Raw genomic sequence first — 72,089 nt, 5'->3', positions numbered from 1 at the left:
CTTAAGATTATGTAACTCAATGCTCGATCTTGGAGTGTTATTCTAAGACTCGATTTTGGAACAAAGTATGATTCACCTAATTTGATTGTTCTTATTCGTTCTTCTATACATTGAAACTTTTTCAACGATTCAGAATTACACTTAATCTTGTAAGTGTAACCATATTTACTAAACTTTAGTAAATCATAACAAGTAGTCTTAACGTTCTTTGTGGTGGACTTGACCAGCACACAACCAAGTGTACCCGATCCCCTAGTCCTTCAATTAACTCACGTATACATGTGAACAAGGAATTAGTCTTAATTTCCAAAGGTTCTCATTCATCACACAATACAACTTGCATGATTCCAAGTTTCTATCCAATTGAAACTAGGGTGATGAGAATCTTTTCTTATTTGGTAAATTATGACACCACCACAAACGAAAGAATTAAATCTATTTTCCAATATTGCTATCAATGGAAAACATATAAGCAACAATTTTCACAAATGCCATTGTAAGGAAACTTAAAATAAAATAAAACCAAAAATTTCTTTTTATTTATAAAATTGTGGATTTTTTTTTTCCTTAAAATGCAAATACACATGAAAACTATATTGTTATCTATTCCTAAGAAATCTATCATAACTCTTAAGCAACAACTCAAAATTTTGATCGTCGAACCATGCGATTTTAAATCCATCTCTTCATGATCATAATCAGCTTGCTTTTCCTTTAAGTTTCTCTCATTCCTTTGATCCTACAAAACATCAAAATGTAATTAGATTACATCATGTATTAAGAATCTTCAAATAGGAACTTAATAGAGTTAGATAGTAGACTTACCTAAAGTAGAGTCAAACATTTTGACTTTACCATCCTTGCGATCTTTCAGGTAAATTTGGTAGCTTCGCAACCAATGCCCATTCTCTTGGCAACATAAACATATGATCTCTTTGGGAATGGTACACGAGACTATCTCAGACTTAGCCTTTCTCTTTTCCATTTGGTTAAATGACTTGACCATGGACAATCCCTTTCCATTAGGAAGAGAAAGATTTTCTGGACTTTCAACGTTACCATTGTCAATGTCCATGGAAGTTTGGGGAGTAGATCTTCCAATCAAATTTGTTTTACCAGTGTGCCAGATCAATACTGATTTAGCAGCAACAAGCAAATAGGTAAGATCAATAAGGGTCATGTCGTGGTCTGTCATATAGTAGTTCTTAATGAACCTGCTATATGACTCAGGAAGTGATTGAAGAACCCAGTCAACAACCAACTTCCTCGAGACTTCGACACCCAACTCTCCCAGCTTGTCAATATTTAACTTCATCTCTAAGACGTGAGCACATATAAACTTTCCATCTTTTTGTTTGCTTGCCAATATGGCCTGAGTGACCTTGAAATTTTCAAGTCTTTGAACTTGTGGGTTAGGGAGACTAATTGGAGGAGGTAGAGGAAGTGAAGTATGATTTCCAGTTCCATTAATGCACTACAAAGGGATTAATCTTTCACCTTGATCGCAATGTGGGATATCATCTTCATTAGGAAAGCTTTTTCCAAAAGGATAAGGAATACCATATTTGTCAGAAGTAGACATCTATGAGGGAGAAATTCAAGTTAGTTGATTTAAGTCCTTAATATGACACCCAAATGAAATATTAAGGCTACAATCCAACACAATATTTTACAATTCGGAAGAGGGATGCCGTAATCCAATTGCAAAATATTTGAATGTAGGTAAATGATAATTTACCAATTTCCACCATGAAAAACAAAATTGAACATTGGGTTTTGTAACTCTCGTAGATCCGGGCTAGTCAATTAGAGATGTTAAGCGTCAAAAATGACTTTTTGATGGAAGATTATTTTGAAGGAATAATATTAATTAAGTTATAGTATATGTTAAAAGGTTTCCGTGCATATAAAGAACGCCGAAATCCGAGTTATAATGAAGAAGTTATGACTTGTCGAAGTTTCGCGACAAAACCGGCACGCCACAGCGTGACGTAAAAAGTGAATTTACGTTAGAGCGATATTTAGCCTTAGCAATCTAAATGAAAGTCGTAGAATACGTTAAACCATGAGCGTGCATAAAAAGAACGTCCAAATCTGACTTCGTGTGAGGAAGTTATGATTTTTCTAAGTTTCGACTTAGCGGTATGCAGCTCGAACACTCGATTTGAGATCGAGCGGTTTTTAGCCGAAACAATCTAAATGAGAATCGAAGGTCTTGTTAACAGGAGTAAAACGATAAAAAGATAGGCGAAAACGGACGTCGGATAAAGAAGTTATGATTTTATAACGGAGTTTTCATGTCCCGGCCTACTAAAAATAAATAATAAAAATAAAGTCAAAATTAGCCGACGGAGTCTGAACGAAAGTTGTAGAGCGTATTCTTACCTACGCGGGGATATAAAGAACGTCGAAAATGGAGTTCGTATGAGGAAGATATGAATTTTTGAAGTTTATTAAATATTTTCGATATTTAATTTAAATATAAATTCGATATTATCCCGAAGGGGGGGAGTCAGCGTTCTTATCCCCGTTACGCCCAGCGTAATTTAGAATTACGCCCAGTGTAATTCGTGTTCCAACCCCCTATAAAAGGGTGTCGAGGGAAACCGACTTCTTTGCTCATTTCTTCCCGTTTTCTCGCGTTTTTACATCGTTTTTCGTGCAAGAATTATCCAGAAGCCCCGACATCATTCCCGAGCCCCGAAGATCCCGAGAAGTGCAATTGCCGAGCCGAAGCCCTGCCCGCAAGGAGTCCGGTTTTTGTAAAGATCTTCCAGATCTGCCGAAGAATACTACTTCTACAAGTCGTAGTGCTGTCCGATCATCTTCTAATCAAGTGAGTGTGTTGTTACTTTCTTCTAACGCATAATTATTAAGTATTTAGTATAAAATACGTGTTATGTGTATATTTTGTTGTTATATGCGTGAATGTATATTCACTTTCTTCTATCTCATAGATCTGATTTATTCTCTATGAAATACGTGTTATGTGGGTATGCCTCAGCTGTTATGTGGAATACGTATTGAACGAGAATGTTATACAGGTTTTAAACTATGAATAAAAATATATATTTTTATCTACTAATATGTTGGGTAGAACATGGGTAGATAGTTGATGTGTGATAAACAGATGAGAGGCCCCGATGTTGTTGTTGTTGATCTAGTTATTCAGCGAGTATGGATTAGACCAAGAGGTTAGTTTTAGATCCGGGAGTATGAATCAGGTAAAGAGATAAAACTTGTTATTAGTCCGGGAGTATAGATTAAGACTAAGTTAATTATCCCTAGTCCGGGAGTATGGATTGGGCACAGTTATTGATCCGGGAGTATGGATCAGATCAGGATTAGGGTATAGTTAATTGTCCTTATTCCGGGAGTATGGATTGGGTACAATTATTGATCCGGGAGTATGGATCAGATCAGGAGGTTAGTTTTAGATCCGTGAGTATGGATCAGGTAGTTTTAGATCCTTGAGTATGGATCAGGTGAAAAAGGTTAGTTTTAGATCCGTGAGTAGGGATCAGGTAAAGAGGAAAATTTTAGATACGAGAGTTTAGATCGTGTCGTTGTGAGGATCGATGGGGTGGGATAAGAGTTGCCTTTATATGGTGATATTGTACAAGTTTGAATGTTCTATATTTATAAATATATGATATAACATTGTGGGATGAAAACCCTATATGCTCACCAGGCTCCTAAGCCTGACCCACCTAGTTTTCTTTGTATCACAGGTATTAATACGAAGACATATTTCACAGAGAGATTTAAAGGAGATATAAATCAATTGTGTAATTAAATGTAAGTTATGTTTATGCTTATATGTCTGTATCGGAACATAACATCCCGAGGTTTTATTATTAAATGAAAATACATTCTCTTTGAGAAATGTTTTGATAAGTTATTATCTTATCTTGTTTTGGGAACAAATTCCGCAACCATTTTCTTTAAAAGATTACTCTGATTTTATAAAACAAAGCATAAACAAATCGGTCTTTTCTGGCCGTAAAAATGGGGATGTCACAGGTTTTAAATGAATTGAAACTCCTAGATATTTTGAGATTCATTGAACTTTTCAATGGCATGTTTAAATCATGATTATGCCCTTCAAGATTTGTGACTGGGATGCCGAGGATCACAAACAATGTGTGAATAACCATGCAAATTAACTTGGTACATTTAATGTTACAGATCATCCAATCAATGTGTCGGTTAACCACACACGCTCCATTAATCCATGATTAACATCAAACTACCCTTTGCCACACACTGTCAGTCCCAAATTAGAGTGCCGGTTAATGACACACGCTCCACTAACGACTTAACAAGGTGTAAAGTGCAATTTCAGGGGTTAACACCAAATTCACATTTTTCCTAGGTAACTAAGATTGGGAATTTGTAAGTGTTTAGTTACTTGTTATTTTCATTATACTTTTAATGAGGATGTCGTATCCTACCCGTTCGACTAATGACCCTCCACCAGTCAAGGAAGCGGTGGGTGAGAGTGGACACCTATGAAACTGCCATTTTATAGGCAGTAACCTTATACCCCCTTATAGTCTAACTTCGTGAATGAGACCTACTAACGGTAAGACTGACTTATTCTTATACATATATATATATATATATATATATATATATATATATATATATATATATAAGTATTAACTTTTTAAAATTCTAGGGTTTGGAATTAAAATATTCATAAGTGTGACTTTACAAATTCCAAAACTTGAGGGAAAGTTTTGAACTCTTCAAAAACTTTTGGTTTCCATGACTTATGAGTTTAACGACCTTTTAAAAATAAGACTTTTCATTTTCCATAACTTGAGGACAAGTTATGGAATTCATTAAAGGCATTAAGATCAATTATTTCACTAACAAAAATTACCAAATAATTTATCTATGATCTTGTTAAACTCATAAGCCAAGATAATTCATATCAACAATTTCCATACAAATTAGCTTATCTCATAAACTAACTATAAATTTGAAATTTTGACAATTACATTTTAATTGGATTAGAATGATTACTACCATATCATAAAAAACAAATTTAATGATTCAAAACAGTTTGTGGTAATGATCCTAAACCAATTCTGGCCAAAAACCCCAAAAATCTGCTATCTGATCATGCAACTCATCGATTCTGTTCATGGACTCAACGAGTCCAGCCTGACAGATTGCAGTTTTTCAGTTTTCCAGCTTTGAACAGTTAGCTATTGTAACGCCCGTAGATCCGGGCTAGTCAATTTAGAGACGATAGGCGTCAAAAATGAATTTTTGATGAAAGATTATTTAGAATGAATAATCTTAACTAATTTATAGTATATGTTACAAGGTTTCCGTGCATATAAAGAACGCCGAAATTTGAGTTATAACGAAGAAGTTATGACATGTCGAAGTTTCGTGGCAGAACCGACACGACGTTGAATGACGTAAAAAGTGAATTTACGTTAGAGTGATATTTAGCCTTAGCAGTCTAAACGAAAGTCGTAGAGTTCGTTAAACCATGAGCGTGCATAAAAAGAACGTCCAAATCTGACTTCGTATGAGGAAGTTATGATTTTTCTAAGTTTCGACTTAGCGGTATGCAGTCCGAATACTCGATTTGAGATCGAGCGGTTTTTAGCCGAAACAATCTAACGAGAATCGAATATCTCGTTAATTGTAGTGAAACGATGAAAAGATAGGCGAAAACGGACGTCGGATAAAGAAGTTATGATTTTATAACGGAGTTTTCCTGTCCCGGCCTACTAAAAATAAATAATAAAAAATAAATCAAAATTAGCCAATGGAGTCTAAACGAAAGTTTTAGAGCGTAGTCTCACCTACGTGGGGATATAAAGAACGTCGAAAACGGAGTTCGTATGAGGAAGATATGAATTTTTGAAGTTTATTAAATATTTCGATATTTAATTTAATTATAAATTAACCGATATTATACATGGGGGGAGTTAGGGATCTGATCCACATTACGCCCAGCGTAATGTAAAGTTACGCCCAACGTAATGTAAAGTTACGCCCAACGTAAATGGGTTTCCAGCCCCCTATAAAAGGGTGTCGAGGGCAACCGACTTCTTTGCTCATTTCTTCCTTTTTTCTCGCGTTTTTGCATCATTTTTCGTGCAAGAATTGTCCCGAAGCCCCAGTATCATTCCCGAGCCCCGAAGCAAGTTTCGAAGCCCCAAAGATCCCGAGAAGTGAAATTCCCGAGCTGAAGCTCTGCCCGCGAGGAGTCCGGTTTTGTGAAGATCTTCCAGATCTACCGAAGAATACTACTTCTACAAGCCGTAGTGTTGTCCGATCATCTTCTGATCAAGTGAGTGTGTAGTTACCTTATTCTAACACATAAATATTAAGTATTTGCTATGAAATACGTGCTATGTGTATAATATAAAGTTGTTTATATGTGTGGGTGTCTAGTCCCTTTCATAAACACGAGTATAATACAAGTATTGTTTGAATGTATTAAGTATATGTTTGGGTGAACGTGTGGTTACTTTCTTATAACACATAAATACAAAATATTTGTTATAAAATACGTGCTATGTGTTTATATATTGTTGTTTATTTGAGATGAGCGTGTAATGGATGGATGTTTTATATAGTTTTTTTTTTTTTTTTTTTTAAATGAGTTAAACTGTATATGTATTTTATATCTACAAATATGTTGGGTAGAACATGGGTAGATGAGATAGTTGGTATGTGATTAAATGATGAGGTATGAAAGATGCGCTTAAGAATAATATCGGTAGATGCACCAAGTAGTGAGTGTTGTAATCCTGGCAGATGCACTTATAGATTAATATCGGCAGATGCGCCAAATAGAGAATATCATAATACTATCAGATGCGCTTATAGGATAATCCTGGCAGATGCGCTTATAGACTAATGTCGACAGATGGGCCTAAAAGAGAATGTCATAAACCTGGCAGTCGCGCCTCATAGTGTCTGACATAATCGTGGCAGAGGCGCTTAAAGGATGATGTTGGTAGATGCGCCTTATGTAACAATAGATTTTGTGCTAATTCCTTAGGTCAATCCTTAGGAATGAATGAATGACGGGTAGTTGAATTCTTAGGGTAAAATCCTAAGAAATAAAGAAGATAATGGGGATGGGTAATTGGGTTGATTGTTTGATGGTTGAATATAATAATTATATTATTGTGGGTTGAAAACCCTATATGCTCACCAGGCTCCCAAGCGTGACCCACTCAGTTTTCTTTATATCACAGGTATCGATACGAAGATATATTTCATGGAGAGATTAAAGGAGATGTAAAATCTTTAGTGTAAATAATGTAAGTTCTGTTTATGCTTATATGTCTGTATCGGAACATGACATCCCGAGATTTTGTCATATAATGAAAATACATTTCTTTAAAGAAATGCTTTGATAATTTTTATCATATTTTGTTTTGGGAACAAATTCCACAACTGTTTTCTTTAAAAGATTACTCTGATTTTAAAAACAAAGCATAAACAAATTGATCTTTTCTGGCCGAGAAATTGGGGATGTCACAGCTATGCATCAAATATAATAGAAAACAACCTTTGACTTTGATACCACTATTGAGTTTTGTATACTACAATATCCTATGGTGCACATACAACCCTAAAAGCTTTGGATCTATATTTTCTCTAATTATACATGCAATATTGTTTCCAAAGCTTGAAGCCTACAACTAGCATACAATTGATATAAACAACATAAAACTAGGTTATAAAGTTACCTCTTTGTAGTAACTTGTAGTTTTGGCCTTTAAGAACTTAGTGCCTCAAATGTTGCACCTCAAATGGTTCACAACACACCTTAGACAAAGGAAGACTTTTAAGAGAGTTTCTTGCACTCAAAACCGGTTATGGGAACTCCAAGAACACTAGGGTGTCGATTTGGTGATTTAGGGACTCTTTTTATTGTTTGGAAAAACTAGGGTTACAACCATGCAAACCGTAATGATCCATGACCTCTCATATTAGTTAGGCTCCATGGGTTAAACCTCCATGGACTATCATATTGGTTTAGCCCATCCTAAATAACCATTGGCCCACACTATAAGAATCATTGATTTACTTAATCATTCCCCGTATATTTAATTAATCTCTTTTGATCACTAAATTAATTTCAAATTAATTCTTGATTAATACAAGTTAAATCATATGATTTCATATTAATATATTAGAACTTATAATATATTAATAAATCATAAATAACCTTTCTCAAAAGTCCATCCCATGAAATTGCCGTGGTGATATGCAACCCGAAATGGACCATGCTACTCTCGAGTCAAGTACATACTAATTATAGTTATGGGCTTAGATACCTAATCCAACACATGTTGAGCAAACCGCTGATACCAGTCCTTAGGGGCATGTTTCAGTCCATATAGGGACTGTTGTAGATGACATACATAATCTGGATGTTGCGAGTCTCGAAATCCCGGGGGTTGGTGCATGTACACTGTCTCCTTAAGATGATTGTGAAGAAAAGTATTCTTCACATCTAGCTGATAAATGGGTCAGTACCGCGAAACAGCCAAGCTGAGAACAGTACAAAATAGTTGCCGGTTTGACCACTGGACTAAAGGTCTCATCACAATCGATCCCTTTTTGCTAACTCCGGCCATTTGCCACAAGGCACGCTTTATAGCAGTATAAGGAACCATCAGCATTAAACTTCTGTTTAAATAACAACATAGAACACACCACATTGGCTCCCAGTGGACATGACACGATAACCCAAGTATCATTAGTAAATTAAGACTGTCATGAATTAAACTGTAGATTGTCTAAGGGATTAGATATAGCAATGGTTTGTTGTAGTGTTCATGAGTGCTTTTAAAATTGAGAATTTAAGTATTGGATTAACCCGTGCTCATAGAATTACTTCATAAAATTTATCACAAGTAATTCTAAGATGATAGTATCGTTTAATCTTTAAATGAAGATATATGAGTTATCTACAAGTTGGTTGTGCATTGATAATGCAAATGCATCAGTAATTTGATGTTATAAAACGTATTGTTGTGTGTGATTTGATGAGTAGATAGTACAAACATATAAGTCAAAGTTTATTTATTCCTTTTGCCCTAACGGAAAAAACGATATCTTGGGTCCCTCGATGATTTGAAGTTATACTGGTAATTATAGTTATTAAACTTATCCAAGTGGTAGACTGTTGGATTAGATGTCTAAGCCCATAACTATAATTGGTATGTACTTGAATTGATTGTAGTACATTCCTTTTACTAGCAACTGGACATGATGAATTTTGGAGAAAGAGTTTATATTTATTATTTGAATAACAAATTGAAATAAATGATTTATTAATATATTATGAAAATAATATATTAATTAGAAATTAATTGAAATTAATTTTGAGATTAATTATATTAATTAAAAGTGCAGGGCTGTTTAGAAATTTATTGATAGTTGAGAAGCAGAAACTTCCATAAATTTTTTTTATGAAACCGTATAATACCTTGAGGATCGAGCAATAAGATTTACATCATAAAAATGAATTGTAACTATCATCCATAATATCTTTGAAAAATATAATATTGTACAACTAAAATCTTTTTTTTTTAAATCTACACAAATCTTTGAAGATTAAATTATATATGATCCTATATCAATTGCTCACTCAAAAAGAAAAAAAAAAGCTTCCTTCACACACTCATCTCCCTCTTCATCAGCTTCAAGCAAGACACCTCCCACCAAAGGTGGGAGCTTTTGGACTGCCAAGACAATAACCCTTTGGTGGCTGTCGAGACCACCAAATAAAAAAAAACTAAACATGACATACAAATATGAATTTTAGTAGCGGTAATAGGGATCGAATCCACATGGATTGGTTCAAATCAAATCTATGCATTCAGTTCTACGAAATAAAAATATACAATGATATGGGGGTTTTCAAAATGTTAAATGCGATAAAAACTAGTTTATAAAAAGCTTAAACAACAAAATATAAAAGCTATAAAACAAAAAGTTTCAATATCGGAATAAACCGCAAGTTGAACTATTTGACTAATCATTATAATTTTGTGGTGTAATGAGTTTAATGGATACTAATTTGGCTATAACAATCTAAGAAGATTGAGATCACCTAGATTTTTCTTAGTTAATACAATGGTTAGAAAAGCTCATAACATTTTCTTAGTTAAAGTCATAATTTCCATGAAGCATGTAATTGATGAAAATTAACAAGCATTTAAAAGTCACCAATCCAAGATCAGTCAAAATGTTTCACTATCATATTAGAGAAAATACTTTCATGATTGTGTGAAAGGAAAGCAATCACAAGAACCATTTGCCGCTTGTTAATTTGAGAATCTATTACTTAATCAAGAAATTAACCAACTAATTAAACATTCACATATCTAAACTCATGATTAAAGACATATGAGCATAAATAGATGTTTTACTAGAAAATATTTTCATAACATACCATCAAAACCATAAATATATATATATATATATATATATATATATATATATATATATATATATATATATATATATATATATATATATATCAATTAATTGTTCTATAGATTCACCCAATATTGAAAATAAAAACTAACTAGACATAATAATGATACAATAAAAAAGATAGAAATTATACCAATACCGATTACGAAATAAAGATGATAAAGCTTTTTAAAATTGTCACTTCTTGTTGCTAAAAAAATAAACCACTTGGGTTGTGGTGACTTGGTAAGGCATGTGGAAGATATGGTGGATAACCTATTGATCCATGTTCAAATCCTGGTACTACTAAGCCCTTGTGGCCATGGAGGTTCGCCTGCAGTGACTCCAGGGCATGAGACAAAGCCTCATGTTTGCAGCGGGGGATTAGTCGGTGCGCGAAAGCTGGTCCGGAAACCCTCGTTAGGGAAGTTCCCTTTCCAAAAAAAAAATATTAATACAAAAATTAACCTAATCTAATCTAAAGAAAATAACTGGTTACAGCACAATAAAATCATGACATAAATATCAATGATAATATTGTTTAATTTCCAAACATAAAGAACGAAGAATCCAAGGGACAAACACCCCCAAGAACTAAGAAGAGGTGCCGCCCCCTCCTTATGTTCCACTTTCTGTTACACTGTGTTTTCCGTATGAATTTTTTTTTGAGATGCCCTATTTTTCTTTTGTTGCGTTCTCTTGCCAGCCACAAAAGAGTAGTTGGCTTCATACTTTTTAAATTGGGCTGCAATAATTTATTCAGATGGACTAGCTGAATTCTTCATATTGGGCTACTGCTGGCTAGGCTTGCACAAAAAAAACGGTTCAGGATCCGAACCGGTAAACCGGTTCACAATGAACCGATCCTGCGGTCCACTAAGAATCAAACCGATTCAAGAACTGAACCACCGTTTTGCACCCGTCTGAGATTTTAGACATTGAAACCGGTTTAGAACCGATAATCAAACCGATCAAACCGGTTTAGAACTGATTGAACCGGTGTAAGCGGTTTAGATCTGTTCAAGTTTTTCTATGACAGAACTGGTTTGAACCGCACCGGTTTAAGGTTGAATTGGTTTTAATATTTATGAATCAGAACCGAACCGATTTTCTGAATCGGTTCCATTTGAAAAAAAACGGTTTGCTCACCCCTACTACTGGATATAATGGGCTGCCAATGTATGTTGCTGACAGCTTTCTGCATTGTTGTTCATCAGACCAAAAACCCAACCAAAACATGTTTGAATCCGCTCATTTTTTTTGAGGTCGAAGATTGATGAGTTGGAAGATGTCCGTAAAATTTCAGCTCAATCGGACAATGTTTTCCACTCCGTCTGATCGCTTGAAGAAAGTAATGCAAAGCTATCAAAATCCGAAAAATTAATTTATATCGCTTGGTTTTTCTTTTCGCTTCCAGATTTTTCTACAAGACGTCAATCGTGGTTGCAAGGTATTCAATGTGGCTTTAACAATGCGCCAAAATACCATCTTGATCGTACAAATCTATACAAAATTAGCTTAAACGAGTAAAAATATTTAAAACAATAAATCTAATAATTTAATGCAAAAAGACAATTAAAAATGCTAAAAGTAAAAGAAAACGATTGCTAAAATATATACAAATAACCAAGCTATCAAAATCCTCTAAGCTTAACCTTTCCTTGTCCTCAAGGAAAACAATATAGAAAAGTCAAACTGAAGAAAAACAACAAAAATAAAAATATGAGAAATGCAAATTTATCAAGACAAATAAAAAAATCTTTTTGAAAGTTGCAGTTAAGACACCGGCTTAATGATCTTGCAAAAAAAAAATCCAACTTATACCGAGTTGTTGAAACAAAAAAACGGAAATTAGAAATTTCAACAAAATGGAGACACACAACATCCTCCCCAAGCTTGAACATTTCCTTGTCCTCAAGGAAAACAAGAACGGGAGAAAATGAGTATGACAAAACAAGCAAAATAAAAAGAATGAACATCTTCATTAGCAAATCAAAACAATACCGTTTAGAAATAAAAACATTCATTTTAGATTTAAGAATCTAATTAAGGGACGAACATTTCTTACACTTTTAGAAAATGGACACATACGAAAGAGATACAAAACGATTTGTGCACACCTCACTAATATAACGCAAATGCCACAATATGTGGTCCGATCTAGCCTTCACATCACAAGAGGTGTTCCCCCTTTGCATACCACTCACTAGTCACAATTCTCTTCCAAATCGAAGACAAGATCAAGAAAAATAACTCGAATCTAAAAGACAAAAGAGAAACGAGCTACATACAAAGGTTGGCAAAACTACAATCATCTAAAGTACTGGTGCTCCTATCAAAATGTGATTCATGTAAAGTGAATGCTCGAGCAAAATATGATCATGTAGTGCTATTATAGTTACCAACAAAACATGAATTCTAGCCTAAAAATACATCAAAACAGAAATTGAATATATAAGAAGAAATCTAATCTAAACATCTAATAAAAGAAAAAAGAATGTAACTCGCTTGGCCCGACCCTTTTCATTATATATTTTTTTTCTTTTTATTCTTTCGTTTTTTTAGACAACAAAACCCCTTAGATACAATTACAAATACAAATGTTTGAGCTTCTAACACAAAATCTATAAAAACAAAATGAAAGAAATACAAAAAACATCTAACTATATTCGCATTTCATGATTGCGATATATCCGACTTTTCAAAACATTTTTTTAAAGACTTTTAAAGACTAAATCAACAAAAATAAAGTTCAAACTTCACATAAGATCAAAACTTGACTTCTCCAAACAAAAATAAACACATATGCAACTTCACATAACACATACTAAATACTAGGCTTCTACCAAAAATTATCGAAAATTAATACAATTTTTTCGAACGACATTTTAAAAAACTTGCCTTTGATTTACAAAACACAAAAATAACTACATAAACACTTACATAAACAAAATGAACAATACTAAAAACGGGTAGTTGTCATTTTTTTTTTAATTTTTTTTGTATTTGTTTTTGGCACACTTTTTTGGTTTACCAAGGAGTTATACAAATATTACATCAAATAAAAATACAAAGCACAACTATATACAAGCTACAACTAGCAAAACTAACTAACTAAGATAGGAACGAAAACTAAGTAAAAACTAAATTAAGATCAAATAGGAAAATGTATCTATATCATGAAGCAATGTAACATAGAATGTAATAGCTACACACGAAAGATCTCAAAATAGCAAGGTTCTAGTTCTTATTTCCTTCTTTGGCAGAACGGTATGCTTAATAAATAATACGTTCATGGGGGACGGTTTCAAAGACTTTAGGGCTAACTTATCTCACACGTCATGTCATGCTTGCAATAAGTCGATTCATTTGCATAAATAGTTTGTACTCTACCTTATGTGTGTTATAAGAAAATGTAACAAATGAAGGCCCCTATGAGCAATTCTATTGTTTCAAAAATATTTTCAAATTTATCGTATTTAAGACTTGCAATTAAAGATGTTCGGGGGTGAGAATAAAGTGATAACAAAAATGCATGAAAATTAACCTAAACCAAATGTTATGCTATAAAAAAAATTGAAAAGAAGAAACTAAAATCTTTTTTGGGTTTTACATAAAAATAAGAAAGAAAATGCATGCAAAACTTAAGTTAAATGCAATGCTAAATTGAAAACTCTAAAAATAATAAACTTTTTTTTTGGAATTTTCGATAGAATATGAGCTAAAATACTAACTAAAAATACGACTATATATACAACCTAAAAAAATACATGAGAACAAAAATAAAAATAAAAGAAAGACATAAAAAAAATACAAATAGAAACTTTAGCATAGAAAAAAATCGATCAAAGTAACCAATCCCCGACAACAGCGTCAAAAATTTGGTGGGTGTCGAGACCACCAAATAAAATAGAAAAAGGGTTTAGATCATTTGACTTTTGGTTTTTTTACTCATTTGGTCACTTAACTATTTTTAAGTTTTAAAAGGTCATCAAACTTTTGACTTTATGCTCATTTAGTCACTTAACTTTTGGTTTGATCATAAGTAGTTATCTAACTTATAGATTAGTGCTTATTTAGTCACCTAATTTTTAAAATTGTGCTCATTTAGTCACTAAACTTTAAAAAAAATTAAAAGTTTAGTGACTAAATGAGCACAATTTTAAAAGTTAGGTGACTAAATGTATAACATTCAAAATTTCAGGTATATTAGTGTGTGTTTAAATTTTGGAATTTATGGAGTGACTCGACGAGTTGTGAGTCCAACTCGCTGAGTTGCCCGCGTGGATTTAATGAGTGGACTTGACGAGTCAGAGAGCTGACTTTCCGAGTAGGTGCTGGGCAGAGAAACCCTAATTTCCTGGGGTTGGGGCCTATATTAGGGAACTTAACCTCCATTTCCACCTCACCAGTCACCCAACACTCCTGAGAGAAAACCCTAGTCGCCATTAAAGCTAGAAAGTGAGTGATGAGCTATGTTGGTGGTTGTTGGTACATTCCTTGAAGGAGAAATGAAGAGTATTGAGGTTGGGACATGAGGAAGCTTTGGATCCTCAGATTCAGCAGTGTTTGCTTAAGGTAAATATGCTGACTTGCTCATCTTCTAGGGAGATCTTGATATGGGGGTTTTCTTCCATTTCTTAGAGTCATTGAGCCTTTTGTATATGATTTAAGGTTGAAACCCCAGATCTGAAGTGTGGAGGGTCTTAAGAGCCCAAAGACCTGAACTTTATTGAGCTAGAGATTGGACTAGATCTAGAGTCTAGTGTGGTATATCTGACCTTGGACGTCTAAATGAGAAATCAGATCAAAGGGACTCGCCGAGTCCATGGCCTGACTCGACGGGTCGGTGAGGGTTTGTCCCGATGAGCTTGATCGTGCGATAACTCGGCGAGTTGGGGGTCAACTCGACGAGTTGAGCTGGAATTTCTTGAGACTTCTGAGGAAACAAGGGGACTCGATGAGTCGCAAGATTGCACTCGACGAGTCGGGTCAAACATGGATTGTTGACTCGAGTTTGACTTATGTTGACTTTAGGGTTGGGTTAATCATGAGTAATGGAGACCCTGGAGGGGTAAAATGGTCTTTTATCCACTTCAAGAGTTAGACCGGGAACAAGAATAGCCTTTGGTGTATTTGAGTATGAATAAGAGTATTAATTAGAGATGTTATCCTATGTGTTAGGCGGAGGCTAGTTCGAGATTTCCGAGTACGAGATTGTTACATGCTAGCTTGCAAGGTGAGTCTTCTCACTATACTTTACCTAGAGTGGTATTTATGTGTGACCAGATGGTCTTATGTGCTTACTTGAGTTATACATTTATCTGTGTTATATATATGCTATATTGTGTTACTTAGACCGGCCTGGAGGGTCCAATGAGCTGTGAGACCAGAGGGTCCTCACTAAGACCGGACCAGAGGGTCCAACGAGCCATGAGACTGGAGGCCCCCACTGAGACACATAGACTGGAGGGTCTTACAGAGTTACAACCTCGAGTGGCTAATGTTTTGTATGTGGTATTCTGGGGAGCTCACTAAGCTTCGTGCTTACCGTGTTATGTGTTATGTGTTTCAGGTTCTTATTAGGATCGCGGGAAGATGTCGACTTGATTGTACACACCAGTGAAAGAGTTATGTTTTGAAGATTTTAGATTTTAATCAAACAATTATGGAGTTGCGAATTTGTAAATTAAATAAATGAGATTTTTGTGAAACGTGTTATGAGAATTATGCGATTTTAAATGAAAATTTTATTTGAAAATTTACGGTGTTACAAAATGTGACCAAAACAAAAGTTCAGTGACTAAATGAGCACAAAACCAAAAGTTCGATAACCTTTTAAAACTTAGAAATAGTTAACTGATCAAATAAACACACAACTAAAAGTTAAGTAACCAAAAATGACCTAAACCCATAAAAAAAACCTAAACACGACATACAAATATGATTTGTAGTAGCGGTAATAGGGATCGAATCCACATGGATTGGTTTGAATCAAATCTATGCATTCAGTTCTACAAAATAAATATATACAATTATATGGGGGTTTTCAAAATGTTAAATGCGATAAAAACTAGTTTATAAAAAGCTAAAACAACAAAATATAAAAGCTATAAAACAAAAAGTTTCAATATCACGATAAATCGTAAGTTCAACTGTTTGACTAATCGTTATAATTTTGTGGTGTAATGGTTTAATGGATACTAATTTGGCTATAACAATCTAAGAAGCTTGAGACCATCTAGATTTTTTTTAGTTAATACAATGGTTAGAAAAACTCATAACACAATTTCCATAAAGCGTGTAATTAATGAAAATTAAGAAGCATTAAGATTTAAAGTCACCAAATCCAAGATGAGTCAAAATGTTTCACTATCATATTAGATCAAATAATTTCATGATTGTGTGAAAGGAAAACAGTCATAAGAACCATTTGTCGCTTGTTAATTTGGGGATCTATTACTTAATCAAGAAATTTATCAATCTAAACTCATGATTAAAGACATATGACCATAAATAGATGTTTTACTAGAAAATATTTTGACAACATACCATCAAAACCACACAAAAATATTATTAATCAATTAATTGTTCGATGGATTCACCCAATATTGAAAATAAAAACTAACTACATATAATAATGATACAATAAAAAGGATAGAAATTATACCAATATCGATTACGAAATGAAGATGACAACTTTTTGAAATTGTCTCTTCTTGTTGCTCCAAAAACTTCATCCATAATCAAAGTATTAGTACAAAAATTAACCTAATCTAATCTAAAGAAAATAACTAATTACAACACACATGACATAAATATCAATGATAATATTGTTTAATTTCCGAACAGAAAGAAGAATCCAAGGGAGAAACATCCCCAAGAAGAGGCGTCGCCCCCTCCTGTTCCACTGTGTTTTTCATATGAAAAAAAAAATTGAGATGCCCTCCCTATTTTTATTTTGTTGCGTTCTCTTGCCATTGACAAAAAGAGTAGTGGGATTCATACTTTTTAAATTGGGCTGCAATAATTTATTCAGATGGGCTGTTGAATTCTTCATATTGGGCTGCTGCTGGCTATAATGGGCTACCAATGTACGTTGCTGGCAGCTTTCTGCATTGTTCTTCATCACACCAAAAACCCAACCATGTACGAATCCGCTCATTTTTATGAGGTCGAATATTGATGAGTTGGGAAGACGTCCGTAAAATTTCAGCTCAATCGGACAACGTTTTCCCTTCCGTCTGATCGTTTGAAGAAAGCCATGCAAAGCTGTCAAAATCCGAAAAATTAATTTATATCGTTTGGTTTTTCTTTTTGCTTCCGGATTTTTCTACAAGACTTCAATCGCGGTTGCAAGACATTCAATGTGGCTTTAACAATGCTCCAAAATACCATCTTGCTCGTATAAATCTACACAAAATTTGCTTAAACGAGTAAAAGTATTCAAAACAATAAATCTAATGATTTAATGCAAAAAGACAATTAAAAATGCTAAAAGTAAAAGAAAATGATTGTTAAAATATATACAAATAATCAAGCTATCACCCTTCCTCCATTCAAAATGGAACAAGTTAAACACCCCTGAAGCTTTTGAGAAATAACAAGCACAAACACCTCCTCTCATTGTTGTTATACCCCGATCTCCACTCTCTCTCTCTCTCTCTCTCTCTCTCCCCCCCCCCCCCCCCCCCCCCCCCCCCGTTTTCTATTTCACCGGAATTGAAGAAGGTTGTCGACGATATCCTCACTGGCTGAGACAGCCTCCTCAACTCTCTTTTGGTTGCTGAGTAAACCCATGAAACCTACCAACTGCTTGTTCTTTCGTTCTCTCTTTGCATCCCACCTTCTTCTTTAATGTTGATCAAGAAAACCTCCACCGAAGGTGGGGTTTTTCGACTTTCAAGAGGGCAACAGGCCTCTTTAGGCCGCTGCTCTCACCCTCCAATTCTTCTCTATTTTTCTGCCAAACATACACCACCGGAGATGGGATTTTCCGGTGAATAAGAGGGCGTCATTTCTCTCATTTTCCTCATGTGCTTCATCTAAAACCGCCACATAACCATCTCTCCACCGCTGCGTGCCGATCTGCTCCGCCTATCCTTCCCCATTCGCTTTTACTGCTTATCGGACCAGAAAAAGGAAGAACACACCGACGACAACCTTTTGTCGGCGCCCTCTCGTGATTTCCTAACCGCTATCGGAGACCTGTCAACAACTTTCCATCGACCGCTCATATGAGTTAGGTTCGTTTCATAAGCCATTTGAGTTATGTTGTTGGGGATACCAAGACTCCGTGACTTGGTGGAAACCCTCTATATTTTTATAACCATTAATCCGAGAGGAACGAAGATCGACAATATAAGATTCGTATTATTGGACTTATATGGTTCGACTGACTGCCTGGAGTTGCTAGGTACAACCTCGTTTGACGAAACGAATTAGACGTTGACGTTCAGTTTTTATTCATCCCACTACGTATTGAAACATTGGGGATGACTATTAGTACACTCGATTATGGAGCTAGTGCTATAGTGTATTGTCATAGTTCGGTTTTAGGTTGACATCCAATCTTTATTTATTACACTACGTATGAAAACATCGAGGATGACTATCAGTACACTCGATTTTTGGGAGCTAGTGTTGTAGTGTAGTGTCATAATTCGGTTCTGAACTCATTGTAGTTCCCGGTTTTGTTCTGTTGCTGCATAGAATTAATATTGGAATTAAATTGGGTTTTTGTTCACTTATATTAGTTAGAAGAGACTGTATGTAGTGGGATAGTTTGTGACTCAAAATGAGTAGTGTCAATACCAAAAATTAAGTAAGAAAACACTTAATAACTACTATGACACAATCTTACAAGTTTTATAAACTCAAAACCTATGAATTTTACATATAAACTATATCATTTCATGTACAAAACTTCAAGAGTCAAGTTGGTTATTTTATGTTCTTGTAAAGGGTAACATACCTTATTTTTATATAACTTGATATTCAAAATCTTTATATAAAAATGCATTTTTAGTTATAAGAACCGTTAAAATTTGATATAAGTCTGACTCATATGTATTTCACCAAATTTTGTATTTTTGGAGTTGAAAAAAAATGATGTTACTAAGTGAGATCAAATACATTTTTATAACTCATTTATCTTTTACTCTCGATATAAAAGTAAGTATTTATAAAAGCTGGTCAATCAGTTAAATTTATAAAACACTTTTGGTTATAAAAATACTTTGTGTCAAACCTGTAGAACTCAACATTTTTATTCACGTAGTTTAATGCATGTATTCTCAAGTTATTTAGTATGTCGAAAGTGTTCGTTCAGAAGATTATCTGCTCTTTATATTATACCTTTGTAAACGCTAGATTGTTAGGCATGTGTCATAATTTAGCAATAGTCATTATCAATATAATTTCTATTTCGGTAATAATAGAAGATTATATTTGTACTGTTCAATATATATTCAATAATTGTGATTACTGATTTACGTTGCGCACCTCAGCATTTTCACCGGTAACTTGGGGTGTGACACACGCCGAATCCACATATCCTGTGACGTCATTGTTTCAAGTATGACCGTTGGATGACCATGATCACCTCGTGTAAATTGCCCATGCTGTAACGTAGGGCAAAATTTTCTCATGCCCAATGGAGACAATCTAAACTTTCTAACAATCCAAGAAAACCATGTACAGTAGCATGATGAGTTTTCAAATGTAGGAAGTCATTGTGTGTAGGCTTACGTAAATATTTTTGATCGTAAATCTGAATCACAAATGTTAAAAAAAATGGAGACTGTCTCATGCGATCCTAGCGGACATCCTAAAACTCTCGTCCAACACATTAGGAGGGATGTCATATGCTAGTTGACGAAGTGCGACCCTGCATTTTGTAAGAGAGTGAAATCGGATGTACCTCTAGCATCAGAACATTGTTGGCTCGTCAAATCTTCCACTATACGAGTATAAAGGTTTGAACCGTCTTCGAAAATGACATCCTTGAAAAGTGGCATGCTCGTCAAACGTAGTATTGCATCCAGCGTTAGTGGGTTGATTCACAGTTTCTCTGAATATTATTGATCTCTCTTGTGAACTCTTGGGTGTATTATTGTATAAAGTGTTATACGTTTGTTGCGCTATCTAACCAACACCGATAACAACTTCAAACATAAATTGAAATTCTTCAGAAGACGAAGATGACGATCTTTTCTAATGATTTTAAGAGAAATAGATATAAAACGATAGAAGAATTGGGACTAAATTTGGTAAAATAAGGGTTATGAGGTTTTTATAGATAATAATTTTTTTCTTCCTACGCAACAATTTATCAATAATTTATGTTTTAATAATTTTTGTTTTAAGATGTTGTCTGATTCTGAACCGGTACTATTTGGTGGTCCGTACACCTTAAACCAAAACGGCTTCCCTTGTACGGATCAAAATATTCGAGGGTCCATCTTAACGAAGACTTTGCGTTCAAGAAGTTTTACCCCAATCAATCTCCATTACACCTGTTTGATCTCTAATTGGTTGATTGGTTAGCTGATCGTCGCGGAGATTGATCGAATTGAGCCCTAGAGTCTGGTATTGTGCTAAATTTGTATAATTTTCTGTTTGCAGTTTATTATTAGGTTTATTGTTCAAGCTAAAACTGTATTGGATCTTCGTTTGTTGCTAAAACAACAAAACAGTTTGATCGCTCGTATTTAACAGTTCCATATTTCTTGCAAAACATTTAGTTAGGGTTATGATAATTGATTAAAGTTACGAATTTGTTGTTTCTAGTTGTTATCTCAATGGCCTCTTGATACGAATTGTAACTTCCGTTGTTCTTATCGCTTTTACCTTCTTTTCTAGGAGAAATTCAAACTTTTCATGTAATCCTGTCCTTTTTTTTTTTTATGGTAAAAGATTGAAGAAATTCTAGGGCAATGTTAATCCCTTAGAAAAAAAAAAAGTGAAAATGGAAGAAAAGAGAAGATTACCATCATGGATGATAGGTGCATCGACAACTAATAAAGTGAGTAAAACCCTTGACAAGGATGTGAACGATAAGGCGGAATTGAATCTTGGGACCAAATCTGCAATACCCAGAGGAAAAGGCGTATCCCTGAAGCACAAAAAAGAGTTCTGCCCTTCTAGTGATGACAAGAGTTTTCTAGTCAAGTGTGAAACAAAAAGAAAGAAAAGAGGAACTGATGAAAAAGATGTGAATGAGTCTCATGACTTCAAGCAAGAAGTCGTTCTTGAGAAGAAAAAGCTTCGAAAGGTTAGGAGGAAGGTTGAAGAACCCAACCATTCAAGAACAAAGGAAGAACATACAGCTCAATCTTCTGATGAAGATGATGAGGATCTGACCATTGATGATCTATTAAGCATTGCAAAACAGGTAAATCTTTTTTTTTTTTTTTTTTTATATTCTATGTACATGTTTACTGTGAGGTTTACTCATTCCTAAAGCCTGTTTTTGGGTAACTTTTTTGTAGTTTGTTGAAAATGAAAAGAGTGATATGAATCACCAGAAGTCATCAGAAGGACTATTAAAAAGAAAGTCTTCACATTCTTCTTCTTCTTCTTCTGTAATCAAAACTTCCCTCAATGCCCCTCAAGCTACTAAATCACCTGCCCAGGAAGAAACTGCTTTACATTATGAGTCTACTGAGACTACAACAGGGGATGCAGCTCAAGACATGCTTGATTTGCTTTTGGGGCCTTTACTAAAGAAATCAATAAGAAAAGAAGAGGATACTTCAATTAAGGATATGATTGTTACCCATGAAGTTGAGAATCTACAACAACATGATGCTGTTGTTTCCAACAAACCACTCAACCTAACAAAGAAGAAAAGCAGCCTCAGGGATGCAGTAGCAATGCTTCTTGATTGAGAAAGCTTACATACAGATACAGGATTTTATGAAGTTTTTAGCTTGTAAATATAATATATAGAACATGTTTTTGAAGTTTTTGCACTGGTTGATTGTGAGATTGAAGATATATATAGGAGGGTGTGGTTTATGTCATTTTAGTGATTTATATTTAAAATTAAGTAAATATATTAGAGAGCAGCATGTGTCTTGTGTAACATGGACTTTATCTATAGGTTCTCAGAGTTTATTTTTGTATTGAAAGGCCTTTAGCATAAGAAATGTAGATTCTTTTTATTATAATTATATGCAGTTTTTTTTACAAAAGAGCGGGAGAGGTTTATTTAAAATTGAGCTTCTCTTATAAAAATAATATGATTTTGAGGTGACAAAAATTTGGAAATTTTGTGATTTGCATGTATGTTTGGGCAATAAGAAATATATATTTCCATAATCAGAACCACTTTGTCATGGTGATGAAGGTGTACAAATATTTATTCCAAATATTTAAAAATTACAAAGAGTTCAATCTAGCCACATATCAACTAAGTGCCAAAACAAAATACAACTTCTCCTAACAAATTTAACCACATTTACTAAATGCCAAACCCAACTCATAAGATCAAAGAACACCTTATTTTTCACTATCCTTCGCAACTTTAACTCCAAATCATTCCAATCTTCCACTCTAGTCTTCATAAACAAATCCATATCCTTTTTGTCACATCTTTCTTCAATCGAGTATCCCCTTCATATCCCAAAGTATTCTCCAATTCTTTGATTTCTTGAATCTTGATGCCTTCAACCTTCTTCTAATCAATCATGCAAAAATAGTTCTAAGAACTCTTCTCCAATAAAATGCAACTCACATCAAAGGACCAATGATTACTGGGATAAAAGGATATGCAATAAAGGATTTATTTATTAATTATTAGGAGAGAAATTATAACATCACTTTTTGGGATGAAATCCCTGCTAATACTCATTTACTCATTGAATTAGCATTTGGACATCCTAATAAATCGGGAAACCCAAATGAACGGGCCAAAAACCACTAAAATCTTTGATTTTACTGAAATGCAATTTTGAAACCTAATAATAAAGGATTTTACCCATTTGTGAAACTGTAAATTTAAATTATAAAAAATTGAAATTCAAATAAAAGCAATTAAACAATTTTCTTTTTTTCCAACATGATTCTCTGTGAATGATTAAGGTTTAGATTAAAAAATCCAGCAAAGTGAAATTATAACTCGAACAGTAATTCAAATGATAGCCATCAGTTGTGATGCTCGATAAATTTCCAATAAAAGAATACTTATAAGAGATGTGTGTAGTAATTCGAGTTAATGACCCATCATGATACACCATCCCTATTTTGAGCAGCTGTTTGATTTTCAAGAGGTAAAATGTTTTCATATTTTTAGTTTTTTTTTTTTTTAAATTTTTTTATATATATATATATATATGGAATATACCAAAAGCCTTTTTCCATATCTTTAATTTTATTTAAAAATATTGTTTGTTTTTTTAAAATCTTCATAATAAAGATGAGTGTTATTGGTAGTGTGATGTTGGTGATGGTTACGGCGGAGGTAAAGGTGGGGTTAGTAGTGTCAGATGTAGAGGTGATGGTGAAGGTGGCAGTGGTGGTGGCGGCGGAGAAGGAGTTGGTGGTGGTGGTAGTGGTAGAGGCAGATACGGATGCGGTGGTGGTGACAATAACAGTGGCCGCTACAATGGTTGTGGTGGAAAAAAAATATCATATTATTGTTTTAACTTAGAAAACATCTTTCAGAATTAGAAGCTATTTTTTTCTCATATTGATAAAGTGGTCAATAAGACTTTTTGTTTTCTTTTGTTATTCTAAAAAACAAACAATATTTTTCTCAACTAAAAATCATCCGAAACAAACACCCAAAAATGTTTGTAGAACCAACAAGAGATTGAATGAGTGTTCGGTTATTTGGCTAATCAGTGTTAATAAAAATATATAAAATTGTAAGAATGTCGATAGTTTATCATTTTATGTGGGTACAGTTTGAACGTTTGAAAAATATGGATTTGATCCTTATTCATTGGTTTCATTGTGCAATTGATTTCTGTACAAACTAAAAATACTATTATATCATTAAGATAATTATTTTTCATTTTATTATTATTATTTATTATTTTTGAATATTAAAAAAATATGTTATTGCCCATAACCGCACACCCATCCCCAACCCCTCTATCTCTCCCTATCTCTCCCTTATTGTCTTTCTCATTCAATTAAGAAATTATACACAGTTGGGCTCCAAAACCATGCCTTTTCAATTAGTGCATAAAAGATGAAACCTGAAAAACAAAACATAAATTATCATTTTGTTATCGTTTATAGTTATATTTATCGATTATCTACCCCATATTGTCGATTGGTACGTTTAAAAATTAGTTATTTATGAACTAGCATTTATTTTGATATAATATTTTGCTGATGTTAATATATATATATATATATATATATATATATATATATATATATATATATATATATATATATATATATATATATATATATATATATATATATCAAGGTTATAAAAATCGCTCGGCGGTAGCTCGGCGGTCGACTGAGGTCAAACGATTAATTGGTTTGGCGGGGATTAATCGGAGGATTAATCGGGGACCATAAATTACTAATAAAACTATATTAAAACTTAATATATCCTAAGAAAAAATAGTATTTGAAAATTTAAAATTTTTAAATTTTGAATTTTTGAAATATTTGGTAATAATATTTGAAAATTTGAATATTTAAAAATTTAAAGTTTTAAAGTTTTGAAAATTTTGGTATAATATTTGAAAATTTGAAAATTTGAATTTTTTAAAATCTTCCCGCCAAGGACCGCCGAGGACCGCCTAGCCCGAGTTTGACCGATATTGACCAATTTCCGCCTAGCACCCCTAATCGTAATCAGTTGCAAACCGCCTAGCGCCTAGGCGGCCGCCTAGATCGATTTTTACAACACTGATATATATATATATATATATATATATATATATATATATATATATATATATATATATATATATATATATATATATATATATATATATATATTAGTTTATAACCCGTGGGAACTACGGTTATAAAATTAATTAAACTTTTATAGTAAAAACTCAAAATTATTAATCAATTATTTTAAATAAATTATTAATTAAGAGATGTTTTTATTAGTTATATGAAATTATAATCGTTGATTCAAATAAATACGTAAAATTAAATTTAATATATATTAGGCATTTTTTATTTGTGAATTAATGAAAACAATAATATAAATTTAAATTTTAAAATTTAAAATTTAAATTGAAAATTTAAAATAGAGAATAAATACATTAACAAATAGCATCAAATTAATGATGATGTCTAATAAATTTAAAATAGAGAATTAATAGATTGACAAGTATCAACACATTAATTAAGATGTCTAATATGATGATCAATGTCAAAACAACTACTATTTTATTAGTATATATATATATATATATATATATATATATATATATATATATATATATATATATATATATATATATATATATATATACTTTAAGTACTTAGTTAATAATCAATATTATGCAAAATAGTTTAGCTATATAGTTACGAATTTGGATGCTTTTGTGTGTACTATGTTAAACCAGAATACTTTTGCAATATGGTTACAAAACTGAATTGAAAAAACTGAAACCGAATGAAAAAAACCAAAACTGGATCAAAAAAAGTAAAACCAGACTGAATAAAGGGTGAAAAGAACTAATAAAACCACAAGACCGAATTAGTTATTTTAATTGTTTAACTTGATCTATCATATAGATGTTCGTATGTGCCCCAACATAATTTTTTTTTGAATCCGTCACGCCTTCATATTATTTTTGAATAAATCTATTAATACATGGATCACACGGTCTCACACATTTAGTAGTAGTAAACTAAAACCTTAAATAATCGGTCAACATTAAGCCCAATATTTTTTAATGTAAATATTATATTTTAAAATAATATATATATATATATATATATATATATATATATATATATATATATATATATATATATATTGTAACGACCCGTTCCCGGTATGTTGATTTATTGGTAATTATAGTGAGTTTTCAAGAGGGACTCGGCGAGTTCTAGCCTGACTCGCCGAGTAGGGTCGCGTCTGAGGGCACGCGTGAGCTGGGGACTCAACGAGTCCATATCCCCGACTCGGCGAGTCCATCTATCTGGGTGAAACCCTAAAATCGTCGGGTTGCCCACTATTTATACCACCTTATAGCCCCCATTCTCGCCTCCCTCACCCTGAGAACGCAGTGATAGAGCCCCAAACCCCCATTGAAGAGCTTATATGTGTTTTGGTACCCTCTTTGTGAAGGTGTGAAGAAGAAGAAGAAGAAAGAAGCAAGGAGAAGGGTTGTGGTGCAAAGATCCAAGGCCAAATCAGAGTTTATTGAGGTATTTTCGGAGTTCCATCTTATTATATGCTTTAAACTTCCATTAGGGCTCTCCTAAGAGCTAGTTGGTGCTTGTTTCAAGCCTTACACTTGCATGAACGTCTTATTAAGTCGATATATCTATGGATCTGAATGTTGGGGTGTTGTAGAGCCCAAATCTACTGTCTTTTTGGAGTTATATTGCATGATAACCATAGATCTACCCATTTTATGCATCTTTTAGCCTTATTTCCCTTATTCATGAGGTTGTGCACGTAAAGTTGGAAACTTTACGTGGTAAAACAGCTTATTGGACTCAGATCTATCAATTGTATGCATTGGATTCAAACAAAATCAAGTAAAAATCAGTTGCATGGCGGCGACTCGGCGAGTCGGAAGAACGACTCGACGAGTCGGGTCGCGAGTCCCGAGTCCTTCAGTTTTATCAGTGTCGAGTGGACGAGGTGAGTCAGGAAGTGGACTCAGCGAGTTGAGAGTAGACTCAGTGATGGAGGGACTCGACGAGTTTGTTCATACAACTCGGCGAGTCCAAGGCAATCTTCTTGGGATCAAGAACAACTCGTCGAGTCTGTTCATACGACTCGGCGAGTCGGATGAAGATTGTCTGAGTTCTTGGATCAAGAGGGTACTCGTCGAGTCGATGCCAGACTCGACGAGTAGCAGTGAGTAAGAGTGAAAAGTAAGAGTGGGACTCGGCGAGTTGGGTGGCCCAACTCGGCGAGTCAGCCCCAAAAGATAATTGACTTTGACCGAGGGTAAAAGAGTCATTTTACCCCAAGCGCAGTGTTTAGTATTTGATTGAGTGTGTTTATGGACTTGTAGCTGAGGAGATTCAGGAGCAGCCGCCGTTAGCTTCCCGAGCCACACACTCAGCAGCCAACTTACGAGGTGAGTTTCCTTCCAGTAGGAACAGGTCTAAGGCCACAATGCCGGCCCGTTCAGTTAGCAGTAGTTTCCGGATTTAGGTCCGATGCAGTAGTTAGTATGTTCGATGCCTTCGTGGTTCGAACAGGATTTGTGTGCTATGTTTTATGTGTTATGTACTATGTGTTCCGGGCCACGGCCCGATGTAGCATGTCGTATATGTGTTATGCTAGTTGATGTGTTATGCGATGCCATGTTCAGTCAGTTAGTTCCGGACTTCGGTCCGATGCAGGGGACAAGGTCCCAGTCAGTTCCGGACTTCGGTCCGATGCAGTTAGTTCCGGACTTCGGTCCGATGCAGGGGACAAGGTCCCAGTCAGTTCCGGACTTCGGTCCGATGCAGTTTCCGGGCTTCGGCCCGATGCAGTGGGCAAGGCCCAATATGTGTTTATATGTTATTGTATGGTATGTGGTAGTTTGGGGGAGCTCACTAAGCTTCGTGCTTACAGTTTCAGTTTGGTTTCAGGTACTTCCGCAAACAAAGGGAAGAGCTCGGGGTGACAGTATCGCACACACCACATCATAGCTTTTATCCTGGGGATGTCTTTTGATGTTTTGGATTGATGTTGTATGATACAGTTTTCCGCACAATATTTTACTATGTTTTGGGGATACATCGCGTATGCTTTATGTTATGATACTTATATTACGGTTTAGATTATATTGAAAAACGAAAATTTTTGGGTCGTGTTTTTGGGTCGTTTCATATATATATATATATATATATATATATATATATATATATATATATATATATATATATATATATATATATATATATATATATAAAAATTAATCTAATTAAAAGAAATTAAAAAAATTAAATAAAAAAGTTAATGTTTTATAATTGAATAAAATTAAAAAGAATAGATGCATAAATGATCCGTGTAGTTTGGTTATATAAATGATCCCGATGATAAAATTGTCATTTTAAAAAAAATTAACAACCAAACTGTTAAAGTTAACATTTTTAGACAAAAAATGCACAAGATATCCAAAAATGGACCACTTTTACACCACAAAACATTTATAAACCTAAACTACATAATTTTGATAACCATATGATCCATTTTTGCAATTTTACCTTGATTCTTCTTTATCATATAAAGACAGTAATAATATATTGAGTAAGTTATCTTAATCGTCCCTATGGTTTGGTCAAAATTGCACGTTTGGTTTCTAACTTTTTTTTGCATCCGGATTGTCCCTGTGGTTTGATTTTGTTGCGTCTTTCGACCCTTACGTACATAATGTTAGGGACCAAAAGTGCAATTTTGATCAAACCATAGATACGAAAAACGCAACAAAATCAACCATAGGGATGATTCGAGTGCAAAAGAAACGTTAGGGATTAAATATGTAATTTTTACTAAACTGATTTCAATAATTTACTCTAATATATTATATTAGATTTCTAATTATTATAAAAATTAATATTTTAATAGTTAACGATATTTATTTATTTTTATTTGGTAATATATTTTTGGAGATAACTTAACAAATAAAATTGGTTCCAATCCAAATCTACTTTGCTATGGAACTCTGAAACCCTAGCAACGTTATTATCCCTTTAGCCATCTCACTGCTCGATCAGAGAATTTCTTCAGGCTACAGCGTCTCAGCGATTCGGCGATTCCTCGTTCAAAGGTTAGTTCCTGCGTCAATAATTTTTTATTTCCGGGAAGCAGATTCGCGATTCGTTAAGTTTCAATGAAAATTGCAATTTAGCTGTTTTTCTGTGTTAGTTCTTGTTTCAAAAGTTTTGATTTCTCTAGATACAGATTCTCGATTCGTTAAGTTTCAATCAAAATTGCATTTTCGTTGCTGTTCTGTGTTAGTTTTTGCTTCAGAACATTTTAATTCCTGTAAAAGTAGGTCACGGTTCGTTAAGTTTCAATCAAAATTGCATTTTAGGTGTTTTTCTGTGCGTGATCGCTATGGAGAGCATCTGATAGGAGCTACTTGATGCAAGTTGGGTATTCCCTTAAGAGTTCTACGATTTGTGAGGTCGAATTACTGATCTCAGAGATGCTTTTAGCTGTGGAGAGCATCTGTTAAAGACTTACTGATTTCAATAGTACTTTTAGGCTTTAGCTGTACTATTTTATTTCATCATACTCATTGAATGCGCGTGTACTTAAGAGTTGGGATTTTAGCCTGTAGTGAACTACTGATTCTATCTATGCTAATTACTTGATTTACTTCAAGATTATATCTAATTTTATCCACACATATGTATCTTGCTTCGAAGTAAAACGGCGACTATTTGATTTTCATGTATTGATTCCTGATTTTTATGATGTTTAAATTGACTCTGAGATGATATTTTGACTTTATCTACTGAATGCTTATGTGGAACAGAGATCATATTCTTATTTTGTTATTCGTTGTAGCAATTTTTATAGAAGAACAACAAGCATATATGTTTCTCTTAAAGAAGTTAGTGAAGTAGTAATTCTTATAATGCTTTAAAATATTCCAAGATATAATTGGGTTTTATCCATTTAATGCATATGTTGCCTAGAAAAGATAATTGGATGATTTTTTTTTCCTGCTTTAAGTTTTGGCCATAATTTGTAATCATAATGAATTGACATGGGACATGGGTGTGATCCTCACTGATTTATGTAATGAATGTATGCCTCCTTATTTAAGAGCTTGTAAACATTAGCACTTTGCCAATTTACATTCTTGATATTAGCAAGACAATCTATAATTGGGCAAAATCTACCGTATTATAGCAATGTCATTCAATACAAATCAATTTTCATTGCGATAATAGGCTAAATTTTGTAATATTTGACTATTCTCTGCATATTTTTCGTTAATCAACATTATAAACTCATCTAATCTCTACTTTATTTTCTTAATAGAAGATGATCACGAAACCGGCAACATCAATCCTATATTCCCTACTTAAAGATGGTGAAAAGCGACCCCTTGAAGACATCATAAACGATTTCTCCTCAAAAATCCCAAAATCAATGCATAGTGAAATCTTCTCAGCACTTGTCATTCTCTTGGATGACACCCCAAAATTCCTAAAATCCACCGAACGATTGGTTGCATTTGCATTAATTCATCACACATATTCCCCCCTTAAATCATCCACCAATCCCTACCTTTCTTTGCTCAAAAACACTGCAAATGACGAAAAAACCGAAACTTTCGAACGTGCATTCATCCTTCATCTCCTATCCTCTCCAACCACATCTCCGGTGATGAAACTATCTCCGGCGGATTTCATTACCAAATTCGATCCTTCATCTCACCGGTTCCCGGAGCCGCCACCGCCGCCGCCGGAAAACCCCCTCCCCAAACCGTTCAATTCCCTCTTCAAAAACACCGCGATAAAAAACGCGATACCGGATCCCGACATCCCCCGCGGTTGCGACATCAACTCGCCGGAGTTTGAGTTCCCGCCGCCAAAGATCGGCTCCGGTGACCGGAGCGAGGCCATAACCGGTCTACTTCAAACTTTATCATTGGACGTGCTCTACCCTCATTGGACCCGCCCAACACCGCCTCGCCTCCCGGTGCTAGATGGTGAACTCGTCTGGGTTAACCCCGACTCGACCCACGAACCGCTTTGGGACACCGGGATGTGTGCCGACACGAGCCGTGGTGCAGCCGTCCGTGAACTAATCCTAAAAGCCCTAAAAGGCCCGTTGGCTCCATCTCAACAAGAACAAGTTTTACTTGAGTTAACTTCCGACCCCAAACTGGTGTACCACTGCGGTTTAACACCACGGAAGCTGCCGGAGCTGGTGGAGAACAACCCTCTGATAGCGGTGGAGGTGCTGATTAAGCTGATGAACTCGCCGGAAATTTCGGAGTATTTTACGGTTCTGGTGAATATGGACATGAGTTTGCATTCGATGGAGGTGGTCAACCGGTTGACCACTGCGGTTGAACTGCCGACTGAGTTTGTACACATGTACATAACGAATTGTATATCATCATGTGAGAATATTAAGGATAAGTACATGCAGAATCGGTTGGTGAGGCTTGTGTGTGTTTTTCTGCAGAGTTTGATCAGGAACAAGATTATTAATGTTCAAGATTTGTTTATTGAGGTTCAGGCGTTTTGTATCGAGTTTTCTAGGATCCGGGAAGCTGCAGGTTTGTTTCGCCTTCTTAAAACCTTGGAATAATTCATGTTTTTTTTTTTTTTTTTTTGTTGGATATTTTAGTTTTGCATAAAGATTTGTATTTGGTTGTGGTTTAGGGATAATGGATGTTTTGGGAATAGGATTTAGAATCTTCAACTTAGTTTTAATCTATGGAAGTGTAATATAATCAATCATATTAGCAAAATAGTTGGGACATTGGTACTATTGGTGATGAGGGTATTTATGTCTTTTGGACAATCGATAACAAGTCTCTTTCCAACCTTGTTTTCTCATTTTGGGTGGGAGAAAGAATTGCAATTTTGTCCAATTCAATAGATGCGAAATGCAATGGTAAAACCTTATCAGGTATTGTGCTACTTATCAATGGGTTGAAAATTATTCAAAGTGTATTCAAATACATGAAACCTAAAAATTGCTTTAATAAATAAAAGTTAGATTGTCTTTCTAATAATATCATTGAACATGTCAAAAAATAGGAAATGTACTTTCATATTTCTATATTATGGAACTGTACTTCCATATTTTTTCTTTTTACGGATTGTAGTTTGAAGAATATACCAATTATAAGTTATCTTTCTTAGTGAGACCCATCACGATGAAGTGTAATATTGTTAGCCCACATATTGGACCATATACCGCAGGATTTTTGCTTTGCAAAGCTTGAATAAGCTTTGTGAAAAACTTCACACAAGTTTGTTGAACTTTTTTGTTTTTGATGTAGCGTGAATATCCATTTAAGTTTTTAAAATATAGAAATTCTGATGACATTGGGTGAAGTGTTTCTTGATCTTCAAGATAAGATCCAACATTGGGGGAATCAATTCCACTTATTGAAACATAAAAAGAAAAAACTAAAAAGTAAATCCGAACATTGGATCATTTCACTGGAAGAGCTTGACATATGGGATAGAAATGTCTAGAAAACAGGGATACTTTGCGGGTACCTTAAGAAATTCTCTGGATCAACTTTAGCCTTGATTTGAATCAACTTCTTAAAATTACGCCTCTTCCAATATCTCTCGCCCCAAACACTCGCTTCTTCATAAGTAGCATTTCCAACACCCAAATCCAGATCAGCATAGTTGGAATACGCCTCCCTTGGGTTCTTCGACACATAAGGTGTCAGTAACTTTTCCAAGCTATCCAACCATGCTATCCTCTTGAGCGCTATAGTTGTCGTGTCTGAAGGTTGATTGTAAAAATTGACATTCTTGAATAACTGGTACAACACCCCAGCTCTATGAGGATACGGAATTGCAGTCTCAGAATACTCAGCCATCCTTCCGCCAAACGGATTGCTGCCAAGAAGCTCCGATCCATCACTTTCCATAACTTTTCTCCAAATCTTTCTGAGCCCACTTTTAGGGATCGGTGTCCGGACAAAGTCGATTTTACTTTTGCTGTTCACCTTGGGTATGCTAGATCGGTTTGTGACAATTTCAATTGGGGTGGAGCTTGGCAACCCATAAAACGCAATGGTTGATTGAAGAATTGACATCTCCTCACAAATCTCCCGTGTAACACCCAACTCTGGAAATTTTTGGTCTAGCAACCGAAGCAATGTGTCACTTCTCCCCTGAAAAACTCCTTGGAATGTAATTACTACAGTTTTTTTAGTGGTGTTGCCGATATATTGACCGGACATCACGGTTCGTATATGCAAATTTTTATCAATAGTCGGTGCAACGTATTGATATTTATGAAAAAGTTCGGTTGCTCTTTCCTCCAAAGTCTTACTCAGCATAAAAACAGTTACTTTTTTCGGAACCCGAACCAACTTCAGCTTCCATGCAAGAACGATTCCGAAACTAGAAGCACCACCTCCTCTAATCGCCCAAAACAAATCTTCTCCCATCGACTTCCTATCGAGAATATTTCCATTGACATCCATGAACCGAGCGTCCACAACATTATCAGAAGCAGTACCGTATTTCCTCATCAGGTTTCCATAGCCACCACCGCCCATATGTCCGCCAACACCCACCGAAGCACAAAGACCCGCCGGAAAAAACAAGGTTTTGGACTTCTGAATAATACTGTAATAGAGTTCACCTAACGTAGCGCCTCCCTGGGCCACACCGTTTTCTTTGCTAAGTCCACGTCTACGGACCTCATGTTGGTGAGATCAATCATAACAAATGGGACATTAGCAGTGTAGGAGCGGCCCTCTGCGTCATGTCCCCCGTTTCTTGGCGCAGTATAGAGCCGTTTGGATCAGTGTTTCATCCACAGGTGTCACTATGACTGATGGTTTACGAGTGGAAAGTTTAAGAAACTTACGTTGCGTTTAGTTACGGAAAAACAATTTTCATTTTCCGTTTTTTGTTTTCCCTTTTCAATTTTCATTTTTCGTTTTCATTTTTCATTGAAAAATTTAGAGAACGCGTTTAGTTAAACTTATTCATTTTTCATTTTCAGTTTTAGAAAATTAGAAAACGTGTTTAGATGTCTATTTTTCTATCGATTTTCATTTTTAAAAAACGGTAGTGGTAGTAGGGTGTGGGTGGGGGCGGTGACGGTAGCGGGTCGGCGGCGGTGGTGGTGATGACAGGCGATGGTGGTGGCGGCGTCAATTTTGTCAGTGATGGTGATGGTGGTGGTGCTAGTGACGGGTTAGTGGTGGTGGTGGTGTTGGATGGGTGGGGGTGCGAATGTGTGTTTGTGTGTGTATGTGTGATTGTGGGGGTAGGTGTAGGTTTGTGTGTGTGTGGGTGTGTGTGTCTGTGAGGGTGGGGTGGGGGTGGGGGTAGGTGTGGGTGTGTGTGTGAGTGTGTGGGTATGTATGTGTGTGTGTGGGATGGTGTGTATGAGTGGGTATGTATGTATGTGTGTGTTTGTGGGTTGGTGTGTGTGTGTTTGTGGGTGGGTGTGTGGGTATGTATGTGTAAGTGTGTGTGTTTGTGGGTGGGTGTGTGTGTGTTTGTGGGTTGGTGTGTGTGTGTTTGTGGGTGGGTGTGTGGGTATGTATGTGTAAGTGTGTGTGTTTGTGGGCGGGTGTGTGTGTGTGTGTGTGTGTGGGTTGGTGTGTGCGTGTGTATGTTGGTGGGTGTGTGTGGGTGGGTGGGTATGTATGCATGTGTGTGTGTTTGTGGGTGTGTGTGTGGATGGGTATGTGTGTGTGTGTGTGTGCGGGTGGGTGTGTGTGGGTATGTATGTGTAAGTGTGTGTGTTTGTAGGTGGGTGTGTATGTATGTGGGTTGGTGTGTATGTGTGGGTATGTATGTGTGTGTGTGTGGGTTGGGGTGTGTGTGTGTGTGAGTGGGTGTGTATGTGTGTGTGTTTGTGGGTTGGTGTGTGTGTGTGTGTGCGGGTGTGTGTTTGTGGATGAGTATGTATGTGTGTGTGGGGGTGGGGGTGTTAAAGTGGAGGTAGGTAAAAGTGGATGGGGTGAAGTGGGTGTGTGTTTATAGAAAAATTTTGGAATTAAAAAAATATGGCAAACAATGATTATCAGTTTTTCAAAATTTTCCAACTTCTTTGTAATTTTAGAAAACGGAAAATTTTCATTTTCCGTGAAAAATTTAGAAAAATAGACGAACAAAACGCGTTTTCAAAATTCTCATTTTTCTTGGAAAATTTTTCCGGAAAACGGCCCATTTTTCCGCAACTAAACGCACCCTTAGGTTGCGTTTAGTTACGGAAAAACAGTTTTCATTTTCCGTTTTTTGTTTTCCCTTTTCAATTTTCATTTTCCGTTTTCATTTTTCATTGAAAAATTTAGAAAATGCGTGTAGTTAAACTTATTCATTTTTCATTTTCAGTTTTAGAAAATTAGAAAACGTGGTTAGATGTCTATTTTTCTATCGGTTTTCATTTAAAAAAAACGGTAGTGGTAGTAGGGTGTGGGTGGGGGCGGTGACGGTAACATGTCGGCGTCGGTGGTGGTGATGAGAGGCGATGGTGGTGGCGGCGTCAATTTTGTCAGTGGTGGTGATGGTGGTGGTGCTAGTGACGGGTTAGTGGTAGTGGTGGTGATGGTAGGTCGGTGATTGTTGTGATGGTGTTGGGTGGGTGGGGGTGCAAGTGTGTGTTTGTGTGTGTATGTGTGTTTGTGGGGGTTGGTGTAGGTTTGTGTGTGTGTGTGGGTGTGTGTGTCTGTGAGGGTGGGGTGGGGTAGGTGTGGGTGTGTGTGTGGGTGTATGGGTATGTATGTGTGTGTGTACGTGTGTGTGTATGGGTGGGTATGTATGTGTGTGTGTGTTTGTGGGTTGGTGTGTGTGTGGGTGTGTGTCTTTGTGGGTGTGTGTGTGTGTGTGGGTGTGTATGTATGTGTATGTGTGTGTGTTTGTGGGTGGGTGGGTATGTATTTGTATGTGTGTGTGTTTGTGGGTGGTTGTGTGTGTGTGTGTGTGTTTGTCGGTGGTTGTGTGTGTGTGGGTGGGTATGTATGTGTGTGTGTGTGGGTGGATGGGTATGTATGTGTGTGTGTGTGGGTTGGTGTGTATGTGTGTGTGTGCGGGTGGGTGTGTGTGTGGGTATGTATGTGTAAGTGTGTGTATTTGTGGGTGGGTTGGTGTGTGTGTGTGTGGGGGGGGGGGGGGGTTGGGGTGTGTGTGAGTAGGTATGTATGTGTGTGTGTTTGTGGGTTGGTGTGTGTGTGTTGGTGTGTGTGTGTGGATGGGTATGTATGTGTGTGTGGGTGGGGGGTGTTAAGGTGGGAGTAGGTAGAAGTGGATGGGGTGAAGTGGGTGTGTGTTTATAGAAAAATTTTGGAATTAGAAAAATATGGAAAACAATGATTATCAGTTTTCCAAAATTTTCCAACTTCTTTGTAATTTTAGAAAACGGAAAATTTTCATTTTCCGTGAAAAATTTAGAAAAATAGACGAACTAAACGCGTTTTCAAAATTCTCATTTTTCTTGGAAAATTTTTCCGGAAAACGGTCCATTTTTCCGCAACTAAACGCACCCTTAGTGTTTTCAACTGCGACTTGCCAAATGGGTAGGAAAGAAGCATTCACAGAGGTGAAAATGAGTTTAGAGATGGAGGTGACATTGTGGGAGTTGGATTTTATGCAATGTATGAAATCTTCGGAATGTGGTGTTACACCATGGGCGGAAGATATAGCTGCCCATGAAACAGAAAATGAAAGAGTTAGAACCAAGATGAAGATGGAAGAGCTTAGTAGAGACTTCTTCATGTCTTGGTGAGTAATTTGATGTATAACAATGTTGAATTTATATAGCGTAGAAAGAATAGGGGTGAGTTTGATCTATCGCAGATCCTTTTGGACGAAATAGTTTTTAATTAACTTAAAGCATGAATAAAAAATCTCAAATATAAGTAGATATATATAACACAAAATCTAAAGGTTAACTAAATAAGCCAATATAGACTGTAACTAAAATGAATTTAATTCTTAATACAGAAACTGCGAATCTAAATTAGTCAAACGTTAAGAGTCGATTACAATCTATTGTCATTATTGCTCGAGATGCTTGAATCTTAAGTATGCCTGCTCAACGAATTTTAATGTTAAAAACTTGACTTTATATTATTATATGACCACACAGAGTTTAAGCATTATATACCACAGGTTGATACTGGATCATGTTGAGACGACCCGCGTGCCTTTTAACAACTTCTCACAATGCGAGCTGCAGTCCATGCAAAATTACACTCTTGTCACTTCCAGTCCATTTCTCAATCCTCAACCTTAATCAACAATCAATTGTCCTCCGATTAAGCCCCTAAAGTTACCTACACTAAACAAATCAAGTTAGAATTATAAAATGATTATTGTACCTTGGTTTAGTTTGTGGATAAATGAAATCATAGGGGGCGCTAGGGGTGTTGATCGGGTAATTTTTTCGGGTTTCGGGTAATTCGGGTTTTTCATGTTAAAAAATATCCGTTAGCCGGTCCAAATTAAATTCAGGTATCGGGTTGGGTTTGGGTAATTCGGGTATTACCCGAAATATATAATTTTTTTTTTTGAAATTCACCTGAAAATAAATTTAATGAAATAAATACGTCGTGCTTTATTAGTCTTGTTTATATAAGCAAACAAGGCATAAACGAAATTACTCAAACTTTGAATATTGAGATATTTTAGTCAGTAATACATGAGATATCAAGTAAGTTTTTAACAACTTAATTTAATCTAATAAGATGTTCAAAAAACAAATATTTAAAGATCTTAATTTAAAAGTTTAAAATGTTTAAGATAATTGTAGTCATAAGTTTTGTATGTATAGAAGTTTCGTTAAGATAATGGGTTTGTTAGTTGCAATAAAAACTATAATCTAGAAAATAGTTAAGTTTTAAAGAACATGATGATATATAAACAATTATTTTTAATATTGCTAGTGTCATATTGTCATAATAAAAAAGATTCATTTTTTACAATAATGATAATTACTTTAAGCGTGATCAAAAACCTGCTACAGAGTACAAGCTTTACGAAAAAAAAAAAGAATTTTTAAAATAATTCGGGTAATTCGTGTCTACCCGAAACCCAACAAACGTACCCGACCTGAAAAAAAATCGGATTACCTGCCCGATACCCAAAAGAATCGGGCAGGTAATTCGGGTATCGGGAATTTTCGACAGGGCTAGCTGAGGGTGTGCGGAGTGGGCAATTGCACAGAGTCCAATTTTTTTATTATATATTTTTATTTAAAAATAAAAACTTATAATAACGATAAGGACCTTTTTTTTTTTTTTTTTTCTGGTTCGTTATAGGCCTTTGAAAATATTTAATTTTTGAGGACCGACTCTGAATGAAATATTAGATATTTCAACATCCCCTACAACTTAAACACAAAAAAAATATTCCTTTTGAAATAGATCGCTTAATCCCATTTTTTTTTATAAGAAAATCGTGTTGCATTGTACCCAAAAGACTTGGTTAAATTATCCGCATGTTCCTCTTCAAATCCAATCTTAATAATTTTCAATACTTCTTTTGAAACTTTTTCTCTTATAAATTTGTCCATTTCAAAATCTTATTTTATTTTATTTTATTTTTATTTTTATTTATTTATTTATTTTTAACTTTTTAACTTTTTATTTTTTGTATGAAACACTGGGTTCAATACAAACTTCCCGGGTTCAATGCTAACTTTATTGCAAATTCACTGTCACGAAAAACACTGACCCATGGAAGAGTGAGAAACAATATATATATATATATATATATATATATATATATATATATATATATATATATATATATAGAGAGAGAGAGAGAGAGAGAGAGAGAGAGAGAGAGAGAGAGAGAGAGAGAGAAGTAAGTTCAAATAAAAACAGTAAATAGTGTGAGAACGTAAAAATACTATTTTTATGTTATTATTTTGTAATGAATTTTGTATATATGTATTGTTGAAGTAATTCTAATATAAATATTAACTTTCGACTAGTCATATATTCATTATAATGTTATTATTCTGATATAAACTTATGTATGAAATTTTTGTAGTAAATTATAATTTTAATTTTGACCTTTGACTAATCATTTATTCTTTACTGAATAATAACATAAATGTATCGATACAAAATTTATTGAAGAATAATAACATAAAAAAGTATTTTTACGTTCTCACACTATTTATTTATTTATTTTTCCATAAAATCATGGAACCTCCTACATATACACAACAACCGGTAACTAAACATTTAGCCCTACATCAACATATATCCTTTTAAAGTCAAGTCACTTTTAAGAATACTAATTCCTTTTACATGATTACATTTCAGAAACCTTAATAACTACAATGCAATATTAAGATGTGACTTACGATGGACTGTGCAAACTGACTTCACACATGTACAAACATAAGAGCTACCGGGTGTGTTAATTATTAGGTAAATTAATTTTCCAACCAATTTCTGAAATTTTGTTTTGTTATGTTTTGTATTCTTTCAAGTTTGTCAACAACATTAGACTCAAGTGGAGTTTGTCAACAAAATTAATTTTCCAACCAATTCTTTCAAATTTTGTTATGTTTACACTAGCGCATGCCAAACTCATAATACTTCCTTTAAGTTAGGCAAACCCTCCATAAACTTCAATTACTTCAATTCCTGATAGAAAATTTAACTTGCCTAGATCTTTAATAAAAAATTACAATTCTAAAAAATCTTTAACTTTTGCTATTCCATCAATATTATTACCACTAAGTATTATATTAGCATAAACCAATAACATAACAAAAGTAGAATATTTAGATCTCATATATACATAAAAAGTAATCAAGCATACCTTGTTCAAACCCAAAATCAAATAAAGAGGAGTACAACTTCTCGTTCCGTTTCCTTGGGGATTGTTTAAGGCTATATAAGGATTTTAAAAGCGTGCACAACCTTCTATCACCCTTTGTATGATAACCTTGTGGTAAAGACATTTACACACGATCATTCAAGGTTACATACAAAAAAGAATTATTATTTATATCAAGCTGAAACAAAGACCAATTATTATTAATAACAAATGCAATAACAGTCCTAACAGTCACCATTTTAGCAATAGGTGAGAAAGTTTCCTTATAATATATTCTTCACGTTGATTATATCCCTTAGCTACGAGCATAACCTTATAGTTTTCTACCTCCCCATTTGACTTATATATTATTTTGTATACCCACCGACAACCAATTGGTTTTCGATCGAGGGTAAATCAGTAATATTCCAACTTTTTTTTTTGTTTTTGTATTTTTTTTTTTTTTTTTTTTTTTTTTTTTTGTGAAGAGCTTGCATCTCTTCGTTCATTCCTTTTACCCAATTAGGGTCTAATGATGCCTTAAAAATAGGCTCGATGCTTAATACTTCAAGGGAAATCCGATCGAAATAGAACTGCTCTAGCTATACATTCAACAAATGATGATGTTTTAAAACCCATCTCGAACCATTCAATTGTTTCTTCAAAAACATCATGAAAAAAAACACGATACTGGATCTCTACATCCCCCATAGTTGTAACATCAAGTTGCCGAAGTTTGAGTTCACCCTTTTAAAGATCGTCTCTGATGACCGGAGCGAGACCATTACTTATCTAATACAAACTTTATCATTAGATGGACTATACCCTTAATGGACTCACTCTAAACTACCTCGCCTCCCGGTACTAGATGGTGAACTCGTCTAGGTTAACCCTAACTTATCCCACGAACTGCTTTAGTCACCGGGATGTGTGCGACACGAGTCATGGTGCAACCGTTCGAGATCTAAACCTTAAATACCTAAAAGGCTTGTTAGTTCCATACTAACAAGAATAGTTCCATACTAACATGAACAAGTTTACTTGAGTTAAAACTACATTCCAAAATTAGTGTACCGCTACAATTTAACACCACAAATGCTACCAGAGCGAGCTAGCTGGTAGAGAACAACGCGAGCTAGCTGGTAGAGAACAACCCTCTGGCAACGATGGAAGTCCTGATTAAAATGATGAACTCGCCAGTAATTTTAGAGAACTTTATGGTTCTGGTGTGAATATTGACATGAGTCTGAATTCTATGGAGTTGACAAACCGGTCGACCAACATTGTTGAATAACCGAATGAGTTTTTCCATAGGCACATAACATATTGTATATCGTCATGTGAGAATATTAAGGAAAATTACTTGTAGAACTGGTTGGTGCAACTCCTATGTAATATGCTAAATTTCAAACCAAAATCGTTATTTTAAAATAAAGATAGTAATGCAACTCTCATTCTCAAAAGAGTAATAACAATAATTTGTTTTAAGTTTGACAAATCATAATCCAACCAGAGTAAAAATGGGATAGTGAAATCAAATAAACGAAAGTCTCTAAAACATGGACATGGATGTGATGCAATTAGACTGTGTCCTTCCCTTTGCTGCCGGAACAACCCGAAACATTTAGACTTAAGCAAGTAAACATAAAGCTTAGTGAATTCCCTAAAATACCACATACTCGGTGTGAATGCTATGGTCCATCCATAGCCTTACACTCACTTTCGTTGCTACAATCCCTGTGACATCTACTATTTCTCAGAACCAAAAAGCTTTTCTTTAGATTTTAAAATCTTAATATCATTGTTCTTGGAAAAACCAGTACAATAAATCATTTTGCGAAAACTATTTCATTTTATTAAAATATCTTTGATTAAAGATGTTGTTTCAAAATACAAAAACTAAGAGGATAATACATAATATTGTTACAATGTAAAGACCTAATGGTCCTGAAAACTATTGCTGGTTGTCTCTCAATCACTCGACATCCTAATCAAGTTCTAGCATCTTTAACCATGTTACTTGTGATACATATAATTTGAGTGAGTCAGGTTGGGAAACATGGTGAAACACATAGGATTTTCAATCCCACAATATTATTATCATAATAATTTATAATTATCAAACCTACAAAACCAACTATTACCGAACAATATAAATATATCCCTTCACTTAGATATCTATAGAACCTTACACCTATACATACCCATCCCAATCGATTCTCATAAATCCTAGTCCATGATTATCCTGAAGAATCAACTCACCCGATGAACTTTTAGAATAATGGTTTGACTACATAACTAGGGGCTTCATTGGATGATTTAAGTCATAAAGGCAATTTAAGCCATCAAAGTATTGGATGAATATGGTATCCCATTTCATCTACGTCTGTAGGTTTTGAGCCCACACTAACTACGTAATTCATAAGACCATCTAAAATGATCAAGTTTAGTCATATTACTATGGGAGATGAACATACATACTGTTACAATTTACTGATATGGATCCACCATTTTTGGTCATCCAAAGGAATACTTTATTGTACTCCGGTATATAATCCGTACATCGACACCTGGTAGTGTCATAGAGTAGAGTTATATTCTTCGTTCCTATCACACATACCCTTAATACGATGTTATCCAATATCCAAAGTTAATCGAACTAAGCATCCCCTAAGTCCTAGTGTATAACTAGACTAGATTACAAAGCCTGTAGTCAATACAATATCTTGCCTGTGTAATATTTTTACAATACAAGGTGTAACTGATAACTCCTTTGATTTAAATTGAACTAAGCATCCTTTATAAGTCTTATTTCGTTACTAGGTAAGACTATAATACTTATAATCAATTTCCAAAACATTTTCCTACTTATACTATACTATCACAATACAATATGTGATTATTCTTTTATCCAACTTAACTGGATCTAAATATTCTTTATATATCTTAGTTTTAAACTTAGACCAGATTACAATCCTTGAAATCAACTTTTAATACTAACTTTGTTTAGACAACACTATCGTAAGTTAGTGTATATTTTTAAAGCATAATATCAAGTATTTTAATATACAATAATCTTTTAAGTAATAATATTTATTTTTAAATTTTCATACAATAATATCATATAAACATTTAATACATAAGTAACCATATTTGGTTCACACAATATATGTTGTCAAATATACATTTAACAAATATCCAAATAATAAGCAATTAATTCATAAATAATCTTTCAACATATAATTAATACTTTAAATAAATACTTTGTATTAAAATCATGTTCTTGAAACTAGCTATGCACTTACCTTATGTAGGTGGAAGACTCGTAGGAAGGTCCGCTCTTTGATTGACACTTTAGATTTCCCTTTAAAATGATCTAAACACGAATATTATTAAGTCTTAGTATTCATTCGTATTTATAAAGTTTAGTCTTTATAATGTTTTTCTCAGGCTTATCAATAACCCCAAAAGAAATACCGAATTATAGATGATAAGAACCAACAAGGTAAGATCGTATCGAAGTTAGGATCTGTTTGGCATATAAATATATACTGTTTGAAAAAATCTACTTTAAACACCTCACAGTTATGGCTTAGACATCATATACGTAGATCTATCGGTATAACGACTGGTATTACTAATAAATCTAATTTATAAGTTCATAATAACGACTATGAACATAAATATAAGTTGTACTTAAAGCATAGTAAGTGTAACTTAACTTACCGAGTTTTCTAATAGAAGGTTAGAAAGTTCACGGGCAGAATTCCGACTCTGAAAACTTCTTTTCGTCAGCTCTCTTCGATTCTCTAACGACTCAGAGCTTCGCTGACATACTCTAAAAACTAAGAAGAATCGGACAAGAAAGAAAGAAGAATTATAAAGAAAGTTTAGAGGAATTGAGCAAGGAAATATGTAGAATTCGTCCTTTATTTATAAGGGTCTGATCATGGGGTAGGCCTTAAGTTTCATTCGTATAATCCCTAAAACGTCTAGGATGAATTTGTGGGTGTTACAGTCCTCCTACAGTCTTTCTTGTTATGCCCCCGTAGTCTTTTATGTAAATGCTATGGTCCCCCATAGTCTTTTATATAAGTGCTATGGTCCCCAATAGTCTTCCATATATGTGCTATTATCCATATAGTCTTTCATATAAGTGTCATGGTCCTTCTATAGTCTTTTGTATAAGTGTTATGGTCCCCTATAGTCTTTCATACAAGAAGTTCACAAAACAATCTATCATACACTGAAACCTAGTGTCCTACATACTATAGTGAGAAGACTCACTTGAATAACAAATTCGAAATACTAACACTCACGTACTCAAACAGATCAACAACATGAACCACCTAATTTACAAATAAGTATCAAACCTCAACTCTTAGCATAATTCCATAAAGTATGACCAAAAGTCATTTTGGACAAAAGTCAACGGTCAACATGCGACAACTAGCTCTTGGCTGCACCGTATCCACTAGGAGACAAGACTATCGCGATTGGGTATTGTGAATCGTGTTGCAGTTTCCTATTTTTTGCGTGAAGCTTCTTGGCTAGTCAACCACCTTCTCATTAAGCTCTTAAAAACTCAAGTCAGGGGTTCAAATTTTAATATCTGAAACGTATAATGGTCTTAATGGATAAAGTTTCCAACTTTATCCTTAAACAATGCTTAATCACTCACAAAAGTAAACCCTAAGTCGAACAATCCATTTAAAATGCCAAAACCAAGTGCATGGTTCACGGAAAGCACATGCATGACCTTTTTCTCCAACACGAAAAGTTTAAAAGCATAAAAATGTTCTTCCAAAGCTTTGGAGTTCCTCAAAATCTAAGAACAATAAGATTACGGGACTAAAATGACCACAAAATACCAATAATCTAGATCTAGCATGCAAAAGCCTTAAAGATTGGATCTTAGAGACTTACAGAGTTAGAAAAGGTCACATGAAGGTAGATTACTTTAGAAACTTGCTTCCTAGGACACCAAATAGCAATCTCCTTCTTCAAAAATCACACAAAGAGAAAACATGAACTCAAAATCACCAAAAGAGGCTTTGAGTTTGGATAGGAGAATGTTCTCTAGAGGCTGACAAATAATGAAACCCTAGGGATTTATGCCCTTAAATAGGCCGAAAAACCGAGGCTTTTAAGGTTTGGCGTATCAGGCCACCACGTTGCGGTCTTCATTAAGGGTCACTCTGCGACATAGTTCATGCCATTTTACTTGGTCCATTGTGCCGCCACCAAGGGAAAACACCAAAAACTTGATTAATCCAAATACATACTAGGAAATGAAAATGGGTGTCACATCATGTGTTTTTTTTTTACAGAGTTTGATCCGAAACAAGATTATTAATGTTCAATATTTGTTTATTGAGGTTATTGTGTTTTGTATCGAGTCTTCTAGGATCTGAAAAATTGCAGGTAGGGGTGAGTACGGTGTGGTTATTGGCCAAAACTGAACCGCAAATTGTAAATACGGTTATTTTAACCATAAAACCGAATGGTGTTGTTATTTTAGCGGTATGATTTTTCTCTTTTATTATGCGTTTCGGTTTCATGCGATTTCCATTTGACTTTTAACCACGTAGATTTGGTGCAATTTTTTATGCGGTTTTGTGCGGTTTTAATTCACTATTAATCATTTCAGATTTCACATAACTTGTTTGGGCATTTGCGTCTTATTTGCGGTTTTAAGAGTTCAAAGACTATTGTTTGTTACTTGTACTAAAAAAACAGTAAGACAATAACTTAAAACACTACCAAATGATTTAATATTAGTCGTTAGATCGGGAGAGATTGAGAGTTGGGATCGTTAGAGCGAGAAGTTGTGCTGAAGGCCAGGGCATTGCTAGGATCAACTGATTCAATATCCCACAAAATTTCGTTCTCAGATCCTCTTTTTAAGAAGTAATATATTAATAATTAAGTATTAATTAAATAAAAATTGTATAAAGTTATTTTCTTTTGACTTTTGTGTGATATTAATAATTTTAGTTATCGTCGTACAATGCGTGAGATGGAAATAGATAACGAACTGCACTGCTAAGCCTTTTTATATGGTAAAGTCAATTCTTTTGAGGACTACATTCATAGATAGAGGGGATATAATATTGTTATGCATGATCTATTGTACTCTATTAAGAATCTCCACTGCATCTAGCGCGAGAAAACCAAACGTATCAAATGCAAATGATATGAACACGTGTTGATTTTCCATGCACGATTTCTCATATTTGGTGACTTTGTCTATAATAATTTTAAAGTAGCCTGTCCTGTTGTGAAACCCTCATGCACGATTCCACACATACGTGTTTTCCTCAAACCCATCAAAAAATCAAAGCGTCAGCCGATCTAAGGGATGATCTTCATTCTATCGGGTCAGTCAAGAAATTCATAGGTGTCTTTTTCTTGGCGGAAACCCCAACACGCTTAAATATGTCAAATAAAACATCCTTAAATTAAGTTATTTAATTTAATGTATATATCGGTGTTGTTCGGTTTGGGTTTGGTTATTCTATGTAGTATGATTTAGTTTTTTATGATTTTTGAAAAACTAAAAACCACACTGCACTGAAAATTTGTGGTGTTTGCAAAATTAAAAACCTAAACCTAACAGATGGTTATCGGTTTTTTTTTTTTTTTTTTTTTTTTTTTTTTTTTTTTTTGCTGTTCGGTTTTTGCTCGGCCGTAGTTATAGCTTGGTTTGTTTCACCTTCTTACTACCTTATAATAGTTCATCTTTTTTTAGTACTTATCTAACGATTTATTATTATTATTTTTTAAAGTTTTGCATAAAGATGTGTATTTTGTTGTGGATCAGGTATAATGGATGTTTTGGGAATAGGATTTAGAATCTTCAACTTAGTTTTAATCTATGGAAGTGTAAAAGAATCAATCATACGAGAAAAATACTTGGATATCACTATCATTGATGATGAGGGTATTTACGTCTTTTAGACAACCGAGAGCAGATTTCTTTCCAACCTTTTTATCCTTTTTGGGTGGGAGAAAGAATTTCAATTTTTTTCAATTCAATCGATGCCAAATGAAAAGCAGCCTATTTTAGGTATTATGCTACTCATACACATACACAAGTTGAAATTTTTTCAAAGCGTATTTAAATACATAAAACCTAAAAAATGATTTATTTAAAAGTTAAATTGTCATTCTAATAATATCATTTAACATGTCAATCATGCTTAGTAGTCAAGGGAGGTGGCAATAGCCAAGGTAAAGTCTCCAACATAAATTACAAGAAATTGTGATCACTAATTAGTAATATGCATGCCAAAATAAACAGTTGGAAGTTATTGGGGTGGGGGTGCTTGGTGGGATGTCAAGTCCACCAAGCAAATTACATCATTTTTTTTTGCAAATAAAACGTAATATAATAGTAAAAAGGGGTATCGATCCTCAGGGAAATGATTATATTCAATCACCAATGCAATCTAAAAGAACTATTGTAAATAAAGTAACTAACTACAATTAAACTAAAGGGGGGTTAGGGGGGGGGGTGTTTGATTACTTGAAAACTAAAAGACTTGAATAACTAAAAGCTTGCAATTAAGCAAGATAGTGAGATGCTCAATTATTGGAAAGAGTTGGTTAACTAATTCAATTCAACACAATGAACATTTGTGTGTTTATCATTAGGATTCAACATGAAGCTTATCATTCATCCCAAATTGGTTATAGCAATCATGAAGCATGATATGCCAAGATTCCTCCTAGGTAGTATGGAGGTTGGGGAAGCCCACAACACACCTTCTTAATCAAGATCAAGGGTTTACTTGAAACAATTGAACCCAAGAAGTTAATTCGCCTTAAGAAAGAAGGAATCCCTAATTCCTAGAGGATGTCAATGCTTACACATCCATAAAAGAGCTATGATTCATAAACTAGAGTTGATTTTTACCATCATAAAACCCTTGTTCTAAGTTAATTCAATGATTCAATGCAAAACCAAAGAAATAAACTAACAATAGCTCATTCAAGTGCCAAGCTCATGATCAAAACATTAAACAAACATACGAAATATGATCTAGAACCATAAACATAAGATAATTGATAATCTAGCATGAATCCTTAAAAAACCCACAAACATTCAAAGGTTTTAACCAAAGTTAACAAATATAGAGAAATTAGCCACTCATGGCAACAAAATAACAATCTCAAAAGTCTAATTGCATAAAGAAACTATCAATGACTTGGAAAGATGAAAATAAATGGGTTTCAAGCTCCTAAATCGCCTTCTTCAGCTCTCCAATGGTGTAAAATCGAATTCATGGCTGCTAGATCTGATGCCCCAAGGTTATGGTGTGCCAAATGACCAAAATGCCAAAACTGGGAAGTTACGCGGGTACTCGCGCGACAGAAATTCCACCTGCGAAAGTGTTGATGTAATGCTATTGGCTCTTCATTCCTCGACTCCACCCTTCCACTACCAAAGATTCCTTTGGTCCCCTCTATATCCAGGTGATTTAAACCAACCAATCATCATTTTGCTTCAAATATGGATGCTCCAAGCCCAAATTAACAATCCATGATCCATCTTTACAAGCCCACTTCATTCAAGCCTTTAGCTTTTTAAGCCAAAATCTCATTTGGTGGATCTGCCAAGCCCAATAATGCATCGAAAAGCCCACTAAGCCCAACTCCAATCAAACCACAACCGTAATGAACACCGAAAACCTGCAAAATACTTTATGCAAAGTAAAAAGCACCCGGTACAATCCATAATAAAGAAAATAAAGAATATACAATGCATTAATAATAAAAAAATCTAAAAATTCTAAAATAAACTATAAAAAGAAGTAAATAAAATAAACGATCAGTGCTGGTGGTGGTGGGAAATGCCCACGATTTAGCAGTGTGAGAAGAACTTGGGGGAAAATTTCTCAAATTTTGTTGTATGAACCTACAAAAAAAATTGCTAAGTTAGAATTGTACAACAATTTCTTTATTCTTTTTCCTACTACAACATTGAACAGTGAAAATTTTACCAATTATAGTAATGTCATCCGGTTACAAAAGTGTAATTGGGAAGATTTTTAAAAGTACAATTCCTTGAAAAGAAAAAATTAGAAAGTGCAATGCTGTAATATAAAGAAATGGAAGTATGTTGTTGTAATGGGATAAAAATATCTTAAACCAATCATTTCATATGGTTCAGCAGCAAAAAGAAGATAATTGTATCTTTTGTAAAAAGATACGACTCTCTACCCATGAAGCATAAAGGAAAATCGATTCTTTAATAGGCTAAATGTAAAAAAAAGCAATGCACTTTCATTTCTTTCTATTACGACACTCTACTTCTATTTTTTTGATGGCATTGTTGTTTGAAAAATATAACAAATATATAATTGTAGCTTAAATGTTGCTTTCTTGTTATATCGGTAAAATTGCTTTGTGTTTAGATGGCGTTGCTATAAATATAGGTGGTAGATTTTCCTCATTAAGACATTGTACTTTCCGCTTAATCTAATCATCTCATATCTCTCAATGCCTTAAATCAAAGTGACATAAATATAAGTACTTTTTGGATCACCAGGTGCACAAGTCTTCCTTATCATGAAACATCAATAGCTAATAAGAGGTGAAACATTAATAGCTAATAAGAGGTAGCTAGCTACTGATGAGACTTGGGTGGGAGTCCGACATGATAGTGGTAGTGCCATTACACCTTTGCTTTGTGCAAAGGTTATGCTCCAGTAAATAAACTTTGTGAAAAAACTTTATCACCATAGAAGTTTGTTAAACTTTTTGGTTTTTGATGTGCCGTGACATCGAAATATCCATTTAAGTTTATAAAATATAAGATAAGAAATTATGATGACAATGGTTGAAGTGTTTTTTGTACTTTATATTAGACTAGGATAATATTATGAGTATATATCGTAGTCTAATACTTTAAGATTAGGTCCAACATTGGTGAATCTACTTATTGAAGATAAAAAAAAGAAAAAAAAAACTAAAATGTAAATCCAAACTTTGGATCATTTCAGTTCGAAGAGCTTGACATGTGGGATAGAGGTCTCTAGAAAACGGGGATACTTTGTGGGTGCCTTAAGAAATTCTTGGGATCAACTTTGGCCTTGATCCGAATCAACTTCCTGAAATTGCTTCTCTTCCAATACCTTTCTCCCCAAACACTCGCTTCTTCATAAGTAGCATTTCCAACACCCAAATCCAGATCGACATAGTTGGAATACGCCTCCCTCGGGTTCTTCGACACATAAGGAGTCAGTAACTTCTCCAAGCTTCGCAACCATGCAGTCCTCCTGAGCGATATAGGGGTCGTGTCTGAAGTTTGACCATTAAAATTGACATTCTTGAACATCTGGTACAACACCCCAGCTCTATGAGGATATGGAATTGCTGTCTCTGAGTACTCCGCCATTCTTCCACCAAAAGGATTGCTTCCCAAAAGCTCTGATCCATCGTTTTCCAAAATTTTTCTCCAAATCTTTCTGAGCCCACTTATAGGGATTGGTGTCCGAACATAGTCAACCTTACTTATGCTGTTAACCTTAGGAATAGCAGATCGGTTCGTGACAATCTCCACCGGGGTAGATCTTGGCACACCCCAAAACAAAATGGTCGATTGGAGCGTTGTCATCTCTTGACACATGTCTTGTGTAACACCTAGCTCTGGAAATTTTTGGTCCAGCAAGGCAACCAATGTGTCGCGTGTGCCCTGATAAACTCCTTGGAATGTAAGCACTACAGTTTTCTTAGTGGTGTTGCCGATATATCGGCCAAACATTAGAGTTCTTATGTGCAAATTTCTATCAATAGCTGGTGCAACATATTGATATTTATTGAAAATTTTGGTTGCCCCTTGTTCCAATGTTTTAGTCACTACAAAAACGGTAACTTTTTTTGGAACAGGAACCAACCTCAGTTTCCATGCAAGAACGATTCCGAAACTAGAAGCACCACCTCCTCGAATTGCCCAAAACAAATCTTTTCCCATGGACTTCTTGTTGAGAACATTTCCATTGACATCCATGAAGCGGACATTAAGAACATTATCAGCAGCAGTACCGTATTTCCTCATATGGTTTCCATAGCCACCACCGCCCATGTGTCCGCCAACACCCACCCCGGGGCAAAGACCTGCCGGAAAAAACAAGGTGTCGGACTTCTGAGTAATGGTGTAATAGAGTTCACCCAGCGTAGCACCTCCCTGGACCCATGCAGTCCTCTTTGCTACATCCACTTTTATAGACCTCATGTTGGTGAGATCAATCATAACAAATGGAACATCAGCAGTGTAGGAGAGGCCCTCGCCATCATGGCCCCCGCTCCTTATTCTGATCTCGTAGCCATGTTTCTTGGCGCAGTATAAAGTCGTATGGATCTGTGTTTCTTCCATAGGTGTCACGATGATTGAAGGTTTATGAGTAGACGGCTTAAGGAACCTAAGGTTTTGGACTGCGACTTGCCAGATGGGTAGGAAAGAAGCATTCATAGGGGTGAAAATGAGTTTAGATATGGAGGTTACATTGTTGGAGTTGGATTGTATGCAACGTATGAAATCTTCAGAACGTGGTGTTTCATCAAGAACATAGGATGAAGCTGCCCACGAATCAGAAAATGAAAGAATTAGAACCACAAAGATGAGAGAAGAGATTAGTAGAGAGATCTTCATGTCTTGGTGAGTTTGATGTATTACACTGTCGAATTTATATAGCCTATAGAGGGCATAGGGATGGAGTTAGAAAAAGGGTGGATGCATATGGTGTTGGCGTTGTACCTCATGTGCAAGGATCAAATTATTTCCCTGTTGGAAAACGCCTGGATTAAAGGAGGAACGATATATGGTGGTTAATATTTATATCTTCAACCTCTTAGTTTTCACCATTGACGAGCTACCTTTTAACGTGGCTAACAAGTTTATGTAACATTATATTATTTTTCTCGAGCTCCAATGCCGGATCAACAATTTAAGACACTTAAGCAAATTAAACATTAGGATTAGCTAGAGAGCTTTAAACAAGGCATATTGCAGATCAATTTAATATATATATATATATATATATATATATATATATATATATATATATATATATATATATATATATATATATATATATATATATATATATATATATATATATATATATAACATATTAGTCATATCTAGAATTTTAAGATGTACAAAATACAAAACCGTTTTGTACAAATAAATTATGCATAACAAAACCATTGATGCTTACCAAAATTTTGAAGACTTGAATTAACGAAGGTTAATAAAAAATTAATTTGAAGCAAAATAATAATTTTAAAATATTAAATTCATCAATATAATTTACAATTCTTAAATTAAACGAAGGTAATAATTAATTTATATGAAATGTATAAATATACAATATAGATATAAGTTCTAACATAAATATTTTAATTAAAAGTAGTAATTTTTCTTATTACATAATAACTAATAACAAAATCTAATAATTATTTTCTCATAAGAAAACTATTCGCCAAAAAACTATTTATCGCTGTTGCTTTGCGCGGACACACATCTAGTATATATATATATATATATATATATATATATATATATATATATATATATATATATATATATATATATATATATATATATATATATATATATGAGTAGGATCAAAAGAGAATACCTAAAAGGTTGAGAACGTGAGAACAGATCTGGACCATCTAAATATTCAGATCTGAGGCTATTATCAAACGGGTCATTTGTGTAAAATGTTGAAACAACTGGTATTAAAGTGTAAGTTGTAAAATGTCATAAGGCTATAATGGTAATTGCAACTTTAACTCGTTCCTATAATTTCTCAATCTCTGTCATAATGTCGTTCAAATTACTTTTCCCTCTCTGCCTCTCTCTCTCTCTCTCTCTCTCTCTCTCTTTCTTTCTATACCTAGGGTTCGATTAATAATCCGGCTCATCGTCTGCATTCCATAATTTATTCTTCTCACAGCCTCCCTCCATATCACCATCATGTGTCGCAACCCTAATCAGACCATCACAAGTCGCCAACTCAAGGGTTTATGGTTTAATTAGCTTTTCTTGTCGTGCATCGATTATGCTCTAGTCACTGATTACATACCGTGATCTCTTCCTCCCTTAACCATCGTTTGTTGCAGTCATATTCAGACCATCGCACCATCGTGGTGTGTGTATCACCCCAACCCATTTAATCGCAGTGATAGATTGTTCCTTTCTCCCTAACGATAATATGAAAAAAATTGAGGAACTAGGGTTTTTTGTGACTCTCCATTCGTCAAAATCTTCCCACACTCAAGGTTTGCCGACTATCAGACCTATTCTTCCGTCCTTCCCGTCGTCGGTATACACACATCCTATTTTCTTCATTTTTAATTCTATAATTTTGGAAGGCCCATCTGAATTTGCATCATTGATTTTAGTTAGCATATGTTTTTAAAATATCGTAGGATTGATTACTAAGCTAATAGACTGTGTATTTTGAATTGATGCATTTTGTTTGGGGTGTTGTGAATTAAAAAAAGAGGAATCAACATGTTTGCCTTTTGGTGCTTCTACTGGTTCTCAGTTTATAACAATAAGTAGATGTCCATAAAAAACCAAACATCTCTTCTCTTGTATTAACTTTATTTTGATGCATTTTATTCATTTTTTTTCTTTTATCTACAATTGATCTCTTTTTTTTGAAGTATCATTATTAATATTTGGTTTTTGAATTACTGTTGGTGTTTGTTTCTCTTTTACTAATCATAGATTTAGTTCTATGATAGGGAATAGGGTTATATAATTATAGATGATTAAAACATGAATTAGAATTTGGAATAATGTATGGAAAGTGATTTCTTTATAATCTTATTCGCTACCATTAGGTTTGTGATTTTGCATTTGTATTTGATTATAATCATTTTCATCTGAGTATTAATTTGTTGTTTTTTTGGCTTATTCACTATGTAACAGTAAGAACGAAGTGCAAATGAACGTGATGAATTTTCATGTGTTAGATGGGAACTTGGGATCTCTATTTTTATATTTCTTGTTGCGATTTTTTTTTTTTTCTGGAGTGTGTTTATCATTTGTGAAGATAACTGTTTTAATATATATATATATATATATATATATATATATATATATATATATATATATATATAATCATTTATTAAGTGTTTCATCATTTATGAATATAGCATTAGTACTTTATTCACCACATTGTTTGTTGTTTTCCGAATATAATTGAAGTGTTTTAATCTTTTATAGTTACAATTGTATTTGATTTTTGATTTTCATATTTTGTTTTATTAATTTATGATTATAATTGTATTCATAAACAGCAATATATATATTTATTCATGCTTAAATATAACTTTAAAAAATATGATTAAAGAAAACTAATTCAATAAAATGGTAAATTTATATTGTTTACTGTTCACTTCTAAATGAGATTTTGTATAAATCAAATGAAAAAAATATTGTTTTTTTTAAATAGTTAGTTAAAAAAAGAATGAATATTCAAATGTCTCATTTTAAAAAAAGAAATATGATAAAAAATATTTTTATTAACTAAAAAAGAAAAAAAATGATTAATTCACTTTTTAGGTAGTTACTTTAATTATCGCTAGATTTAAGGAAATCATAATTTAATATTAATATGTTAAAATTTAATTTAAAAAAAAATCTAATTTACCCTTATAAAATGATTGATACACAAATGTTTTCACATTCTCAATTTTTTAAGTGTTCTTATTTGATCATATATATATATATATATATATATATATATATATATATATATATATATATATATATATATATATATATATATATATTGTGATTTCATTAAAACATGTGATAATTATTGAATATTTGTTTTTTTAGTGGAAAAACCATCACCGGGCTAGTGGCCATTAGTATAGCGTTAAGAGTAAAACAGTACCACACGTCCACACCTAATTTTACGTAATGCCATCGAATCGAAGCATGTGAACAAGTTATAGCTAGTGCCTAGTGAATACATCCTTTTAGTAAACGGGGAACTTTCGGTTTAGTTTATACTCCACCATATAGAATTCTTAATTATTCAAATGACATACATACAATATATTAAGGAAAATGTAGAAAAATAAAGAAGAAAAAATATTTACATGGTTCACAGACTTGGTATCATATATTGTGCTACTTCGAGCGAACTAAAAAAATTTATTATTGATATTAGGCTGGAGTTTACAATTACATTGAGACTCTATACAAGGACGGATGTATCTGGAGTTTGGTGGGGCCTGGGCCACCAATCCGATTTGGTTCATAAGTGTAAATTTTTTTATCCTAGTGCAACCCCTTTTAATACTAGTGCCACTACTATTTTACATTTATTCGAATTCTTTTAGGTGCCACCACTATCGAATCGGTATGTGTCTGTCATTGACTCTATATATAGAGCACATAAATCAGTAGGATGTTGTGTTTAGTCATCTGGATTGCATTTTAATTGTTACAACAAAATATAAAATCTTCATGTTTCAATTTCACCTATGATAACCTACTTCTCAAATTTTGCAATGGCTATGTATGCTTATTTCTTGGTTACAGGAGCAAACATTCTTGTGAAGTGTGGGCATCCAACTAGTTATATAACCTAATAGTGAACACATAACCTGTAGCGCCACTAAAATAAAATTTATGGATAGCTACATAAAGTTTCTACAAAAACAAAATCTATAGCTATTTTGCTATAGGTACCGGTAGGGATGTGCTTCGGGTTGGAACCGACCCGAACCCGAACAACTCGAAACCCGAATTGGATGAAAAATGGGAACAAAAACCGGGACCGATTATACTAATACGGGACCGGTCTCGATCGGGTAATACGGGTTTCAGTTCGGTTATTAACCCCAAAGGACCGAAATAACCCAAATAAATATGTACACTATATTTTTGACCCGAATAACTCAAATTAACCGGAATAAACCAAATAACCCGAATAACCCAAATAAAAAAAAATCTATTTCTAGTTCAAGAAAATAAATATTAAACATTGATAATCATATTCCAAAAATTCATGATTTATAGTCCAAAAATCCATAATTCATAGTCCAAAAATCCATAATTCATGATTAAACATTAAACACCCAAATTAAAATATGAATATTAAGTTTTTCTCAAAATAACAATAACCAAATACAAATTAATTATTCAGGAATATTGATTGGTTGTTTTCCCTTTCCACCTCCATTGTTTATCGCGTTTTCCAACTCTTTCGTGATGTCATCATCTTTCAAAACTTCATCAATGTTGTCCACAATTGGCTTCCCTGATTTCCTTACCCAATCTTGGGTGCAAACCAAGGCCTCTAATATATTAGCGGGCATATTTGTTCGATATGGATCTAATATCCGCCCACTTTTACTAAAAGCCGTCTCGAACGCCATAGTAGAAATTTGTAGTCCCAAAATATCTATCAACATAAACAAAGAAAGTGTTAAAATATAATTATAAAAAAAGTATACAAATACATAAAGCTATACCTTTCGCCATACGAGCTAGAATAGGGTAAAGAGATGCATTTTGTTTCTACCAAAGTAGAATGTCAAAATCTTTATTGTATTTAAGTGACCGCTCGTTTAGGTATCGTGTCAGCTCTGTTTCTATAGATGCCGATGGGTAATCCGCTTGTACTATTAAATCACCCATGAAGTCATTCTCGTCATCAAGCATAACTACATCTTCATGAGCACGTGTTTGACTTTGAGAAGACTCGGTATTGTCGAACTTTGCTTTGTAGAAATTAAAAAATTTCTCAAATTTTTGTTTTCAATTTCCCGTATTAAGGCCTTAGCCTTCAAAGTGACTCCCGCGTTGAATATGGGAGGTTCTTCGGTATTCTTCAACTTAATCAACTTCTCAAAGGCTTGTTGAAGAAACTCAAACTTCAACCGTGGATCTAATACGATCGCAAAGTACAAAAAGTTATTTAATTTTTCAAGGTCGCCCCAATACTTTTCATATTTCTCAATCATATCCTTCCTGTTCAAGCAAAATTGGGGAGTTGACACCCAATCTCTCATGTGCTTGTACACAACACATATTTCTGCAAAAAAAAAAAAAGATGTGTCATAGGTTTTGCTGACGTCGATATTATGTCGGTTTTTACCTTGAGTTTCTCGAGAAATCCAACCATAGCTCTACAAATTTTGAAATCTTCTTCTACGGGGGACACAACATCTCAAACATATGTAGGATCTATTAAAATAAAATAAGTGTTAGTTAAAAAAACATAGCTTCAATACCCCAAGTTTAAGGGCCTATATCTCATTGAATATACAACCAAAAATAGCATAAAAATAGTGTAAACTCAATGTTAAATAGTGATCTACATGCTGAAAAAAATCAAGCAAATTGGACAGATAATGAAGAAGATATAGCAGTTCAAAGTGGACATAAAAATCTGCGAACATGCTGAATCACAAAAAACAGCTTCGATACACCATGTTTAAGAGCCTATATCTCATTGAATATACAACCAAAAGTAGCATAAAAATAGTGTATACTCAATGTTAAATTGTGATCTACAGGCTGGAAAAAAAATCAAGCAAATTAGACAGATAATGAAGAAGATATGGCAGTTCAAAGTGGACATCAAAATCTGCATACATGCTGAATCACAAAAAACAGCTTCGATACCCCATGTTTAAGAGCCTATATCTCATTGAATATTCAACCAAAAATAGCATAAAAATAGTGTAAACTCAATGTTAAATTGTGATCTACATGCTGGAAAAAAATCAAACAAATTGGACAGAGAATGAAGAAGATATGGTAGTTTAAAGTGGACATAAAAATCTGCATACATGCTGAATCACAAAAAACAGCTTCAATACCCCATGTTTAAGTGCCTATATCTCATTGAATATTCAACCAAAAATAGCATAAAAATAATGTAAACTGAATGTTGAATTGTGATCTACATGCTGGAAAAAAAATCAAGCAAATTGGACAGATAATGAAGAAGATATGATAGTTCAAAGTGGACATAAAAATCTACAAACATGATGATCTTTAAAAAAAACAAAAAACAATGAAATGAAATATGGAATTACCTTTAACTTCAAACTTTCCAAAAACCTTATCCAACTACACCGCAATCTTCAATAACTCGTATGTGGAGTTCCATCGGGTTGGGGAATCATTGCACAAAAACTTCTTGGATTCCACATTTAACTCTTTCATGAATTCTTTGAACCTTTGAATCCGTTGAGTGGAATTCCTAATATATCTAAAGGCCTTTTGCATGCACTTAATACTAGATTGGTGTTCATCAAACCCATCCTTAACAATAAGGTTTAGGATGTGGGCCATACACCTTACGTGTAATTGTTTCCCCCCCATCGTATAAGTTTGGTAGTTTTTTCATTAGAAATTCAATTGCTTTGTCATTGGAAGTAGCATTGTCTACAATTATGGTCATTACATTATTGATACCCCACTCTTCTAGACAAGTCAACAACGTGTGCCCAATGTCTTCTCCCCTATGACTATCTAAAGATTTAAAGTTGATAACTCTTTTATGCATGATCCAATCTTTATCAATAAAGTGGGCCGTGACCACCATAAAGCTCGATCGTTGACATGAACTTGTCCAACAATCGGTGGTCAAATGCACATTCATTAGGGGATTACTAAAGAACTTATTCAACTTTTCCTTTTCTTCAACATAGTAATTGGCAACTCTTTTTGAAACTGTGGTTCTAGAAGGCAAAACCACTTTCCCGTTCAATGCATTAGTATACTCAATAAATGCTTCATTCTCTACAAACTTGAAGAGTAATTATCCAACTACAAATAAGTTTAACAAAGCTTTTTTTATTCTTTTCTCTTCATGCTTCCAAGTGCCAATACCATTCTCCCCATTTTCATTTTTTTTTGAAATTTAAAGTGCTTTGCTTTTTTAAATTTGCTTCTAAATTTTTTGGGTTTTGTGTACATCTTTTTGTATGTCTAATCATACTAGATGTACCGTTTTCGCCGGACTCGGTTTTGAGCAACGTGTCACACCATTTGCATTTGCTATGTTGAACGTTGTTAACCTCAAGTTCATCATAATCGGCCCAACAAGCCGCTCTTTTGGCATATTTCTTCTTCTTATTTGTTGTTTGACCTTTTCCATCTTTGTTGTCAATTTGAGTGTTATCAACCAAAACATTTTCATCATCAATCTAAAACACAATAACAAAATGATTCTAATATCATAACATAGGAAAATATGTTCTTTAGTATTGAAATACATTCATTAATCTAAATTACAATAACACAACGATTTACAATCACATAATACATTGAATTGAAATAGATTAACAGTTTTAACATAGCAGATTTTATTTAATATGATATAATAGCAATGATAACACTTTGAAAGAATAACATCATAACAGTTAAAAGAATAACAATAGATTAAGATACTGATGCTTACTTGAGTTTGTTGACTTGGAAACCAATTGTCCATGATTTAGAATGATTCCTTGGAGATGAAGATTGAAATTCGATTTCTTGATAGTAGAGTGTAGGTCGATTTCTTGATTGCTTGACTTGCTTTTTTTTTTTGGTGATCGATCATAGTAAACGATCGTGGGTGTGGATGATTTTTTTTGCGTGTGTTGCAAAGCTGCTTGATGAGTCGATGGAACTCAATTGCTTAATCGACAAAGTGGAAACTTGGAATGATGATCGATTGATCGACTAGGGCAAACTGGAGTTTTTTTTTTTTTGAAACTTCGATGATAGTGGGATACGGCATATGGTATCCTATTTTGCACGACTGTGACAACCCGAAATTTCCATTTGTACGAACACTATCTATTCAATAGGAGCTAGTCCAAATTCTATAAATTTCAGACTTGTCCGAACAAGTTTGTGTACATTAGGGTTTACGTTTCTGGACGTATCCGGAGAATGGATGCTCCTGTAATCGTGAAACTTGAACATTGTAAGTTTCACAATGTGATAGTCCGACTTCCGGAATAAAAATATTTTCTGTCAAAATATTCCAGGACTATAAATAGTTTTCTGAACTAAATTAATTCATTATTTACAATTCCAACTAGAGAAAAGCCAATTCTCTCTGACGGATCTTCGGGTTTTCACCCCGGATTGTGAGTCTACTTTCCTAAACATGTTTTAATACTTGCTATATGCTTTATAACATCATTTATATGTCCAAAATCAACAAGTTAGAGGAGTTTACGGCCAAAGAACTCTTAGGCCGTAAACCCCTTTCAAATGGGCAAACATGCCCTAACTTGCCTCCTTGAGCCTAAGACTTTAACCACTAGTACTTGTTCTTGTTTTGGACTTGAAAACACTTCAAAATGATAGAGTTTTAGGAGTTTACGGCCAAGGAAAGGATCTTGGGCCGTAAACCCCTCTTTCTTAAGTAAAAATCATTCCAAGCACACCTAAGGCCTTAAGACAATTTACCTTGCATACTTGGGACTAGAATGGAGAGTAGAACACATCAAAACCACTCCTTGAAAGGAGTTTACGGCCAATGAACATATCTTGGGCCGTAAACTCCAAGTGATGCCCCAAAAGTGTGCCTCTTGTCCCCATTAGCCTTAGATAAATTCATGGAAGCCATCCTTGATGTTTAAGAGCCTCAAAACAATTAAAAGCCATCACCCCATAGGAGTTTACGGCCGTAAACTCTAGGGTGAGAGGACTTTGGGCCGAAAACTCCACCATGGAGTATTCTAGAGCCTTAAACTACTTCATATGTTATTCCAACAAAGCTAGGAGTGTTCTAGGACCAAGATAGAACCACAAAACACCCAAAACCAACCTTTGAGGAGTTCACGGCCATAAACCCATGAGTTTATGGCCGTAAACTCCAAGGTGTGGGGTTTGTTGGGTGGTGAACTCCTATGCAAGGCCATTTGATGTTTCAAACCCTTTTGCCTTGTCCCGTAGCAACTTAGATGCAACTATTTGAACCTTAAACACTCATAAGAGTGTTTACATGTTCCTAATTGTATTAACTTACTTTCTTAAGTTATTATGTGGCTAATTAGTTATATATATGCTTATTATATGATAACTAGGCTCGAACGTGTGAACAAGTCTCCGTTTGACACTTAGCACGGTACCCGATACCTCAATTCAAACGACTCACCACAAGTGAGTTCATACCCCTTGAATCAACCTTTGAAATGATTTTAAATGTTTTAAATACTTTATGGGGGGGGGGGGGGGGGGAATACAAGTCAAATACTTATAGTTATTGCTTCAATCACATGTGATTGCATTTAATCACATGTGATTAATAACTAGGAAAACAACGATTTTTACTACTGTTCAAACTGTTTTATCAAACTGTTTCACTTCAAATGTTTTACAAACTCTTTCTACTTATCAAATACTTTTATTAAACTTTGTTTTACTTCTTATAAATTGCATGCCCATATATGTATATATATATATATATATATATATATATATATATATATATATATATATATATATATATATAAGTAATGCTTAAAAGGCTTAGGAAGGCCATCCGCCCTATTTCCTTTTCGCGCACTGAGATGTGGTCTGGTGGGACTTCAGGTGACCATCCGAAGGTCGTTTCAACATTAGTTATATATCATATATACATGTATAGACATAAAAGTACTTCCATATTCATATTTATCAGTACATCAATAGTTAGTTACCATCGGGGTAACACAATACATATACAATGATGCTAGAAACAATACATATACAATGATGCTAGAAACAATACATATACATATACATATACTAGAAACAATACATATACAATGATGCTAGAAACAATACATATACATATACATATACTAGAAACAATACATATACAATGATGCTAGAAACAATACATATACATATGCTAGAAACAATACATATACAATGATGTTAGAAACAATACATATACAATGATGCTAGAAACAATACATATACAATGATGCTAGAAACAATACATATACATCTACTAGAACAAGAAACAGTACGTATACATGAATACTTTATTATTGTGATTTAAATTGGAGCATGACTTAACTGTCATGGCTCGAGTTGTAGCCAGAATTCTCTTGAAGGGAGAGCGTGAGTTTGCGTATAGATCTATACTGGATTGACAATCCTACACCTTGCTGCTAGCTACAGCCGGACCTGCAGGTCTGCGGGTGCCAAACGTCATTCCGTTATTACGACCATTCATTTGTCGTGTTACTAGTCGATAGTATGGTGCAATTTATCACGTAATGCCTTAATATAAATCCGGTTTAAGGTAGTTAGTACCGCAGTAGTTCTTATAATACAAGGCTACAGTACTACATTAATTTACCCATTACATATTTTTAGTGATAACCTCACTTAAACGTTTATGTACAAACTATATTTTGTTAAATGATAGTTACATTTGGGAAATTACACACTTTTACATCAAACGAACATACCAAAACAGTTAAGCCTTGGTAGAAGGCTTCTTTAATAGAAAATATAGGTTTTTCGGAGAGATTCAAACTTTTACAAACAATTGCAAACTTTTACATACATTTTACAAACTTATACTTGATACATGTTCAAACATTTTTGAATGACAAATACAGACACTAAAATACTTATGAACTCACCAGCTTAATGCTGATAAACTCTTTCAAAATAACTTGTATTCTCAGGTCGTCAGTAGACAGGTACCGAGGCCAACTTTTGAGAAGATGGAGCGCATTCAAGACTCATCTTATTATTTTGATATACGTTATTTTTGGTGTCTACAATGTACAGAACACACTTGTATTAAAATTATATATTTAATGCAATGGATGATGTTGTTTGCTTATTTACATTTACTGTGTTGTGATACTTACATGACGTCCTCCGCCCCAGAACGTTTCCGCCGTTCTTGGTTTTGGGGTGTGACAACGACCGACATGAGTTGATACGCAATACGCACGACCAAATTGATTAGGTGACCATTCATTTTCAAGGTCGGTCTTTTTGGACCGATTAAATCTTTATTTGGGTAACTCGGACCGAATAACCCGAAACCCGAATTGGGCAAAAAAAAAAACCGAGAACTGACCCAAATAAATAATTCGGGTCGGTCCGGTCCGGGTTTCGGTTTCGGTCCGGGTATTCGGTCCAAACGCACATCCCTAGGTACTGGTATGGATGTTTTGGAGATGAAGAAGTTGTGTATGTAAGCTTTCCATGCATATTTTGGTTGTAGCGTGGTCTTACAATAACACCAATGTAATTATCCAATGACATATTACAAGGGCATAATGCAAAATACATATTTACGATGAATATATACAATAGATGATATTATCTTTCCGAGGGTTTATATCCTGAATGCTATGATAGTTAAACGTTTTCCACATCTAATTGACCCAAAGAGGACTAAGTTCAAAAAAATTCAAGGGGATGAAAGAAAGGATGTTAAGAGAACCGTTGGTGTCCTTCAATCTCGTTGGACAATTGTATGAGGTCAATAAGTTGTCATCAACTCAAGAACATAAAGGCAGTGGCGAATCTAGAATAGAATAACATGTTGTTCCTAATTAAGTGAAGATGGAAAAACCAAAGTGTCAATGCTATATGTGACAGATCGGATCGGATCGAAACAATAAAAAAACGACAAACTGGAGTTCAACCGGACCAATAGAACAACTAAAAACTAGTAAAATTGGTCTATTTGACAATAAAACCTGACTTTTGCAAAAAAAAAAAACGTTGCATGATCGAGTCCCCCCCCCCCCCCTCTCCCTCTCTCCTTCTTCTTCTTCTTCTTCTTCTTATTTATTTATTTATTTATTTAAAGAGTTTATCTGCAACAACCATTTTGTACAACCAACAATATGAAAGAAGTCGAGTTGTTTTTTAAATTTCCTAATAACCATTCATAATTTTTATAACATAAAATAACTTTAACTCTCTCTTTATCTCCGATGTGTGATAGTTTTTTTTGAAAGTATTAACCATTTGCTTTGAAATTTAAGTACAAGTCCTCCATTATTTTTTATTTATTTATTTGCTTTCTTATATTGTCAAATAGTATTATGTAGGTCCTAATTTTTTTTTCAAGGTAGTTCCTAATTTTTTTCTATACAAATACTACTAGTATATAAAATAAAATATTTAGGTGGGTTATAAGACCCACCTTGCTTGTACTGCTACGCCCGTGCATAAAGGATGCAATGTATTCATGCATTGTATCTACCCTAATAAATGAAGATTTTTTTTTCGCCACATGTCACATTATAATTCAATTTGCTAAATGTCATTTTATGGTTAAGTATTTTGAATTAATTTATTTTCCACATGTTATTTTATGGTTTTTTCTATTTTAAAAAATTTCTACATAATACTTTAATATAATTGTCACACCCCCGAACTAGACGGCGGAAATGTCTGGGGGCTTATGCGTGACTTCATCTTGTAATATCATCACAATGTATATAACTGAAATAAGACAACACCATCATCATACATATCAAAATACAACAAACATTGTTTACATTAAGTATAGTATCATAAGTTACATGCTAGAATATTCAATGTATGATAATAACAAAATTCAACAAATTTCAAATGTTCTTGTAGACCCTTCCGCTTAACGATTCCTTGAGAATACAAGGTATTTTAAAAACATCAGGATATATAATGTTGGCGAGTTCATAAGCATGTTCGAATGAAAAGTTTTGTATTGTTAGTAAAACACGAGAAAATCCAATATTTTCTGAAAAATAGTTTGAATGTGATGTGTCAAAATCAAGTATTAATGCATGTGTATTTTTTGTTTTTGGAAGGCATATAAAGATGTAATCCGGTTAAAAATCATGTATTTTCTGTTGTAAGTAAAATGTATTGTTTAACTGTGTATTCCCCCCCAGAAAATCCTATATTTTATGTTTATTTGTTGTGGTCTCAACCTTAAGACCGAATACTAGTGTAGGTATATTTTCGTATCAACAAGATTTTATAGGTGTTCCATAAAATTATGTTGGAGAGGATCTCTAGGTGAGTAACCATACTTGATTATGACGAATTCGCCTATCGTAGCATTTATAGGCGCCGACTTGATTAAGGTAAGGGTTGTCACCCTATACCGGCCTAGTCTAATTGTAGCGAACAACTCAGGTGTGGGGTGTCACCCCGTATAGATCTATACACAAACTCTCGCTCTCCCTCCAGGAGACTCTGGTTATAACTACAGGCTACGATTGTACACTCGAAAGGTGTCAACCGACATGTGACTCTAGTTATAACTACAGGCTACGATTGTACACTCGAGAGGTGTCAACCGACATGTATCACTAGCATCCTTCACTGAGTTTACGTGAATATTGTATTATAATATATTATGTTTCTGTGTGCGTTTTATGTTTGAAAAGCCCAATGAGTATGTATATGAATGTACGAGTCCCAATATACATGTAGAAGGGCCACTAAGGCCCAATAAACATGTAATGTATAGTTTAGGTCTAATAAGCATGTAAATGGACCACTAAGGCCCAATACACATGTAATGTATAATCCAGGCCCAATAAGCGTATGAATGAACCACTAAGGCCCAATAAACATGTAATGTATAATCCAAACCCAATAAGCATGTAAATGGACCAGTAAGGCCCAAGAAAGATGTAATGTAAAATTCAAGCCCAATAAGCATGTAAATGGACCATTAAGGCCCAATAAACATATAAACTATAATCCAAACCCAATAAGCATGTAAATGGACCACTAAGGCCCAATAAACATGTAATGTATGTATTTGGCGCAATAAACATGTAACTGATGTATTTAGTTCGTTTGTTATTACATTGTTTACTTTAGCTCGATTGATTTCCAAAATTTATTAAAAGCCCATTTTTTGTAATGATGACATTTGTGACCCATTAGGCTGAAAATATACAATTTAGGCCCATTTTTGGTAAAATTGACACTTTAGGTCCCTTAAGACAAAAAGTTTTCATTTATGGGCTCATTCCAAATAAAACGACATTTTAGCCCACTTTTTTTCAAAATAACATTTTCAGCCCCATATCTTGAAAATTAACATTTTCGGCCCAATTTGATAAAAATTTACATTTTTGGCTCAATTTAATAAAATTGGCATTTTCAACCCTTTTTAACTGAAAAACAACATCTTTGGCTCAAATTTTTTAAGAATGATATTTTAATCCACAAAAGTCAAAATTTTACAAATTTAGCCCATGAAACCCTGAAGGCCAAATTTGAGGCCCATTTTGTGAAAATTCACACTTTTGGCCCTTTTTAAAACCACAATTATTGTAAGATCGATTTTTATTAAAAAATGACTATTTTGAACCTCTTAAAACCGTGAGTTAACATAAGAATCTCACCTTTTGTTTATTTGGTTGAAAATGGCCCTTATCATGATTTTGTTTAGTTTTCTAGTGTTCTTCCACATGTTTTCACCTTCCACCTCATAGTATGTTACATGTAATGATTTTAGTTTGTAAATTTCACCATGATTCGTGATATTTCGAGTTTTGTGATGTTTCAACAAGGTTTCATAGTATAAATCACATAAAACACACGTATATTGTAGCACCTGACTCCCGGTACGCATTTAAATTAAACATTTCTGTATTTTCTCTGGGACTCGACGAGTTGGTGGCCAACTCATTGAGTAGGGTCGTGATCTGCGGGCATTTTAACTGACCTCCTCAATGAGTCGAGAGACTGACTCGGCGAGTAGGTACTGTATGAGGGAAACCCTAAATCCGAGGGATTGCACCCTATTTAAACGTCTTAATGCAGCCTCCATCGTCCCTTATGCTCCTATAACACTTTATAGTGAAACCCTAATCGTTTTGTGTGATCTAAGTCTCTTTTTGGTGATTTTGATAGTTTGTGATCACAAGAAAGAAGGAGAAAGCTTGGGAATTCGAGTTGGGGCTTGTAGATCCAGAGATCTTATTCCACCTTCAGCTTTTAATCAAGGTCAATGCCCCTTGTTTTGGTCTTCCATTTGGTTGTTCATTTGTAGGGCTTAGATTCTGGGTGCATTTTAGGCTTCCTAAACCATTTTCAGATTTGTGAATTGATTCATGGGGTTCTACTTTCAGATTTGAGTCATTGGAGGGGTCTCATGACATAAATGTGCCAACTTTATGGCCATGAGATCCCCATGCACATTGTAGAGCACCTTTTATGGGTTTTGAGCCAAAAACCCCATGCATGTGCACCAAGTTTGGAACTTTACGTATAAAATGGACATTAGGAGCCAAATCTATGGTTTTGATGTGTTAAGAGCCATTGAAACCGGCTGTATAGTAATGGTCAAGGAAGGACTCGCCGAGTTGTTCTTGGGACTCGACAAGTCGAAGTGTAATGACCACCAAATCCATTCTGCGAATGGACCAGTTGTTACGTAGGGAAGTCCCATGGATGTTTAGACGAGAAAAAGGACCTGAGAATCATGGGACTCGACGAGTGTATGGACAAATTCGGCGAGTCTAAGGCAATATCCCACCCTTTGAAGATTGACTTGACGAGTTGTTTATACAACTCGACGAGTCGTAGACTGGACATGTTCTTGTGATGGAGATGAACTCGCCGAGTTCAAGGAAGAACTCGGTAAGTCGGATAAAGATGATGCCAATAGTTTGAAGGGAGAAGAAACCATCAAGTTCTTGCTAGACTCGACGGACTGAGTCGAGGTTAATCGGATTAGCAGACTATGGACTCAGTGAGTTGGTGGGCCAACTCGACGAGTCAGGTCAATTGGATGTTGATTTTGACCAAGGTTGACTTTGTATGGTTATGGTATTGACCCTGTTTAGGGTCATATGTTCTGTTTGATGAGTTGAGGGTTGTCGGGTAGGGATTGAGGAGTTGAGGGGAGCCGACCTTCACACCAAGGATAGTTCAGACGCTACACGACATCAAGGTGAGTTACCTTCCAGTAGGGGTGGGTCTAAGGCCACAATGCCGACCCACCAACAGGGATTATTTACTAGATGATTGTCTTTGTGATAATTATCTTGGTTTGGTTATGCGACTTGGTCATGAGATATGCTTGCATCATATGAAATATGTGTTAGTGGTAGTGACAGGGGATAGTGTCTCCCTGGTATAGGTCGTTAGGACTGATGGGTAGATCAGTACCCCGATATGCCCGACTGTATGTTTATATCTTGCTATTGTGTGCTAGTGATAGGGGGTGAAATAGTCTCCAGTTACCGGTTGAAAGATACCGATGATAGTTGCCGTTTGAAAGATACCGATAGTAGTTACCGGTTGAAAGATACCGATGATAGTTGCCGTTTGAAAGATACCGATAGTAGTTACCGGTTGAAAGATACCGATGATTGTTACCGGTTGAAAGATACCAATGGCGGTTACCAGTTGAAAGATACCGATGATAGTTACCGTTGAAAGATACCGATGGTAGTTACCAGTTGCAAGATACCGACGATATTATATGGTATACGGTATGATGGGGAAACTCACTAAGCTTTGTGCTTACAGTTTTGTTGTGGTTTCAGGTACCTCTTCGTCGAAGGGGAAGGAGCCGACGGTGTAGCAACGCATCACACACATGATTTCCGCTTGGAGTTTTCTAGGATTGTACTCTGATTTTTATTATTTTCGATGATATGGTTTTCAGACCCGTTGTTATGGTTTTATATTGATATGACATTGACAATGTTTGGTAAACCATGCTACAAATTACTTAATTAAAAATGAAATTTTTGGCCTCGAATTTTGAAATGTTACAAGTTGGTATCAGAGCCCTGGTTTGAGGGATTCGGATACACCCTCGGGGGTGTCTGGACTCAAACCGAGGGACTAAAAGATTTTTAAGGAAAAAAGTTTCTAAAATTTTAAGTTAGGAAAATTTGAGAACAGACAAAGTGGGTGATGCGTGCGACCGGCCGAGCTCAAGTAAGTTTTTCCCAAGATACCCGTACTTGTTATTGTATGTGTATGATTCTTGATTCTAAGAACTGCATGCTAGATTAGGGCTAGGGATCTAGAAGTTTGCCTTGTATGCCTGATAGATGATTCTGAGAACTACATGCTAGAGTAGGGCTAAGGAGCTACATGATACCTTGAATGCCTGTTGTATGAGCTGTATGCTAGGACTGTTTAGTCTGTAGTAGGATAGCCTGATTAGGTTATGCCTGATGTGGTTACTCGATGTACGAATGATGCTTGTTTTGTGCTTAAGGGGTCCTGGCTAACTTTAACTAACTAGTGAGCGGATATGTAGCAGTATTCGCAAGTTAGTTAGTGAAGGGAAGTAGGGACTCCTAGTGCAGCTGATGGCGGAGAGTAGGACGGAGAGTGCCCTAGGAAAGCCTAGGACGAGATTAGTAGGAAAGGGTATCGGTAAAGGGACTTGGTGAAGTTAAAGCAATCTTGTAGGAAAGTACGGACATATGTGGAAGGTAGTATGGGCCCGTACTACTGGAAGTAAAGGATCTGTACTCGAGGCAAGGATGGCCGAGATGGAACCAGGAAACTTGGAGAGTGCATGAGACCTCTCGGGGGTATGTATGATCCTGACGTTTATATGGTTATTTTCAGTATGGAGATCACACGACATATATCAGGAGGATCTGGTTTCGAATCAGGATCAGGATCATTGGTGGTTGTCGAGGCCAACACAAATAATAACCCTAAATGTTACACACTAAAATAGTGTATAGTGGTAAAGGGATCGAATCCACGGAGATTGGTTCAATTTCTAACTCTATGAAAAATCTCTTTGTAAAAATACTTGTAAAATAACAATAAAAATAAAATGGGGGGTTTTGGTGTTTTGAATACTTGATGCTAACTAGAATTAACTATGATTTAAATAGACAATTGCAACAAAAATAAGAATTTGATGTAAAATCAATAAGGGAAAGATGGTTGACTTAAAGTTTTCTCACTTTGACTTTTGATGAACATATCATTAGAATTCAATGGTGCAATACTTGTTTTAAATCCTCAATTTGGCTATAGTAATCCAAGGAGCTTGAGATTACCTAGACTTTTCTTAATTGTTGAAATGGCTAGAGAAGCTCATAACAATTTCCTTAGTCAAAGTCACTAATTCCAAATAGCATGTAATTAGTGAAAGTCAACTAGCATTAAGAACCAAAAAGTCACCAAATCCAAGAGGGGTCAAATGCTTTCACCACCATGTTGGAGGAAATGTTTTTATGATTGTGTGAAGTAAAAACAACACAAAAATCATTTGTTGCTTGCTAATTTGAGGATCCTTTACTTAATCAAGAAATTAGCCAACTAATCACCACAAACACATTTAAACTCATGAACTAAAACATACAAGTAATGATAAGATGTTAAAACACAAAACATTTCCATAAAGATTCAAGAACATGTTCATGGATTCTTCAACATTCAACAAAAGTTCAAAGGATTAAACAAAAGTCAACCAAGATTAGTTTAGCCAAGCATGGCTAAACACAAAGAAACAAGGTTAGAGAAATTTGTACCAAACATTAAGCAAGAATCAAGAGGTAAAAATATGATGTTCTTCAAGGGTTCTTGGCCTTCAAAAGTCTCCAAAACTCCAGAGAGAATCTTCAAAAATCGGGGGTTCAAGAGTATGCAAAAGATGGGCACCAACCTTCCTCAAATAGCTCAAAAGAAGGATTTCCGAAATTGCCCATGCAGGGCCTTGCGCGACCCGCGTGCTGCTGCGCGGGTGGGTTGCGCGGGTGGTACCTGACATGGGCTCCTTTGAGATTTTGGGCCTCTAAAGCATATCCCACTAGCCCAGATCGAATCCAATCACCTCCTAGCCCATTTTCTTCAAGTTTTTCTTCATTTAAAGCCCAATTTGACCTCTCTAAATCCTCCAAAGCTCGTGAACTCGCCCGATTAATAATTTTCATACGCTTGAATGTTCCCCCGCATCTTTCAAATTTAAAGCTCAATTCTTCCAAGCCTTCAAGCAATTGACAAGTCCACCCCATGAATCACCTTCATAGCCATCAAGCATGAAATCTCCAATTCCCTTCAAGCAATCGCCTCGCAAGAGTGCCGCCCCGCTAGTTTCCAAGAAAATCTGCAATAATGCTCAAGAAACTAGAAAGTACCCCGAAATGGTCATAAAAATAACAAAAGGGAAAATATGCATGAAAGTTAACTAAAATGCGAATGAAATGTACTAAAATAAACTATAAAAATAAGTAAATAAAATGAAGCTATCAATCATGCTTGGGTGCAGGATCGGGGTAGGTTGATGACAAGCTACGCGAGTTCATCTTGTCTGAGATCACGAGAGGTAACCTTGATGCGACCCCGATAATTTTCGGGTCGATCAAGGAGGGGATTATTGAGTTGATGGAGGATCGCCTTCGGGCATTCAAGAGTGATTTGGCGTCTATCCAGATGGGTACACGTACACTGTCCTTCAGGGACTTCCGAGGGAGTGGTGCGTCGGATTTTCACGGGGTGAAGGACCCCATTGCTGCAAGGAGATGGATCGCAGACATTGAGTCTACGCAGTTGATGAGCTTTTGCCCGGAAGGGTCGAAGGTTCTCTTTGTTGCGGGATGTCTGAGGGATAGAGCCAAAGATTAGTGGGAGTTAGTTGGTGATTTGCTGGGAGCCCCAACCGTTGAGGATATGACTTGGTCAGATTTCATGACTAGATTCAGGGCTAAGTTTGCACCAGCTGTGGAGCTTCAACAGCTAGCCAGAGAGTTTTTGGATATGAGACATACTACAGAGACTGTGGCGGAGATCACCACCAAGTTCCAAGAGAGAGCATTTTTGGTACCCCAGTATGCAGGGGATGAGGAGATGCGGAAGACCCACTATCATGATATGTTGAGAGCCGACATTCGGGAGCATGTCAGCTATTCGGCCTGCCCGACCCTGGAGTCCATGATTTCCAGGGCGCGGGAGAGGGAGATTGAATTAGAGCACCTCAGGAAGAGGAAGTCAGATACTACGCAGGTTGCAGGGGTTTTGGCGAAGAAACCCAAGGGATTCAACG

The 72,089-nt window shown here is 34.8% G+C and overlaps 2 protein-coding genes and 3 pseudogenes across 4 annotated transcripts; 3 read left to right on the top strand and 2 right to left on the bottom strand.

The window, feature by feature from the left end:
* The first annotated feature begins 20,851 nt into the window (after positions 1-20,851).
* Positions 20,852-22,544, top strand: LOC145035020 (uncharacterized). Of its 2 annotated transcripts, none has more exons than XM_078983588.1 (3): positions 20,852-21,063; positions 21,391-21,868; positions 21,966-22,544. In XM_078983588.1, exons 2-3 carry the CDS (start codon positions 21,443-21,445, stop codon positions 22,362-22,364), a joined length of 825 nt encoding a protein of 274 aa, XP_078839714.1. In that variant the 5' UTR covers positions 20,852-21,063; positions 21,391-21,442; the 3' UTR covers positions 22,365-22,544. The 2 variants fall into 2 exon arrangements, with proteins under 2 accessions (XP_078839714.1, XP_078839715.1); XM_078983589.1 differs by having other exon boundaries at positions 21,337-21,868.
* Positions 22,545-29,261: 6,717 nt separating this feature from the next.
* LOC145035019 (CCR4-NOT transcription complex subunit) lies at positions 29,262-32,098 on the top strand. 2 transcript variants are annotated; one of them, XM_078983587.1, is made up of 2 exons: positions 29,262-29,408; positions 30,638-32,098. In XM_078983587.1, exon 2 carries the CDS (start codon positions 30,638-30,640, stop codon positions 31,913-31,915), a length of 1,278 nt encoding a protein of 425 aa, XP_078839713.1. In that variant the 5' UTR covers positions 29,262-29,408; the 3' UTR covers positions 31,916-32,098. The 2 variants fall into 2 exon arrangements, with proteins under 2 accessions (XP_078839713.1, XP_078839712.1); XM_078983586.1 differs by having other exon boundaries at positions 30,635-32,098.
* Positions 32,099-32,810: 712 nt separating this feature from the next.
* On the bottom strand, positions 32,811-40,354 carry LOC145035330 (berberine bridge enzyme-like 24 pseudogene; annotated as a pseudogene).
* Positions 40,355-40,767: 413 nt separating this feature from the next.
* LOC145035329 (uncharacterized) lies at positions 40,768-45,509 on the top strand (annotated as a pseudogene).
* Positions 45,510-49,924: 4,415 nt separating this feature from the next.
* LOC145033511 (tetrahydroberberine oxidase pseudogene) lies at positions 49,925-51,878 on the bottom strand (annotated as a pseudogene).
* Between the last annotated feature and the right edge of the window lie 20,211 nt (positions 51,879-72,089).

The sequence above is a fragment of the Lactuca saligna genome, chromosome 3 (genome assembly GCF_052625555.1).
Source record: "Lactuca saligna cultivar CGN05327 chromosome 3, ASM5262555v1, whole genome shotgun sequence".
In the NCBI taxonomy this organism is placed as follows: domain Eukaryota; kingdom Viridiplantae; phylum Streptophyta; class Magnoliopsida; order Asterales; family Asteraceae; genus Lactuca; species Lactuca saligna.
The sequence above is the reverse complement of the archived record's forward strand: the minus strand, read 5'-3'. Positions and strand labels throughout refer to the sequence as shown.

What these genes read in the sequence shown, in the direction of transcription:
- LOC145035020 (XM_078983588.1), top strand. Translation starts at nt 21,443, where the DNA reads ATGGAAGAAAAGAGAAGATTACCATCATGGATGATAGGTGCATCGACA. An exon ending in TATTAAGCATTGCAAAACAG is followed by an intron (nt 21,869 to 21,965) that starts GTAAATCTTTTT and finishes ACTTTTTTGTAG; the next exon opens with TTTGTTGAAAATGAAAAGAG.
- LOC145035019 (XM_078983587.1), top strand. Translation starts at nt 30,638, where the DNA reads ATGATCACGAAACCGGCAACATCAATCCTATATTCCCTACTTAAAGAT.